The 72,089-nt window shown below is 30.5% G+C and overlaps 3 protein-coding genes across 7 annotated transcripts; 2 read left to right on the top strand and 1 right to left on the bottom strand.

Annotated features, from left to right (window-relative positions):
- Positions 1-18,701: 18,701 nt before the first annotated feature.
- Positions 18,702-37,489, top strand: LOC123202663 (disease resistance-like protein DSC1). Of its 4 annotated transcripts, none has more exons than XR_006499036.1 (7): positions 18,702-19,411; positions 20,316-21,393; positions 21,601-21,909; positions 22,462-23,409; positions 23,528-24,054; positions 36,535-36,739; positions 37,154-37,489. XR_006499036.1 is itself a non-coding variant. In XM_044618663.1 (6 exons), the coding sequence occupies exons 1-6, from the start codon at positions 18,897-18,899 to the stop codon at positions 36,536-36,538; spliced, it is 3,381 nt and encodes a 1,126-aa protein (XP_044474598.1). In that variant the 5' UTR covers positions 18,702-18,896; the 3' UTR covers positions 36,539-37,489. The 4 variants fall into 4 exon arrangements, 1 of the variants encoding a protein (XP_044474598.1); XR_006499034.1 differs by having other exon boundaries at positions 36,923-37,489; XR_006499035.1 differs by having other exon boundaries at positions 36,918-37,489.
- A 23,455-nt stretch (positions 37,490-60,944) lies between these two features.
- On the bottom strand, positions 60,945-61,671 carry LOC123202775 (18.5 kDa class I heat shock protein-like). The gene has a single exon (XM_044618894.1). The coding sequence runs from the start codon at positions 61,574-61,576 to the stop codon at positions 61,124-61,126; it is 453 nt and encodes a 150-aa protein (XP_044474829.1). The 5' UTR covers positions 61,577-61,671; the 3' UTR covers positions 60,945-61,123.
- A 1,978-nt stretch (positions 61,672-63,649) lies between these two features.
- LOC123203165 (far upstream element-binding protein 3-like) lies at positions 63,650-70,381 on the top strand. Of its 2 annotated transcripts, none has more exons than XM_044619374.1 (7): positions 63,650-64,015; positions 64,351-64,742; positions 64,992-65,177; positions 65,366-65,467; positions 65,546-65,617; positions 65,741-65,857; positions 68,837-70,381. In XM_044619374.1, exons 1-7 carry the CDS (start codon positions 63,817-63,819, stop codon positions 70,121-70,123), a joined length of 2,355 nt encoding a protein of 784 aa, XP_044475309.1. In that variant the 5' UTR covers positions 63,650-63,816; the 3' UTR covers positions 70,124-70,381. The 2 variants fall into 2 exon arrangements, with proteins under 2 accessions (XP_044475309.1, XP_044475310.1); XM_044619375.1 differs by having other exon boundaries at positions 63,651-64,015; positions 64,354-64,742.
- The last annotated feature ends 1,708 nt before the right edge of the window (positions 70,382-72,089 follow it).

Raw genomic sequence — 72,089 nt, 5'->3', positions numbered from 1 at the left:
TCTCTGCCTTCTAATGTAAAATCTTCTCATTTACTTCTTTAAGTTTTATTTTTGCTCCAAAAATGGCTTAAATGTCTCCAAAGCATCTAAAAATATAATTCAAAGTGCAAAATAAGATCAAGCCATCAAAATTAAATAAAACTTAAAGAATTTGACAAAATTGACCAAAATTCATTTTAAAAAAATACTATTATAACCCTATTTGTCTGTATTTCATACACATATCAAACTCCTCCAAACTTAAGAATTTGTTTGTCCTTAACCAAAAAGAAACAAAATTGAAATCGAGGGGAAAAAAAATAAAAGAACCAATAGGGTTTAGGTAATTGAATTTTTAAAATGACCTTATGCAATTGAAAACCAAAACTTGCTCTTTAAAAGCCCTAAGTACAAGAAACACCCTATCTCAAATCTAAAGAAAACAAGAGTCACAAAATATCAAACTAAAAATGCATACAATGGTCAATCACACCAAAAATGTTGCACTTTAGATAGGCATATACATACTTAGCAACCTTCATGGTCTCTAAATGAAGTCAACCAAGTCCCATAGGCAAAATCAAACAACCTATCTCAACTAATGAAGGTGTAATGCATTTCAAAAAGATCAAAAGGTCTTTATTTAGGTCCCATAGGAAATACATATTGTTCTTTGAGTCATTAGCCTTTAGCTTAGACCACTTTTGGAATAGGGTCAAAGCATCCTTTATGAGTTGTAAGGGGTTTCCTTCCGCCTTACAAAATATGAAGAGATCATCAACAAAACATAGGTGGGTTATTTTATTCTCCTTACACTTCCAATGGTACTCAAAGACTTTCTTAGTTGCCTTTTCCTCAATTATTCTTGAGGACTTCCATTACAATCACAAACAAGTGAGACCCCTCAAGCTCATAAAGAAGCCCTCAAATGCACCATTGAGCCCTCGAGCCCTCACAACTATTTTTTTCCTTCTTCCTTAGTTGAAAGTAAATTCTGATCCAGGTGAAAATTATCAGTCCTTAATCAAAAGAAAAAAAAAAATCTTGTTTTTTTTCCTTTTTTTATAATTAAACACATTCATTTATTTCCATATTATTGGTTGAAATTATGGAAGTAAGCACATCAAGTTGAAATTATGTAAATTATTTGCATCCTAAATTGACGTATACTATTTACTTATTTTTAGTATTTTAAAAAATTTATCAATTGCACATTTTAAAATGAATTTTAATTTACCTCTTTATGAAGTATCAAATTTATATAAATTTATAGCCATAATTTTATGTCTAACACTTCGATTAAAAATTTAATATAATGAATTGATGATTTTAAATACCACTTTCTTACATTAAATCATTGACAATTAACTTGTTTTATCCGGAAATTTCATGAAAACATACTAATGTGTAGAAACTTAAATGTTATTGCTTGTCATACATGTATGTCGAGATAAATAAAACTAAATACATATACCATAAGTATAAATTTATATACAAATAATAACATGTCATTATATGATTAAATGATTTTAAATTAGAAATAAAATAACATCTAATTATATGGTGATATGTCATATCTGTACACAAGTTTGTATTTATTATTTATATACATAATACTACTTAATTGAGTTAACAAGAACACTGTTAATGTGAGTTTATCGGATTATGAAATCACTTTCATACATGTCTAAAGTATTTACGACTATTGATGCAAGGAAAATATAGTAATGCAATAACATATCTATCTGAAGATGTTATGTGAATGTTGTGATGAGGGTGCAAAATTTAGTGTTTGTGTGATTCATAAAAACAATAAAACAATGAAAGAAGATTAAGTACATTAAGTGGTTCGGTTAGGCTGCCTATGTTGTATTGTTATTACCTTTTTTCTTAACAATGTATTCTCAAGAAACAATTATGAAGAGTGATTCTAAGAGATTATTAGAAGAATTATGGAGAAAATTCAAATAAATTTTTCTTGTTTGTAAAGATTCAATGAAATAAAAAAGGATCAAAGAAGAAAATTTTCTCATGTTATATTTTTCTATTGGTTTATATACTCAGAAGGAGTGGGTGTTATGCCATCATCTAAGGACAGTGGTAACTAAATGTTTCACTAAACTTGCATATTTGTTTGATTATAAAAATAAGTACATTTTGAAGGAGATTGACTTTAGTGTCAATATTTTTTAATTAATGTGATTGTGATGTATGTTGTCTAATTGGCTTAGTTAATTTGTATTTATGTGTTATTATAACCTTTATATCTTTTTTGTGTTAAATGCTATACAACTTAAATGTTTTGTTTGATGACGAATAGGTGGTCATAACCAAATAACTTGAACATTTTCTTAATTAGAAAATATTATCTCTTCTCACTACATTGAGGTAAGAATATGTGTATTAGTATTAGAGCAATACTATGTGTACCCACTTTGGGTACACAAATATATACACACTCATATGTGTTATCATATGATTGGTTATTGTTTTCTTCTTAATTCAAAATCATCCAATCACATAATGACACATATAAATGTATATACATTTGTGTACCCAAAGTGAGTATACATAGTTTTATTGTTAGTATTATCGCATTATACAACTATATGCATCCAGGGATTTTTTTTTTGTATGTAAGTTATCTATATGTACACGTTGATTGTTGACATACTTGATGCAAGGGCGGACTTGGGCCTATGTGAGGGTAGCCCAGACCCACCCTCAAATGAAAAAATAACTAAAAGCTTTTCTCTAGACCCACCCTCAGTTTTATAAAAAATATACTTCTGATTTCATCCCACTTCCATTCTAAGATTTTACCAAGCTTACTTTCCCCCTCAAATATTATTCCCAACCTAAATTGATGGAGCCCACAAGTAATTTTTTTTAAGTTAAAAAAAAAAAAAAAAAAAGACCAAACCCACTTACCATTTCAAAGATTATTCCCAATCTAAGATGATGAAGCCCATAGAAATTTTTCTCAAGTTGCACTAAAATTGAAAAACAAAATATGGCCAAGCCCACTTATCATTTTAAATATTATTCCCAACCTAAAATGATGAAACTCAGAAGTAATTTTTTTTTAATTGAAAAAAAAACAACAAAATAAAACATAATATTCTTATGAATCATTCATACACACACACACACAGAGAGCAACATTATGTGTACTCACTTTAAGTATATAAATATATACACATTTATATAAGTTATCATATAATTGAGTATTACTTTATCATTAATTCGAAATCATTTAATCGTATAATGATATATATAAATATATATATATTTGTGTACATAAAGTTTTATTGATATATAATGTGTGTGTGTGTGTGTGTGTGTGTGTGTGTGTGTAGTTCAAACTTTCTAAGTTCCACCTTATTATAAAATCATAAATTTTGTTTATTTTTTACTTTTCAATTCAATTCCTTTAACCCTAAGTTAAGATATGCAAGTTTACATTTTTAAGATTTTCAATTTAATATTATTTAGTTATCATTAGGATTTTGTTCTCAAGTCTAATAAATTATGTTAATGATATCATCATTTATGTATAAATCGGGATTTTTACTTTTCAATTACTTTTTTTCTTTTAATAGTGCATTCTTATGAAACAATTACAAAGAGTGATTCTAAGAGATTATTAGAGTTATGGGGAGAATTCAAATAAATTTTTCTAGTTTATAAAGATTCAAAGAGATAAAAAGGGATCAGAGAAGAAAAATCTCTCATTTTATGTTTTTCTACTAGTTTATATACTCAGAGGGAGTGGGTGTTGTGTCATTATCAATGGGCACATGATAATTGAATGTTTCACTAAGCTTATATGTTCATTTGATTAAGAAAATATGTACATGTTGAAATAGATTGACTTTAGTGTCAACTTTTTTCATTTAATGTGATATATGTTATCTAATTGGTTGAGTTACTTTGCATTTTATGTGTCATTATAACGCTACATCTTCTTTGTATTAAATGTAACATAACTTATTTGGTCAATAGAATGATGACTATATTCAACAGTTTAAATACTTTGTTTAATGATATACCAATGGCCATAATTGAATAGCTTAAACATTTTCTTAGTTAAAAAATATCATCTCTTCTTACTACATTAGAGTAAGAATGTGTATTAGTATTATATAACTATATACATCTAGGCAATCCCCATCAAGTAGGTTGTGTATTCTACATCTGACCATGATTTTGTATGTTGGTCATGTATATATTTATTTATGATTTTATTTGTTATATAAATGTTTCATTTACAATTTTTTTATTACGCATATAATTTCATATTTTATATGTTTTATTACAATATTTATATTGTGGTGTTACTAATAACAATTTACTCAATAAGTATGAATGTAAACTCAAGCAATATTTAAAATGTAATACTAACATAATATTTCAACGATTACATTTCTTATCATGAACCGATTTTTTTTTATTCAAACTCATAAATACGAATTTTCATTCTTTCGAACAAACTCATAATGTCAAATATTGAGTGAAATTAAAAATTTAAATAGTGTAAACAAAGGTATGAGAATGAGGGTTTATATAGAAGTGATAAATGATATTTTTGGCATTTAGACATTTTAACTTAAGTCCTTATAATCAAGGCATTTTTGCTTAAATTCTTGAAACAGGGACAATTTTGTTTTAAACATATGTATTCAGGGAAACTAATTTAATTTTCCTTTAAAAAATGGGTAATTTGTGTTGTTGTTTTTCAATAACAAGCTAAGATGGTTGAAAAAGCACTTCTATTAATGGATCTGAAAATAGCCATCTTCAGCTTTTGAAAAAATGATGGTGCCATTTTATTTAGGTTGTTGAACGACGTTGTTTTTAGTCGAAGTTGTCGGAGATTCTCTCTAATACTAATTTGAATACAATTGAGATTGAGTGTTATTTTAAGAAAAAAGTTTCGATTCCACCCTTTCAATTACCTTGATTTTTTAACAAAAATTAGGTTATGGATGAGAGTTTAGGTTTTTCAACTGTCATAAATGTAATTTTGAATTTCAGTCAAAATTTTGGTGGGACATAGTCCTTTTCCCTTTACTTTTAATCTTTGGACCCTGTAACTTTAATTTTACTTTGATTCTATTTTTTTATTGTATCTAATAATATGATAAAGCCAAAAGACCAGAATTTTTTTTAAATTGAAAAGAATGAACTATGATTTATTATGCCCGTTTGATACAAGTTGTGATTATTGAATTATAATTATATGAATTAGTGATTACATGATGATTAATTATTATACATATGGTACAACATGTGACTATTAAAGTATGGGTTTACTGTTGTTAGCTGTTAAGAATCTTTCGCTATGTCTACGTCTACATGTTAAGAGAATAAACAAGGTGAAATGATATAAAAAGTTGATTATTTTTGTTATAACATTTAATTTATCTAGTATTTTAGCACTATTTATTAATATACTAGCACGCTTAAGATTTAGGAAAATTAAATAAAATACCCCGTTCTACTCTAAACTAAGAAAAAATGCCCCCTTCTCTATTTCTTAAGTGAAAATACCTTTTTTTTTTTCAGAGTTTCAAGCAAAAATACCCTAAATTTTTTTTTAAATCCCAATATTGTACTATGGGTTCATTCAAAATATTTATACAAATTTTAATCTAAAATTTAATTTTATTTGTTAAATCAAGTTTATATATTATATAAAGGGGATAATTAGATATTTAATAATAAATTATGCTTATATATTATGAGAAATAAAATATTACATTTCAATATGATAAAAAATAGATATAAAATTTGAAAACTATGTATCGAAATCTCCTAAAACTAGAAAAAATAGACATAAAATTCAAAAATTATACCTCCATAAAACCTAAAAGAGAAAAAAACCAATTTACCCTCCTAACAATTTTCCTCTTTCTCACAAGTCTAAAATATTAAAAAAACTAAGAATCCCCCCTGTCACAAGGTTAGATCATTTAAAAATTCAAAATATCTCTCTCTCTCCTGTGGTTTCCTCATGAGATATTGTTAAAAAAAAATGCAATTTCAGTGACAAATTCAGGATTTTTAAAATGAATTTTAATTAACCTTTTTTAGAGTGTCAAATTTATAGTCATAATTTTATGTCTTAACACTTCTATTAACAATTTAATATAATGAATTGATGATGTTAAATACCACTTTTTTACATTAAATTATAGGCAATTAACTTGTTTTTATAGGAAATTTCATAAAAGCATATTAATGTGTGCGGAACTTAAATGAATGTGAACGTGAATGAACTTTGTTGGGAATAATTGATTAAAGTGGACACCCACCACGTGAACAAATGTAATATTTATAAAAGCAGGAAAGAGAGGATTGTAGACTGACTTCATTTATTGTGGCGGAAAATCTTCCAAAAGCAACTGAGCTTGTCTCCAGCCCCACCACAAAAGAGATCAATTATTACTCGTACGGCATTACAGGAATTATTTCTGCAGAAAAAATGTGCAATCAAGTGGAAATTGGTCTAATGTCAGTATCCTGCCGTGGACCCGTGCGTATATGTATATTCACGGAGAAGAAGACAACCCGGTTTTTATTTTTTTGATTGTGTAGGTGCATGTTAGGTGGCTACAGGTGTGTATGCGCATGTTAGCTGAAAGCCCCGCTAGGCAGGTGCTTTAACCTTTGGTAAACAAAGTAATTCTTGGAGTTACGTGGGAGCCATATTATAGCGGCCAAAAGACCTTTTTCGACCCCATATTAAGTGTGACTCTAAAGTTATACTCACAAAATTTAAAAAATTTAAAGTTTTATCTATTAATTAATTAAAATTAAATTTTTTTGTTAAATACAAAGATAAAATTATTATTTTACTAATAATATTTAAAAAATTATAAAATTTATTATATTTTTCTTTTTTAAGTTTTAAAAATTAATATTTCACATCTTTTAAAGTTTTTTAACTTTAAAAATTCATATTTTCCTTTTCAAAACCTTAGAACTTTTTCCTTCTCTTTAACCACTTTCTTCAATAATCTGAAAAATATGACAACAAAGTCTCTTCATCAACAAAAAGATCTGGGACCTTTGTCGACGAAGTCCAAATCTCTTCACTGAGGATCTCTTTGAATTTCTTTATTTTCAACGAAGAAATCTATTCCAAATTTGTCTATATATGTTGACCAATAGTTTAGGGTAGAGAGTAGAGGTCATCGGCACTTGAGATGGTGGCTAGAGAGGTGAAGAAAAAATTTAGAGAGAAAATACAACTATTTAAAGTTAAAAAACTTTGATAGAGATAAAATTGTTAATTTTTAAAACTTAGAGAAAAAATATAATAAATTTTATATTTTTTTAATATTATGAATAAAATAAAAATTTAATCTTCATTTCTAACTAAAATTTTTAACGGTCATTACTTTATAGATGAGATTTTGAGTTTTTCAAACCCCTTATTATAATTTTAGGAATGCACCTAAACTTGTGTGGGAAAGAGTCCTTTGGCCTTTTATAGCAAATCCTCTTTAGAAGGGTATATTCGTTATTTCAAAAAAATCTTTCCAGATTCTTCTTCGCCATTAATTTTCAATTGGCCATGATGGTATAACCCACAAGATTTGGTTAATTTATTCCTACTGAAACAGCATAATATTTTATAAGCGGATAAAAAATGGTTGGCGCCACAATGTTTCGATTGAAAAAAACTAAAGGGTACCTGCTGCTGTTAATGATGCATATTTCAATTGCTTTCTATTCATCCTATTACTACAGAACATTTGATAAATAACTAAATAAAGAAACAATATCACTGAAATTAATTCCAGTTTTATGTGATTGTGTTTTTTTTTTTTCAAAAAAGAAGAAACAAAAACAAAAGCACTTTTTAGAGATTATTATGATTAAAAGTTACATGTTTATTTTTCATATACTTTTGTACACAAATTCTAATTAACTGGTAAGATATTGATTTTAGAGGATCCTAAACTCTCGTATGTATTTATGTTATTGTGTAATTTTGTTATTTTTAATAAAAATATATATTTATATGGTTATTCTAAATATATTAAATATTACAATTTTCCGTATAAGATATTATCTAGCTTTTAATAATAATTATTTTGTGTTTATAATATACATATGTTGTAAGTAATTGTCATTAAAACTTATATGGACACATGATACAACAATATTTGGATAAGTAATTAATTATTAAATTCAAACCCAAGTTTTCTTTGTAGAAGTTATAATGCTTGTTTTATTAATAGTTATTTTTAAAATTAATGAAATTATATATACAAATATTATAAATAATATTATATGTAAATAATAATATAATACAATATTTTTAATTTTTAATTTTAATTTACTTAATTATATAATAATATTTTTTTATTTATATAAAAGGTTATATTTCTATCACTACTTTAAAATATATCAATATTAAAGTTATTGTTTGTTTAAAAATACAGAATTAGGATAAATTGTTTTGACAATGAGATGGTATCCGGAGAAAAGTAAACTTATTGTCATCCAACTCGAGGACGCGCACCGTCACGAGGAGCGCTAACACATTCACCGAAGTTGTCAGCTTTTTATAATTCAACTTCTGCCAACTGATTTATTATGCCCATTTGATACAAGTTGTGATTATTGAATTATAATTATATGAATAAGTGATTACATAATAATTAATTATTGTACATATGGTACAGCTCATGACTATTAAACTATGGGTTTACTCTTGTTACGTGTTAAGAGAATAAACAAGATGAAATGATATAAAAAGTTGATTTTTTTGTATTAAAACATTTAATTTATCTAGTATTTTAACTTTATTTATTAATACATTAGCATTTAACTTGTTTTTATGTCTTAAGACTTTTATTAACAATTTAATATAATGAATTAATGATTTTAAATACCACTTTTTTACATTAAATTATAGGCAATTAACTTGTTTTTATCGGAAATTTCGTAAAAAACATATTAATGTGTGCGGAACTTAAATGAATGTGAACATGAATGATCTGCACTGGGAATAATTGATTAGAGTGGATTCTCACCATGTGAATAAATGTAATATTTATATAACTAGGAAAGAGAGGATTGTACTGTAGAATTGGCCACTGAGCTTGTCTCCAGCCCCACTATTAATATTATGCAGTGTGAGCAATCCCGGAGTATGAGCTGGTTTCCATTACAAAAGAGATCAATTATTACTGGTACAGCATTACAGGAATTATTTCTGCAGAAAAAATGTGCAATCAAGCGGAAATTGGTCTATGTCAGTATCCTGACGTGGACCCGTGCGTGTTTTATCATATATGTACATTCACGGAGAAGAAGACATCCCGGTCTTTATATTTTTGATTGTGTCGGTACATGTTAGGTGGCTACAGGTGTGTATGCGCATGTTAGCTGGAAGCCCCGCTAGGCAGGTGCTTTGGCCTTTGGTAAACAAAGTAATTTTTGGAGTTACGTGGGAGTCATTTTATAGCGGCCAAAGCACCTTTTTCACCTCATATTAGGTGTGATCTCAAAGTTATACTCACAAAATTTAAAAACTTTAAAATTTTTTATTAGATATAAAAATAAAATTATTATTTTACTAATAATATTTAAAAATTATAAAATTTATTATATTTTTCTCCTTTAAATTTTAATAACTAATATTTAACCTTTCTTAAAATTTTTTAACTTTAAAAATTTATATTTTCTTCTTTAAAACTTTAGAATTTTTTTCTTCCTCTCTGACCATTTTCTCTAGTGATCTGAAAAGAATGACAATGAAGCCTTTCATCAACGAAAAGACCTAGACCCTTTATCGACAAAGTCCAAATCTCTTCGTCAACAATCTATTTGAATCTCTTCATTTTCGACGAAGAGATCTATTTTAGATTTGTCTATGTGTGTTGACTAATAGTTTAGGATAGAGAGTGTAGGTTATCGACACTTGAGATGGTGGCCGAAGAGATAAAGAAAAAATTTGAGAGAAAAATGTGACTTTTTAAAGTTAAAAAACTTTAGGTAAGTGTAGGTAGGAGTGAAATTGTTAGCTTTTAAAACTTAAATGAGAAAATATAATAAATTTTATATTTTTTTAATATTATTAATAAAATAACAATTTTATTCCTATTTTTAACTGAGAATTTTAACGGTAGTTACGTTGTAGGTGGGATTTCAAGTTTTTCAAACCCTTGGCTATAATTTTTGTCATGCACCTAAACATGGGTGGGAAACAGCCCTAGGCTTTTATAGCAAATCCTCTTTAGAAGGGTATATTCGTCATTTCAAAAAAATCTTTCCAGATTCTTCTTAGCCATTAATTTTCAATTGGCCATGATAGTATATCCCACAAGATTTGGTTAATTTATTCCTACTGAAACAGCATAATAATTATAAGCGGATAAAAAATGGTTAGCGCCACAATATTTCGATTTAAAAAAAATAAAGGGTACCTGCTGCTGTTAATGGTACATATTTCAATTGCTTTCTATTCATCCTATTACTATAGAACACTTGATAAATAACTAAATAAAGAAACAATATCACTGAAATTAATTCCAGTTTTTTATTTAACTAATGAAGTAACAAATTTCGATAACCCGCGTATGGAAAATATTAATTGCAATTGTGCAAATATCACAAACCCCCTCTGTTTTTCTCACAATGGGTGATCCAAATATTGAATTTGAATCATGTGTCCTAAAAAACGACATTAAAAAGTTCATTTTATGCTCAATTTCACTAATAATCAATTACAATCCTATTTAGTCACAAAATTTCTCACTATTTAAGAGGCTCCTTCCCTAGTTTAATTAACATAAAAATCGATGGATTCAATTGAAAAAAATAGAGGAAAAATTAGATACATATGACAGGTGTGATATCGGTTATCTATGTGGAATTTGAAATATTGAAATTAATTATAAGACAAATTTATATAATCTGAATACGTTAATCATATCATATCTATACTTCTACTTTTGAAGAGTTAATAATTAATTAATTTATTATGACCCCGTAAATTAAGGTCATTTTTAAAAGTTAAATTTAATTTTCTTTAATTAAATTCATATTATATGGTATGAACGGATTAATCATTTGGAGCTGCACCTCTTCAATCCTTTTATTTTTTTTAGAGATTATTATGATTAAAAGTTACATGTTTATTTTTCTTATACTTTTATACACAAATTCTAATTAACTGGTAAGATATTGATTTTAGAGGATCCTAAACTCTCGTGTGTATTTATGATATTATGTAATTTTGTTATTTTTAATAAAAATATATATTTATATGGTTATTCTAAATACATTAAATATTACAATTTTCCGTATAAGATATTGTCTAGCTTTTAATAAAAATTATTTTGTGTTTATAATATACATTTGTTGTAAGTAATTGCCATTAAAACTTATATGGACACATGATACAACAATATTTGGATAAGTAATTAATTATTAAATTCAAACCCAAGTTTTCTTTGCAGAAGTTATAATGCTTGTTTTATTAATAGTTATTTTTAAAATTAATAAAATTATATATACAAATATTATAAATAATATTATATGTAAATAATAATATAATACAATATTTTTTATTTTTTATTTTAATTTACTTAATTATATAATAATATATTATTATTTATATAAAAGGTTATATTTCTATCACTACTTTAAAATATATCAATATTAAAGTTATTGTTTGTTTAAAAATACAGAATTAGGATAAATTGTTTTGACAATGAGATGGTATCAGGAGAAAAGTAAACTTATTATCATCCAACTCGAGGACGCGCTCCGTCACGTGGAGCGCTAACACATTCGCCGAAGTTGTCAGCTTTTTATAATTCAACTTCTGCCAACTGAATATGTCAGACCTTAAAGATAAAAAAAAAACAATGTCAGATAGAAAAGATATAGAAATTCGGGACTAGATTCCCACGCGGCAAAAGAATTCCTCGGGAGGTGAAAATGCAACAAATTTAAACCAAGACAGAGATAAGAAATAATTAATTAAAAGTTAAATTATACTTTGTGATGGTTTGAGACGACAGCTGATTGTAGAGATGTTTGACAAGGCAACTTTTACATACAAACCGTCCTTGTGTGAAATTGTAATCAGAAATTTAATAACATAATTATGGACATAACTTTTGGATTAAAGCTAACCACAGTAAAAACATCATTTTATTTACTCTAATTCTCTAATTCTACCGTAAAAATATAACTTTTGGGTAAAAAAATTTATTTCATATTTCACATTATGTGTAATGATACAAAGTTTATTACATCATCCAGTATATCAATTCTTTATTTACATCATTTAAGAGATATAAAAAAAATATATAATAATATATCATATAAAAGATAAAGTTTCTCATAAATTTTGAGAAAAATAATATTATTGGTAGATACATATTTATATTTTTTATGACAAAAATTTTACTCAAGTTAAATTTATAATTTTGGATTCCATGACTAAATATAGTGTTTAATCAATCTCAAACTCAGACACTCTTAAAATTATTTTGGAACACTTAATCACTTAAATTAAATGTCTACAAAATTTGGAGGGAAAATGTGATTATTTAAAGTTAAAAAACTTTAATAGGGGTAAAATTATTAATTTTTAAAATTTAGAGAAAAAATATAATCAATTTTTTTTTTTTTAATATTATGGATAAAATAACGATTTTATCTTTATTTCTAACTAAAAATTTTAACGGTCATTATTTTATAGGTAGAATTTTGAGTTTTTCAAACCCCCGAATATAATTTTAGGAATGCACCTAAACTTGCGTGGGAAAGAGTCCTTTGGCCTTTTATAGCAAATACCCTTTAGAAGGGCATATTCGTCATTTCAAAAAAACCTTTCCAGATTCTTCTTAGCCATTAATTTTCAATTGGCCATCATAGTATAACCCACAAGATTTGGTTACTTTATTCCTACTGAAACGGCATAATATTTTCTAAGCGGATAAAAAATGGTTGGCGCCACAATATTTCGATTGAAAAAAAATAAAGGGTACCTGCTGCTGTTAATGATACATATTTCAATTGCTTTCTATTCATCCTATTACTATAGAACATTTGATAAATGACTAAACAAAGAAACAATATCACTGAAATTAATTCCAGTTTTATGTGATTGTGTTTTTTTTTTTTCAAAAAAGAAGAAACAAAAACAAAAGCACTTTTGAATCTTGAATATCCAGAGAACAAAGTTGCAAGTTCCTGATAAATTTAACAAGGTCCCAACTTCATGTGAATTATGTTTACATTGGTAAGTAATTAATACAATTTAATTCTTAATTTATCACTAATAGTTTCAGATATTCTTATTTATTTTTAGATTTCAGTTTTGGTTTACCTTTTTTAGAAAATGGAATTGAAACCAGCCAATTTCTCAAAATTAAAATCAGAACCTACTTGGGTTAGGTTGGTTTCAAGTAAGAATCGAAACTGGAAAACGGATACTCAATGGTTCTGGTTTCAATTCAATTTTTTGGCTCACGCCTAATTGTCACCATGATTGGCATCCTTCGTGGCTTGAAAGTTCAAGATAATAATCTTGTACATACAGTGCTTGTTTTAGAGGGAGTAGAGCAATTTAAAGGTCATATTTTTTAATTTAGAGAGCAAAGTCGTTCGAAGAGAGATTCAATGCAACTAATTATGATTGCAGAGTGGACGAGTTAAAAGCATATTGGTAATTTACCAAAGACTCTACTGTGAATTATTTTAATGTAATTTAGTTCTAATATTTATCCTATATTAGGAAAATGAGGGTGTTGGTTATTATATTAGGAAAATGGTAGACCAGTTATTTAAAATCTAAACTAACTGAAGATATTAATAGAATTGAAAGAAATATGACACTTTATATTTTCAAAACTTAACGGATAAACCTTTATAAATGTATCAAACCTTGGGTGGGAATAAGTTTTTTGACCTTTATATTATTATTATTCAGTTACAAAGATAATGTCTTGATGTGATTTATTAAGAGAAATTATTTTAAGAGGTAAATTATATTGCTTTTAGGAGAAAAAAATATTGTTTTAAGAAGAGCACTGAGAGAATCCAAGCAGAGTTTAATATTGTATTGTTAATCAGATAATTTATTACATTAAAAATGATGTTTGTAACGTTGATTGGTTGTATAAGTTTTTAGAGCTTTGTATGACTTTTTACATTAATTTCTTTTAAGTTTGAGTTTCAATTTTATATAACTTTTTTACTTTTTATGATTTTTTTTATTTGAGTTTCAATCTTTTAAGTTAAGTGATATTATTTTTTTCTCCTGGGTTAATGTTGTTATGGTTCTACAAGATTTTTGGTAGTGTTTTCCTTTTGCGCATTAAATTAAACAATTTATTTGTATATATTACTGGTAACTAATTGAATTGTGGCTCTTTTTTTTTTTTTTTTTTGATTAGTTTTTTTTTTTACTTCATCAATTGTTTTTTTTTTAGGAATTATTATGATTAAAAGTTATATGTTTTTTATTTATATATTTTTGTACACAAATTCTAATTAACTAGTAAGATATTTGTTTTAAAGGAACCTAAACCATCATCCATGCTTATAATATTGCGTAATTTTGTTATTTTTTAAGAATATATATATATACATTTATGTGACTATTATAAATACATTAAATATTACATCTGTCAATATAAATTTTGTTTTAGAAAAAAAAATATTTTTTATGACAATTTTAAATGTCATAAATAATTGTGAATATATTATCTAATTTTTAACAGTAATTATTTTGTGTTCATTAAAACTTGTTAAGACACATGACACAACAAATTTCTCACTCGGATAATTATTTTGTTTTTATAATATACATATATTGTAAATAATTGTTATTAAAATTTATAATGGCACATAATACAATAATATTTGTTTATATATCATTAAAAATATTAACGTCATATATAAATACTATTAAAAATCTTTAAAATATATTTGTATAGGATAAGTAATTAATTATTAAATTTAAACTTAGGTTTTCTTTTTTAAAATATATCAGTTTTATTAACCATTATTTTAAAATTAATAAAATTATATGTATAATATTATATATTAAAAATAAAAAAAATATTATTATATAATCAAATATTATTTTATTTTTAATTTTTAATTATAAAATAATATATTTTTATTTATGTATATAATTATACTTATAATGCTACTCTTTTAAGATATAATAATATTAATGTTTCTGTTTGTTTAAAAATACAGAACTAGGATAAATTATTTTGACAATGAGATGGTACCACGAGAAAAGTAAACTTATTGTCATCCAACTCGGATGTGTTCGCCGAACGTAACTTTTGAATGGAAGGTAACCACCTTAAAAACATCAATTTATTTACTTTAATTCTACTGTTGTGGATTATTTCACTAAATTACATTCCAGCTCAATATATTTCTCATCCAAGTGATTTTAGTGTCAACTTCCAACAAAAAAATTTATTTCATATTTCACATAATATGTAATGATATAAATTTTATTATATCATTCAATATATCATTTCTTTATGCATATAATTTAATAATACTCATCATTTAAGAGGTATAAAAAAACATATAATAACTTTTTTATGACAAGATATTTTATTCGAGTTAATTTTATAATTTTGAATTTTATAACTGGTTTTATAATTATAATATCAAATCATTCAAAATTTTGATTTAAATATAATATTGATAAATCTTAAACTCAAGCCCTTTTAAAATTACTTTAGAACACTTAATCATTCAAATTAAAAATCTAAATAAATGCTTGTTTAAAAATATAAGACTGTAGATAAATTATTTTGAGAAAGACCCTGCCATCATGAAAAAAACTTATTTCCATTTAAAGTTTAGTATAAATTTAAACTCACATATATTAATTTTTAAAAATTTAAATATTCATTTATCTGTTGAATTTTGTTATTATTATAAAGATAAAAACATCATTTAAAAATTTTATTTAAATTCATATTTTATGATTTTTCTTAAGATTTTAAATTTTTATTTTTATCCCGTAAACTCATATTTTTTAGATATAAAAACTGATTTTTCCCCTAAGTCTAGGGTAACAAAACTCTATTTTTTTGTCATATACAACCACCCTGCAGATTTCTATAAAATTTCAGTTGCACCTCTATTCTTTCTTTCTCCTTCTCTTTACAGATGATTCACTGTCACTGATCGTCAGTGTCTTTCTCTCACCTTTCTAGTCACTCTCTCTTCCTCTCTAGCTATTTTCATCGGAGATGAAGACCTCCGATAAAGACGAAGGGTTTTCATTTGACGAAAACGTTGACTACAGTATTATTTTATCTTTAATTTAAAATCTCCTAATCATGTGATGATATATATAAGTATACCTATATTAATTTACTTAAAATAGATATACATAATTTTATTATCTCTCTCTCGCTAGATGAGTGTGTGTATATGTATATTGTTTTGCATTTAACCAACAATTACAAAAAAAAAATAAAAAGTTGTTATTGAAAAAAATATATTTATGTGGCTATTATAAATACATTAAATACCGGAATTGCCTGTATAAATTATGCTTAAGAAAAAGTGAATTATTTTTCATGACAGTTTTAAATATTATAAATAATTGTCATTATATAGTCTAATTTCTAGTAACAATTATTTTGTATTTATAATATACCAGTATTGTAAATAATTATTGCTAAAACTTATAATGACACAAAATACAACAATATTTGTTTATATATAATAAAAATATTAGCCACATTTCACTAAAATTCCTAAAATATCATAAAATGGCTATTATGCTCTTAGGATTGTTTTAGAGATTTCACACTTAACTATGCTACCTATATGCGTAGATACATCAATACTAATGTTATGGTATGCTTAAAAATAAATAACTACAAATAAATTATTTTGAGAATGACCATGGTATCATGAGACCAGGGATGCTGGAGAGTGAGGGAGAGAGATTGGTAATTTCGTCGGAGACATAAAGAGAGATACTAAGGATGAAGGTGGTTGGAGAAGACAAAATTTATTGGAAAATGTGACAAAAAAAACCTTAGAAGGAAAATAATTATTTTTCAAATTTTGAGTAGAAAAAAATTATTAAATTTTTAAATTTAAGAAAAAGAAAAAAATGTGATAAATTTTAAATTTTTTTAAAAATATTTTTAATTAAATGACATTTTTTTACTCTTAACCTTTACAGTGATTTTAATAGAATGATAGCTATTTGGGTTTGCTAAAGTTTATAGATGAGCGTTTGGGATTTCACCAAACCTTGGATGTGAGTAAGTTTCTTTACCGTAAAATTATCATCAAACTTGAGGAAATGTTTGCCAAAAGTTGTCAATATTTAATAATTTAACTTCTACCTGTTGACAGTAGTGGACCTAAAATTTTTGTTTAGGGCGCCTCCACATAAGATATGAATACGAATCGAATTATGTCCAAACATCTCTTTGACAAAGTTCAATCTAAATAAAAAAATAATTCGATTTGAGTTTGTTATACCAATATTAATGTTGGTTTGAATAAAAAAAATTATTCACCTTGATTTTGTTTGAGTTTAGTTCAAATTCATAGCTCAAATTGGTTATTTAAATTTATAGCTTGATAACAAAATGATATCGTTTTATCTAAATAATAGATAAAATCACCGATTCAATCAATAAATTTGAACCAACAATTTGAGTTTTAAAATCGAACTGTATCAAGCTAGAAATTTGAATACCAATTCAAACTATAAATTCGAATTGATCTCGAACCAAATCAAATCAAACACCTCTTAACTCAAGTTTAGCTCGATTTAAAAAACAAGTTAAATTTTTTCATTTGAATTCAAATAAAATAAATTCAAACCAAATTGAATTAAGTAGAACTAGCTTCTAAGACCAAACTAGGTCAATTTGGATCCAATCTTACCTCCATAACTTTACTATTGTCAATCAAATAATGAAAACTTAAGTAAAAAACATCCATCCTTAAATAAAGGAAATAATATAAAATAATGTAAAAAGAGACAAATAAAAAACAATAGACGGTCGACTTAAATCCAATGTAATTAAATGTATTTATATTAATTAAAATTTATGAAAAATATTTCACACAAATTTAGTATTTACCCATAGTTTTAATGCAAGTAAAATACATACAGTTTTACAAAAATATTAATTAAATTTCTCATATAAGTAATTAATTTTCAAGTTTTATATCTCTAAATTTAATTGTTAAATAAAAATTTAATCATCTAAATTAAAGATTCACATATCTTATTATATATTAATATCAAAATCAAATTAAAATAATATATTTAAATATTTGAATATCAGTTATTTATTTAACACCAATTTTCAAAGGGCTAAAGCCTTTGTCTTTGGGAACGAAATCATTAGGTATGATTGCTAAAATCGAGTTGAAGATTTAGAGGAAAAAATCCGATTTCTAGAAATTAGATGAAATTTGAGTTGATAACATATTTGAAGTCCATTTGAAGTCGACTTAATAACATATTTTTATATATTTTTGGTCCAAATCTGTTTAGAATCAAAGGTGGGCTTAGGTAATTTATCTTTAATTTCACTTAAATTTGAAGATGGGCTATAGAAAACTACTTTTACATCTTCCAATGTGAGGGTGGGTCAAACACTAAAAGATTAAAAAAGAAACATCATAAATAGAATATATAGAAATTTGGACAAAAAAAAAAGTCTCTGGGAGGTGAAAGTGCGACGAATTTCAGTCAGGCTGAGATAAGAAATAATTAATTAAAAGTAAACTTTAATTAAACTTCGTGGATGGATCAAGACAATAGCTGATTGGCAGGCTAAACAATCACGCTTCTTTGACCAAACTTTTTATATTGCTTTCTGAGACGGTGCTGCTTTACTCTTGAAAGTCTATTAAGTACGATGGCTTCTTCTTCCAGGGCTGTTGGATCGAGGAAGCATGATGTTTTCCTCAGTTTCTGTGGAGAGGACACCCGGATCACATTTGCCAGCACTTTACATGGAGTTTTGAAGCGGGAAAATATAGATGTTTTCATTGATGATGAACTTAACAGAGGAGAGGAGATTTCGTTATCTCTTGTGTCTGCAATTGAAGAATCAATGATTTCAGTTATAATTTTCTCGAAAGGTTATGCGTCTTCAAGATGGTGTCTTGAAGAACTTGTGAAGATCATGGAGCGCAAGAAAACGAAAAAACAGGTGATAATACCAGTTTTCTATCAGATAGATCCATCAGAAGTAAGGAATCAAACTGGAACTTTTGGAGACGGATTTGCCAGGCTTGTAGGAAGTTTTGATGAGGAGAAACTAAAGAAGCTACAAATGACAGAAGAAAAATTTAAGGAAAAGGTTCAGGCATGGAAGAACGCTTTGACAGAGGCAGCCAACATATCAGGCAGGATATCAACTCAGAAAACGTAATTCTCTACCCTTTAATTTACTACTCTTGCAGTTTCAGCCGATTTTTACTTTCACATTTTATATCAAGTAGTTTAAGAGATAAAAAAATTAAACATTTTATATCAAGATTTTAATAATCAAGGATATAACTTCTCGTTTTTGTATAGAAAAATGACAACAAATGATAGTTAGCAAGATTCTTGAAAATAATTCTGATAGTCTGATTATTGCACCTTTGGATCTAAGAAGGAAACAATGATCCACTTTAGAAGCAGAGCCCTAACATTTAGACGCTTCTCAAACACACAAGACAAAATGAAAAATATTTCCCCTTAAAAGCATTTTTTCGCAAGAGATACACTTCAAAACTCTGTCGTTTCCATACATATTTCACTGAATTGATGAAGATTTTTACTTCAATGCCTAATAAAAGAGACTCGCACATTCAAATTCACAAATTAAGTAGCTAGCTGGGTACTCGTAAAATATTTTATGCTTTTGTTTGAACAAGAATACTGAAATTCATTATTTGAAAATCTCATTGTCCATCATATTTTTTTAATGTTTTCATATTAAGGCTTTCTTGACTCTTTAGAAAAAAAAAAAAAGGAAATTGGGATTTTTTACTTTACTTTATCCGATTGAGAGTGATACCATGTTACCTAAAAGCTTATGATATAACGCCAATTTGAGCTTTAAGGTCATGTGAGAGTAATAAGTCACTCAACATTAAGCATGGATTTCTTTTTTTTTTTTTTAATTTTTTTATCCAGTAGAACGTGAGGATTTGAACTTTGAACTTTAAACTTTAGCTCTATACCTTTTAAAGTTGTCATCCCACCTAGACTCTCAACATTGTTTTTGGAAATTTTTTTTTCATTACTTGATAATTTATTACATTTTCTTTTTCACTTTTGTTAGGACTAATTATTATCTTGCGCGGAAAGTTTTTGAAGATGTTGTGAAGATCTTAAATTTCTTGTCCTCAAGTAATAATGACAAGAAATTGGTTGGGTTAGAATCAATCATTCGCAAAATTAAGTCTTTATTGCAAATTGGATTGCCAAATGTTAACATTGTAGGAATTTGGGGAATGCGTGGTATAGGAAAGACAACCATTGCAAAGAGTGTATTTGATAACATAAGCAATCGGTTTGATGGCTCATACTTTGCTAGAAATATTAGGGAAAAATCAACAAGTCCTTATGGATTAACTCCAATGCAGCAAGAACTGCTTTCTACTTTATTAGAGAATCCTATTGGCTTCACAAAAGGAAGACTTGGTCGTAAAAAAGTTCTTATTGTTTTTGATGATGTGACTAATTCAGAGCAAGTAGAATCTTTAATTGAGAACATTAATCATTTAGGCTTAGGAAGTCGAATCATTATAACAGCAACAGACAAACAAGTGCTTCGAAATTGTGGAGTTGATGATATTAATATATGTAAGATAAATGGGCTACGTAGCAAAGAAGCTCTTCAGCTTTTTAGTTGGCATGCTTTTGGTCAAAATCGTCCCAATAAAGATTATGAGGACTTGTCAAAAAGGGTAGTAAAATATACTAAAGGTGTTCCCTTAGCTCTTAAAGTGTTAGGTTGTTGCTTATATAGAAAGCCAAAAGAAGTTTGGGAAAGTTCATTGAAAAACATTGAAAGAATTCCTCATAAGGATATTCACAAGATACTAAAAATAAGTTATGATGAACTAAACGATGATGAACAGAATATATTTCTAGATATTGCATGCTTCCTTAAATGGGAGAATAAAGATTTCGTGAGTGACTTCTTGGATGCTTGTGGCTATGCGGCTAAATTTGGACTAAGTGTTCTCGATGATAAATGTCTTATAACTATGACAGAAGATTACAAGATAACAATGCATGATTTGCTTCAAGAAATGGGTTGGGAAATAGTTCGACAAGAATCTACAAAAGAACCTGGTAAACGTAGTCGTTTATGGTACCATGAAGATGTTTGTAGCGTATTGGAAGAAAATAAGGTAAGTGTCAAATAAATTATCTAATTTTTGATTTAAAATATCCCTTTTGTGTTTTATATTTGCACTTTTCCTATTTGCATTAGCTTGGATGAGTTTGGCTTATTTTGAATCATTTTAGAAGAAACTTGAAAAAAAACTATATTACGTATGTTAATAAACTCTTCAATAGTTCATTGCTAGCTAATTATCATCTTTTATTTGTATCAGATTTCTAATGCAATTGAAGGCATATGTTTAGACATGTCTAAACAAGGAAAGATCATAGACTTAGAACCTAGTGCCTTAGCAAAGATGGATCAACTTAGACTCTTTAAGCTGCATAATGTGCTCAAAGAAGATATTGATATTAATAAGGTGCGCGTCTCCGAAGAGCTTCGTTATGTTTCGAGTAAACTGCGATACTTGTCTTGGCATGGATGTCCATTGAAATCATTGCAGACAAACCTTTTTCCCAAGAACCTGGTCGCCCTTGACATGCCTCACAGCAGTATTGAACAACTTTGGCCTACTGTCCAGGTAATGAACAGTGACATTTATATTATGATACATTTTGGAGATAGCAAGATCTATCGGGGCATTGAGTTATCATTGTTTTTTATATATATATATTTAAGTCATCAAACTTTGTTTTTTTTTATTTATTTATTAAAGAGATTGGACTCTTAAATTTTCTTACTAAAATAATTTGAATTTTTAGATTTTTTTTATTAAATGAATCAAAATAAAACAAAAAATTCTAATTATGTTTATTCAATATTTTTGTAAAATATTGAATAAACATAATTAGAATTTTTTGTTTTATTTTGATTTGAAAACAAAGTGATTAGTTTAATATATTTAATAAGAAATAATAAAAATTTAGGTTATTTAATTAAAAAATATAGAAGTTTGGTTCTTTTAATAAGAAAATTTTAAAATTTAGTATTTTGAATAGAATTAAAAAAACAAAAAACAAAGTATGGTCCTTGAAAAAAATTGGATAAGTCCATTCCTCTAAACATTATTATTTCTATTTTTTTAGTTATACATACCAAAATGTAGTACTGATTATTTCTTTTCAATTTACAGCTTGATTGTTTGAAACATGCCAACCTAAGCTACTCTAAACATCTAAAACTCCAAGATCTCTCACTGGGCCCCAATCTTGAGAGTTTGATTTTAGAAGGTTGCACAAGTTTGTGTGAGATTGTCTCATCCATTGATGGCCTCAATTATAAGCTTCGTATCTTAAATCTGAGGCACTGTGGAAGTCTTGTTAGTCTTCCAACAGACATTCGTCTACAATCTCTTGAAAAAGTCATCTTTTCTGGATGCTCAAATCTTGAGAAGTTTCCACGAATCTTCTGGAATACGAAAGAGTTATATTTAGATAAAACTGCAATAGAGGAGTTGCCGTCCTCTATAAAGAATTTATCTAGACTAATTATATTGGATTTGAAAGACTGTTTTAAGCTTGAGAGACTTCCAATAAATATCTGCGAGTTAAAGTCTCTTGAATATCTCAATCTCTCAGGGTGTTCAAAACTTTTCGGGTTGCCTAATAACTTGGGAAATTTAGAATCTTTGAAGGTGCTTAAAGCAAAGATGGTGTATATAAGAGAATTACCAACGTCCATTCTAAATTTGCGCTGTCTTGAAGAACTAGATCTAACAAGCTGTGCTATTGAGAAGTTACCGACCAATCTAGGTCAGTTATGCACACTACGAAGTTTACATCTGGGCGGAAACTTTTTTGAGAGCATTCCAATAGGGATTAAAGACTTGTCTGTATTGTCTTATCTTGACATAAGCTGTTGCAAGAGGCTTCGAACCCTACCACAGCTTCCACGTGAATTAGGAATTATAAATGCAAACGATTGCAGAGCATTGGAAGAATTAGTAATTTGGCCCCCTCGCTTGATCAGATATAATCTTCAAAGCATCAGAATTAACTTTAGCAATTGTTTCAAACTAAAGCAAGATACCATCTATGAAGAAATTTTCAAACACATGAAAACCGGTTATCTTCCTATGGCGGTATGTATGGTTGAGAATCTTCCTTATTTCATATGATCTTCATTATAATTATTAGAGAAAGAAAATTGTAAATGATATATTTTAAAGTTTAACCACATCCTTGTTTATTTTTGTACAGGCATATCATCGAAAGGATTTTTGTATCTGTTTCCCTGGAAGTGAAATTCCAGAGTGGATGGTCTCTCAAAGTGCAGGATCTTATGTAACTCTGGATCTACAGGCAGACCTTCATCCAATAGAGTTCAATTCTCTTCTTACCTGTGTTGTTGTGGAGTTTAAAGAATATCATAATGACGGACAGGGTTTGGCGGTTGCGTTGGAGTTCTTGCTTACAAGAGAAAATGGTATAGTGGATGTGTTCTATGGAACTTTGAAGGGATGGGAGCGTGGTACTGGACCCGACGATGTGTACTGTGATCATGTATTCCTGGGAAATGATTTCTCTTTTATGTCGATAATTGAAGATTACAAATATTGTGAGATAACCGTCCGATTTTATGTTGAGAATTATATTACTGAAAGAGCAGATTCTTTCCAAGTGAAAAAGTGTGGAGTTTGGGTTCCGAACTTACAGTCAAGGGATGGGAAACCAGAGTCCAAGAAATTGAAAATTGAAAATTTCTATGTTGGCGAATCTAGCTCAAGGTAATCTCTAAGATGCTTTCCTTTTCTTTTTCTTTATATCACCCCATTTAAAGACAATTTTATTAAAAAGAAGATTGTAAAGAAAATGCTTCAATATTTATTTGCTTCAACCTACAACATACAAGACTAACATAAGAGTGTTCATACTAATACAAATTGGACGTGCTTGAAATCCTTGGGAATTTCAATTATATGTAGTTGTTGATTATAACTTGCTAGTGCTATACAAACAAATTCAAATAAAGACCAATTTCATGATCTAACAAGTGTCTCTTAGTTTCTAGAGTATGAATATAAGACTTTGGAAACTCTTTACTTTTTTATATAAATAGACACGTGAAGTGTCAAGATAGGTTACATGACATTGTGATGATGTCCTTCATACATTGTATTTGATGTGACATATGCTCATGTTGTATGTTAATTGTTATGATTTATGATGTCAAGAAGACTTGTCGATCATGATTCATGTGCATCATTGGATCGATGACACATGTCGTAGAGTTACAACAACTAGTAAGGATTACTTCCCACTTTGCCTATATTTGCTCATAAAGACTCATTAACAATCACTTTTTCATCTTAGGTTTTTCTAAAAACTCTAAGAGTCCTTTGCTTTCCTAAGAGATTTCTAGTGTAAACAATTTGTTGTAGCAATCCATACAATCGAAAAGCTTATGCATCATTTCTTTTGTAGTACAATCCTATAAGACTATCAATACCAAGTCAACAATAAGTGGGCGATAAGTGTTCATTGGAGGTTAACAAATGATAGGCCAATCTGGTCTGCAAAAAAGAGATCACAAGATAATGAGTGCCTTTCTAAGGTAGATGAATGTAACCTTATAGGGGTAACTCGAGGCGTGGACAGGGCATGTTTTCTCATTTCTTCTTCTTGTAACACCTTACCCTAAAAATTCTATCCTTTAAAGTGCTACTAAATCAATATCATGCATGTTTAACAATCCCAATACACATTTAAGCATGCTGGCACTAACATGCACAAATTCAAATGTCTAAATAACATCAAATATTATTAATCATATAATATCCAACAAGTCTAATTAATAAGTCCAATCCCAAACATTAAAATCATACCCAACAATTAATCAAATGTCTACTAAATGGAATCTTTAATCTCTTAAATCAAATCATAAGTCAAAATCATAATATGGATCCCTATAAGTCCATTAGCTATATGTTGCTACATTACTAACTAGTTGTCTTGTTATCGTTACTTGTAAAATCAAAATGAAGGGAGTGAGTGAAAAACTTTTAGTAAGTAAGAATGATCTATCCTACAATTCATCAATCAAATATATCTCTTTCCTTTTCTGACCAAAATTATCTCTATTTCAATCAAGGATTGTCGGATCTCAACTGAATAAAGGGAATCATCTCTCCCACTCTAGTGACCAATTGCTAAAACTCTCTAGTCATGGTTATTTTATCTTTTTGCCAATCAACAGACTCATAGTCTTGGTGTGTCAATATAGACCCTAATTCTCAGACTTTTTATGTTTTGGTAAGTCTTAGCCAATCGACACACATGTATTTTTGACAATTCTCTTTTCTATCTAAGGGCACCGATCGATAGACTATACCTTATCTATGGGTTGCCTATGTAACAGGTTTTCCCTTAGGTTAGCCCATAATCTCATCATCTATGTTTTGTTGGTATTGACTCATCTCAAATCTCTTAAGATAATCGAATCTCTATTGATATCTGATTACTCAAAACTCTCTCAAAGATCACTCTAGTCTAATCTAACTCTACCTAGGTTCATTAATCATTTTAAGTACCCAACTCGTATCTCTATCTCTAGGGCACATCACAACACCTCATTGACCTTAAATCATATTTGAAAATCAATAAAGCTCATTTGTGTATGACCTACACATAGCTAAGCCATCAGTATACCCTTTCTACGATTGTATATGTGTGTATATGGTATGATAGATGTTCGATTAATCTCATGAAGCCATAAGCGTACACCTTAATTCATCATGTACGATGATATCACACCTTTCATGAGCGTATATGCATAAAGAATGATGTACGAGCTTAAATTCTTTGAGTGTTTGAGTGTATACCTCCTTGTTAATTTTCATCATATTCTTCATTTAATCCAAAGGTTTTTCTAATCGTAATTGGTTATGTACAACCATACCTTCTCAATGTAAGACAGTACTTTATGTCAATAATCAATTTTTGACCCAGATGGTCATGCTTTCTCTTTGCACTTTTGTTTGCCAATGAAATCAAGTTTTCAAATAACATATGGGCATCCACACAAAATGTGTACATGCATAATCCTTTGCAAATTTTACTCTTCTAGCCTATGTATGCCCGTGACCATGCATGGCACGACTGTACATGACATCCTGGAATTGAATTTCAACCTTTCTTAGTTGGATTTTCACCTATCTTCAATGTTTCTAATATCATGCAATCAACTTAGCAACTATAAGTATCAAAAGAACCAAAATCTTGAGGTTTAACCTATGATATAACCATTTTCCTTGCACAAGCTTAAAGTCAACAATAAAGCAATGTTATCTAAGACCCTACTAATGCATCATTCATTCTCTGTTTGATCTAACTATTCAAAGGGTTCAAGATTTATTAAGAATCCATCACAAAAAGTGGAAGAGTCATTCCTACTTAAGTTATGCAACTAGAGTTTGAAAACAAAACTCTCTCTCTTTCCTAAAGGATCTTGGTTGCTAGAATTCCTTTTACGACTGTTAGGGCTTTGGAGGGACAGAGAATTGATTTTTTTTTTAATATATATGTGTCTCTTAATTCCCCTTACATTTGAAATTTTACCTTATTCAGGATTTGTATATTAACATGATGCATGGGTGTACATCCCTTAAATTTTACTAGCATGGTAGCTCGCATGGGCTACCCATGTGGAAATCAATGTACGGGGTGTGCATTCCTTTTACATAGATGTACCTTATGGTAAAATAAAAATCTAATTCTAGTTTTGGTCCTAATCAATATCTAAGTTCCTCTTTTAGATCTTTAGAATTTGAGGACACTATGTAATTGTGTTCTGAGCCTGCCTTTATCACCTCCATGGTGAGGGAATGTGTTATGACAAGTGATTGGGAAAAGCTTCAAGAAATGGTAGCATCTACAAATCTTAAAATGGCTATTTAGGATGGAAATGCAGGAATTAAACTAGTTGGAAGAGTCCATAATGAATTTTTTAGGAAACCTCTCCCCATGAGGCCTCAGGGGTAAACTGAGATACTTTTCCAACTTGTAAGGCAACTAATATTTACTTAATGTTGGTGCCTTAGCCTTCTCACTTTTTCATGTTTGCTTTTTCTTTTTGTTTCTCTTTCTTTGTAAATGAACACTCACATTAATATACTGAAATTTTTTCAAAGGTTGTTGTTTCTCTATTTTTATTATCGTTGTATTCTTAAATATTTCTAGAATATTGTGCTTAAGTGAATGATTGATTTATAAAAGCCAACATGTTCAATAAGTAATTATGTATATCTTGTATATCACTCTATTATAACATCATTGCTTTAGTGTAATGATTTTTAATTAACATACTTAAGTAAACAATAAATTTAAACAAGATAATGTGACATTGAGTCTTATACATAAAAAATGTTTGACTTACAAGTATAGTGACATGATTTAGTTTGCCAATTGAAGTTAGTTATAATAGTAGTGTGCAAGGGCATTGAGTGGATGTTATCCTCTTGATTGGAAGTCTAGTCTATGTGTTGAGATATGTTATCCATCAATTACTATTTTGCCTTCAAACGCAATAGCTTAAGTTACCTCACATGTTGTATTTGGATGAGGAACTAGGACACAGTGGTTGTATACAGATAATGTTTGCCTAATGGAGACCATACCTATTACAAGAGACATTATTAATGATAGTGCATTTGGCCAATTCGCTGGAGAGCTTTGACAAACATTGAGGTGCTCCTTCATGGCTAATCTTATGGTTAGGTAGCTGACTTCACTTATGTTGTTATAGATTGGTATAAAATGGTTGTTTGGCCTCTTAATGCATTAGGTGGTAGTTTTAGTCCTAGAATGTATAGTCACGTGCTTGTGAGAATTTTTCATTCTTCCATTGTGGGGGTCTTTGGTGAAAGACATTAGACCATGGGATGGAATTGGAATTTGTTTATATGTTGAAGTAATTTGCAGTTTGGCTTGATTGACAGTTGTGCATAGGAGATGCATGCGTATAAGATAGCTTACCATGTGTATGAAAAGAAAATTGTGCCACATTATTAGAAAATGTCAAACACATGACAGTGCACAACTATGACATCTCTTAGAAACAGAATTCTACAAAAGGACATATTCTAAGATTTTTGTGACATAATAGCATTCAACCTTATATGTTTCTTTTAAAATTGTCCTTATCAAAGTGATTGTGTGAGATTCAAGAGCAAATTCAAGCCATTGGAAAAAAATTGTTGCGACGCCCAAAGTAGGGGAGAACGCTAAATCGAATCTATAGGGTTTGGAAAATTCTTTTGTGATATGATGGCTTGTGAGTACAAAATTGTTGGAAACAATTAAACATGCCAAATCGAATTCTGTAAATGACAGTAAACATAAATACATTTATCCGACTTCAAGTTTGTGACGAAATCCATTCGAACATGACATGAGGTGTTGACGTGAGTCATTTCTATAACCCCATTTGTCTCACGTATTGCATTACTTTTGGAGATATGATCTTTGTGTTTTTGGTTTCCAAGAGGAGAAACAGTTCTCTATTATTAAAATAATGTATATCACTTTAAGGAAGAAAGTTCGAACATTTAAATAGATTTTGGGTCATTTGGGGAATGTGATCTTTGTGTTTTTGGACATTTGCTAATAACTCTCCTACACTAACTGCCCTTGGCAGTTAAAATAAACAGGGTCGAGTCGACCTGTCATGGGTAGATCTAGAGCTAATATCTAATACTCATATATGATGAAAGACCTAAACCAAATACTTAGACATAGAAATCTCAAACGATAATACGTTTCATACTTGTAAATGTGTCGTGTGACCTCATGAACAACCTGCACTTGAGAGCTAAATACTATACATCTGTTAGGAATAACATAGTCGTTTCAATTCGAATAAAACAAAATAAAGCGTTAAGCTCGTAACACCTTAAACTTACTCGATAACACTAGCTCCCTTTAATCACTCATTTATCATTGTGTTATTTTCCTATATACCCATGATCAAGTTTATTCTCTTATATGAGTAACATAATCAGTCGACCAATGGACAAATGTACTATATATAAAAGTCTTCCTCTTTTATTCAAAATTCTCAATTTAAATTTAGTTGTTTTTCTAATCGTATTTCATAGACCGAATCGTGTATGACTATAGGTGTCAAACTAAGATAACTAAGATAGTAACACTAAGAGTAAACATCAAACAACAACAAAAAGTCAAAAGGTACTAACATGAGGTAATTCTTATAAAGTCTCATACAGTGAGAGAGCAAGGATTTATCCTCTTACTATTTTAACTGGTCGTCTTACTTATGTACATATGGTATGAATAATGTGTTATAGTATGTATTTTCTCAAATGTCATTCATAATACTGTATAGATCCTAGTTCAATCGCTACACCTAGCATCTAACCTGAGTTTTTAATCATCTTCACATTTGTAAGTATTTATCCATATTAAAAACTTAGATCTAGCATTCACAAGTTGTTTGGATATGGGAAATCCAAATCGGTCATTTTCAAATGTATCTATCCATGACCTCATCTTGATTGATCATCAAAATGATATTTTAACTTCAATAAATCTTTTCTTGAGAAATTTGTCTCCCATTGACATGCTTTCTCAGTATCACTTTTCTCAAGAATAATGTCTCATCTTTACTCGTTCTCTCAACGTTAACGGCGATTGCTCATATAAGTGAGCTAATCTCTAACTTATGTGACATTACAATCTTGTTAAGCTAAAACGATGTGTATGCAGCGAAAAATCCAAGAATTTTAGGATGCAAAGTTTAAATAAAAATAAACTTGAATTCATAGTTTTCGATGTTGTATTACCAGTACAATATATTTGCTCAACACTTATCAGTCATAGTCTACACAATCCAAGAGATTTAACATGTGCAAGATATACTTTTTATGGAACAATCTCGGTTAAAGGATTAATGACCATACAATGCATAAAATTATATTGTATGCTTGTTTTCCTTTAGAAGTGAAGTTTCTTACAACATTATGTCTAATGTCGATATGTTTGGTTATCCTATAATACTCAAGATTGTTTATTTCAATAGACAACTATTGTTCCAACAATCTCGTTTTATTTACTCAAATTCACAAAAAATTTTCTTAACCAAACAGTTTCTTGCACAATCACTTAACAAACTATATACTTGGCCTTTGTTGTGGATAAGACTATGCATTTCTCTTTCTTATCGCTCCAAGACATGGGCCTTTCTGGAGTAAAAAGATATAGCCAGAATTTGATTTGCATTGGTCTAAATTACTTCCCTAACTGACATCTCAATAGTCAATTAAACACAAATTCAATCCTTAATTACATAAACAATAATTCACATAGCCTTTTAAAAATATATCAATATTCTATAGATAATATTTCAGTGCTCTTTTCAATATTGACTTATATCGACTAACTAGCCCAACAACAAAAACAAATGTTTTGACATGTGCGTACCATAGCATACATAATATATTTGATAACATCTGAACTATTAACATTTTTCTATTTCTATCTTAAGTTTTGATACATATCTCTCGGCTCAATAATTCCTCATTTGACATAAGAATATCAACGAGTTCACAGGTTAACATATTGGATTGTTCTAAAAACTTTTGAATATTACGCTCTTCTGACAAAGTCAAAAGTTTCTTTGAATAATCCCTGTAGATTTAATTCTTAATATGTAATCTATTTTCTTACATCCTACAGGTCAAAAGTATGGATACCCATCCTTTGATGATCATCACTTTAAATTATTTCTAGCTATCTACATATCATCATACGCATTAATAGAATTAAAAATTTATCATAAGATTTTGTCATATAGACATGGGGGACTTGATTAATCATTTTAAAACCATAAGGTATTAATACTTATGAGATTTTAAGTACCAGTATCTGGATGATAATTTTAAGTCATTTAACGTTATTGAAGCTTGCACATTCTGTGCTTCAAACCTATAATAACAAGATCTATATCTCGTTTCATGTAAATTTCTTTGTCAAGTTCTCCATTACGAAAAATTGTTTTGACATTCATCTAGTGTAATTTTAAATTTAAATATGTAATTAAACATATTGAAGTAAATCTTATAAATGATGAAAATGTTATTTTTCACAATCTATACCTACTCATTGGGTATAGTTATTTGCTATAAGACAAAATTATATCCATTCATTGAGCTATCTGCCTTATGATTGATTCAGGAAATCCACTTATTCCTAATAGGTTTTTGACTCAATAGTGAGTCAACCAAAACCTAAAATTGATTTGTTTTCTATGTATTTCATCTCTTCTTTCAATGCATCTCAATATTTTCCTTAGCAAGAGATGAATTAACTTGTTTTATGACTTTAAGTTCTTCATCATCTTGAGGAGTGGTTATGAAAATCTTGTTTTTAATTTAAAACATCACTAGAGTACTTTTGGACATCCACTCTTATGCATAATCTTAATGTTCCCACTAGGTTGAGATGAACGAAGCAAACAATTGAGGATCATTGCTCTTACTATTTGAAATAGGTTGGAGTTTAATTGCATTCGCTCCCACTGCTTAGAATAAGTGTAGGTATTATCTTGTAAGACTTAACTAATGGTCACTAAAATGTAACTATCCTCATTCTTCTCTCATCTTATCTTTTATCAACATCATCTTTATTAAGAAAAATATTCTATATGAATGTAGTATCACATAATACAATTTAAGTTAATCTTCCAATGAAATCCTCCTTAATGAACACATACCTTTTGAAGTGCTCTGCGTATCTGATAAAGATACATTCCTTTCTTCTTAGTTTCAGTTTTTCAAACTCATAGGAAAAGCTATGGATAAACATTGTTAATTACTAAGATTGCAATTAATTGACTTAGGTTTTTTACCTAAGCATAACTCATAAAGAGTGGAAACAACTGATTTAGTAGGTACTTGGTTAAGTACACAAGCAATAGTTAATGTCATATCATCACAAAGTGACATTGGTGTTTTGCTTGTGCCATCATTGGCCTACTCATTTCTAATAGAGTTTAATTACTCTCCTCTGCTACACCAGTTTGTTGTGGAGTTCTTAAAATTCCTAGTTATCATACTATTTCTTTTTTAGTACTTAGTTTTTCAAACTTTTTTGACAAATATTTAACACTTCAGTGAGTTCTAAAAACTTTTATCCATTTTGTCTAATTGATTCTCAACCTTAATTATATATAATGTTTAAAACAATCTATTATTTTTGACTCATAGGAGATCAAGTAGACAAAGACTAATCGAGCATAGTCATCAACACAAGTAATGAACTATAATTCTCAAGCTTTACATTCATAGGAAAACATATACCTAAATATATAAATTGCAAAGGAAATTAAGCTCTTACAACTTCCTCAAATGGTTTTCTAGAAGTTTTTTCAACTATACAATGTTCACACGTGGGTAGTTCTATTTATATTAAAGTTTCTAATAAACTTTCATTGGTTAATTTATTCAATCCATCTTGACCAAACGTGCCTTAATTTAGCATGCCATATATTTGCATTAATATCTTTACATATAAGAGAAGCAAATAATGGAAAACTTAACATTATCATAATGAAGGTGGCAAACACCATATAACCATTCAACTAACAAACCAAATCCATATAAATAAATTCTATTGCATTTTGATAAAACACTTAGAGAAATTCAAATTATATCATAGTTTAAGAAGAACAAGTACTTTAACTAAGATTCATCAAATATTTGGAACATATTGGATTCTATGTAGATATAGGATTCGACCACCTCTCAAAACTCATTTGCTAGTATTCATTCCTCTTACTACAATGCTTGTGTTGTTGCCTACATACATCCAATTCACTTTCTTCAAAATTCGACAGAAATTTACTAAAGATCTTCAATCATGAGTTACTTGGTCAGTGGCTTTGAGTCCGTAATCCATGTAGGATAATATTCAGTTAATATCATAATACTAAAAAATAAAGTTCCAACATTTTATATAGAATGAGACAATCATTTTCAGTTTCGTTCATTCACAGGCGAAAGCAACAATTTATCTTATTTCCGTCTCTTCTTCCAATACTTTTGTCATTCTCTTATTTCAATTCTTTGTTCTTATTTTTTGAGCATTCTATGACTTTTTTCCCTATTTAGACTTAAGCCACTTACTTTAGAAACTTTTGGAACTGAACTCTGCAACGTATGCATGAGTACCAAGTCTAGCTGTCTCAAGGGCGTTTGTCCTCTATTCTAGATGGCAAGAGCAATTAACAAAAGTTTTTCTATTCTCATCATAGGTTATATGCACCTTCATATGCTCCCACTTTCAAGAAGAGATCACTCGATTAAATGAACCTATTGTTCATTTGTCAGGTTACACCTAACTAACTTTAGTTTCATAATCATACTTGGTATTCTATCAAATCTAACGATTAATTGCCTTTATTTAAGGAGTATAATTCTTCCAAACTTTTCAAACAAAACCACACTTATGACATATATAGCTAAGCATTACTGGTTCACGTATATCAAAGCGTTATTCATGGAACGAGTCAAGATATCACATGAAATGAGTCTTGCTTCTTACATGCGTGATATGCATCCACATCACGTTTGTGTAAGACACTATTTGAGTTTCTATCCCTTAGTCAATCACTACTCTATCTTAACTAATATATGGTTTTTAAAGTCTTTTGCTCACTAGGATATTGTGCATTTTAAATATCACACGTTGGAATTATTCCTATCTAGTATCATTGTCATTCAAATAAGTCATCATGTCCTAGGATTTTATGGTTAACTAGATCATAGAGACATATATCAACACAACTCAATCAATGCAACCAAATATACATCAATTGTCGTAATTATGTATTGAAATTTAAAATATCTCACATAAGGTACAAAATCGAAAGTTCACTATATTCCCAATCATTTTCTATAACATAAATGCTTGACATTTTAAAATTCAATTTAATTGTGTCAATATTAATTTTGGATGAGAATTTCACTAAATTCTACCAATATCAAAATTTTCACATAAAAAAAAATGTATATGATACAACAAATGCATCATTTATTATGACTATGACTATTTTATCAACTCGTATCGTTTTCAGAGTTACTTTATCCATGATAAAGTCTTTATGAAATTTGCAGTAGGTCAAATACCTCGTAATTCATTAATTTGAAAATAACATCAGAGCGATAGATGTTTTCTTGTACATTACTAAGCATAGCTCTTTAGCAAGTTGTAATATATCCACTTAGTCCCAAAAGTTTTTCAAATTCTTGTCTCGAAAAAAATCATTAATCATGGAGCTTATATTCATTCATGGATATTATTAGACAATGTATTATCTCTTCTAATTAAAAGAGTACGACTGATTATATATAGTCTTAATATGCACCATTAGATAATCAGATAATCACATCATATATATAATATAATGGTCTTTAGTTAACAAACTTGTATGAATTAGAAACATATATTTCGAAACACTAATGTGTTTTAGGGAGTCGGAATAAGGTATTACATGTCTTTACGCATCGTAAGACCTATGAAACACATTCCACATGCAAATCTGAGCTCTACATAGCTTCCACACTTTTCACGTGCCAAAACACGTTGGAAAACGTTGTTCACACACCCTTATAAGCAAAAATAAGGTCCTATGCGCCTTCACGCGTTGAGTCGACATTGCACGCGCTTTCATTCACTGAAATAAAGCCTTCACCTACTGTCATGCATAGCCATGTGCCGGAAGAAGATGGTCATGTGCATCCATGACCTCACACGCATCAGTCGACACTGATGGTCAACCTTTGATCGTTGACCATTCAATTGACCCAAGTGGGCATTGACTGTTAAAGCTAACCTGGTTGATTATGCAGGTTGACCTATTGACCGATGGGATTTGACTAACCCGTTGATCAATGGGTTGGGGAATCGGGTTTTTCTAACCCGATTTCGACCCAAATTGTGCAATAAACCCTAAAAGTTAGGCAATTTAATTGGCCATCTTTCAGCCATTTTCCGATGATAGACCATGGGGCTTTTATAGCCCACTAGTTAGAGGTTTTTCTCGTGCCAACGGAGGACCTCTGATGTAGTTGGATGTCGGTGATACGGTGGCTTGAAGAACACGCTTTTTGATCTCGATTTTTATCAATTTTGGCATTATTTTGATTCAATTCTTAATTTAAAACATGTCAAACAATTCCTAACAACAATCTAACATGTTTTCTATCACCAATTTTATGCAATTTGATCGAATTTAATTTGTACCTAAAATCTAAATTTAAAGATAATTTCAATCACAAAATCAAAATCGAAGTGAATATAGATTTAAATTGGTGTGAAATTGTTTGATTTGCAAATATTGTTTGGCTTTTTGCTTATTGGTAGTGAGTTCTATGCATTTGTTTGTGTCGAAAGGTTAATAAGAATCAACTACCTGTTTTATAATTAGTCTCTTATTTCCCCGTACTCCATTTACTAGAGAACATTTTCATCTATTTGGTTACAGTATTTTCTTTTATTATTTATTTTTTTAAAACCAGAATTCGTCAAATTAAAGAATTGGAAATTGTACTTAACGTAACTAAAGTTCTAAATTAGGTAAAAGACTACAAATATTATATACACATGGTGTGATGTAGGCATAATGGAAGGGATGTTCCGCAAGGTAGGAATAGTCCTTGTAGACGTCATGAACAAGAACAAAGCTGTTCCAAAAGCACCTTGGTCATTCCCTATCAGAACGGGGCATTCCATAGGTTATTCTAAAAACACCTTTGGTCGTTATATCAACAGTTGTCGCTTGGGAAGTTGAATGACCAGGCAAATGAGGTTGTTCCTTACTCAAAGACCAAGAATCAAGTGTAGAATTGGCATTCCGTCAAACAAACAACCATTCCATCGAGTTTGCTTTAGACGTTTTAGGAATTTTTTAGTATTAGATTTTGAATTAATTGTTTTTTCCTTTTTTTTATTTTCAGAACTACGTTTTTTAGGATTTTTAGAAGGTTCTTTAGCTCCAAAAAACATTAGATTTTGATTGATTATTATTGTTATTATTGAGGTTGATTTTCCTTGCAATAATTTAACGTAAGGGTTATTGCATTAATCCACTATACAAATCTTGATACAATTTGGTGGCTGTTATTGTATCAATTGTTTTTTTTGTGATTATACTATCATCTCTGTTATTGTTAAGACATCTTTTGTTATCATAGATAAGGTTTATTATCAATGGCTTGGCAATTGAATCGTGGTCAAGGAAGACGAGGTCATGGCAGGGTTGTGGTGTTTTTGTAAAAGATGTTGATTACCGACATGATCCACGAGAAGTAGAGATGGCAAATTCTGGATATCCAAAGGCGGCTTGAGCAGGTTTAACTTTCAACAGAATTCAAAGAGCAGGTTTCATAATTTTTATAGGTAGGGGAGGTTTGAATTTTTATTAATTATGTTGATTTTTTTGTGAATTCTGGTATGGGTTTCTTGAATGTGGACGGACTACAGTCCTGTAGAAGGGCTTTCAACAACAGTGGTATTTGAGGTGCTTGTGTATATTCTTTGTTATAAATTCACTATTTAGTGATTGGTAGTGATGTAGCACAGTAGGAAGCATTGTGTGTGCTTTGCTGGGCATGTGGAAGAAGAAAAAGCTGTTGCTGAATGCTGAGGCATCACACTCTAGATTTTGTGAAGCTGTTGAGGCTGGATTTCTTTCTGGATAAAATAATTATGGAGACCTAATTCTGAATGAATTCGTAATTTGCTTGATTCCTATTGTTCCCGTATTTTTGTAAAATGTAATTTCTGAGTAGTTCCACTATTTAATGTTGTAAGGTCTTGAATGGGAATCCTATACTCATCACTTTTGTGAAGCAAATGTTGCCACTGCTCTTTCAATCATTAGCACTTTCTGCTTGAAACCGGGGGCAATGTATGTAAGAGGAGATGTATTACAACTAAAGTGATTTAGAAGCATGGAAAAGCTGGTATGTGGCTCTAGATGTGGTGGTTCTCTCTCTCTCTATCTCTGGCAGTTCATATTTGCATTAAAAATTTATTAGCAGAATCTAGAAGCTGTTGTTGTAACTTATGAGAATCTAGGAATGTAATTCATTTAGATGTTGGTGAAATTCTTGGCTTTTTCTTATACTGTGAGATCTGTGTTATGGAGCTCCCCTAATCCTTTTCTATGTAATAAGTATATGAACTTATTTGAGTGTATTTGTTAGTTTTATAGACAAAATTAAAAATTTTGAGCTTAGGAATTATTTTAGGTGACATGCGATTTCAACTGAGTCAATAATAATCAAACCTCATTTATATTCTTGGACAATTTCTGCGAATCGCATTTTCTTAAATATATTCATGAGTAATATTGCATAGATGGATATTTTAATAAATTTTTCTAAGAAAATCAATATTTTTGCAAAGGGCAATATTTTCAACGCATCATATAGTACTTCCATTCCTTTCCAATTCATTCTTATATCCAAATAATGTAATCACTAAACAGTGCTTTAATTTTCTGCTCATACTCTTAGCTCACAGCTTGCTCTTTGCACACTCACAGCTCTCACTGCTTCTTTCTTTTGCAAAAAGTGCCTGCTATTTTTGCACAAATACATGGTTGGGCTTCAAGCCTATATATACTACCGTAATGTTAGTTGATTGACCGACTTTAATGTTTCTACAAATTCCTTGAATGGCAGCAGAAGTTGGATGCTTAGCTGGCTTGGAAATTCTTCGATGGTGGCTGCAAGTTGTTGGAGTAATCCTTGTTTGTTGGAATAATCTAGATAATTGGTTTGCATGCTTCATGATACTTTTACCTAAAGCCCACCTCTAATTTCCCATTGAACCCATGCACAATTCATGCCAACCCACAAAAATTTCACTTGAACCCATGCTCAATCTCCTATTTATCATCCGAGTGTCACAAGCTCACTCAACCAAACTACTGTCAATTTCTCTCCATTTCCCCACAAAATTAACATATCAAATTTCTCAAATATCAGCCAACTAATGGCCATGGGTCATCCACCATTTATCATTCCCAAGAACAGAATGACATCCATGTAAGGTCATTTTCTGATCGAGTTTTGGTCGGCTCGCCATGATCGATGTTTTCTGAAAATGTGACATTTTTTTTTTCAGGTTTGCTTTGTAACAGTTGCAAGTCTTTTTAGTGGATGAAGGAAAGGACATCGATGATGCACTACAGAGTTATCATTTTACCAACGGAAATTTTGCAGTTGGAGATCATATGGCTAAGGTAACAAAAATTCCTCGAAATGAGGCCTTTGTATACCTTGTTGAGACCAAATTGACAGACGATTCAATCCTTTGATGGAAAGTATATGTTTACTTCAAGTTTTAGAAAGAATTCATAGTGTCGCATCATCAAGTTCATCGAATCTCTTTGATGAAAAGATCTAAGTGGCTACAACTAATGTCATGATCAGTGGGCTTTATAAGAATGGCAGGTATGGATCTATTCCCCAAATAATTAGGCGTAATATTCTTATAAATGGGGTTTTTATTTTAGACCATAGAATTTGAGAACTCTGATAATTTTTTAGAGCTCATAACATACACTATAGTAAGAAAATGTTACTTTGGTTCAAATAATTTTGCATAGGGCTTTGAGTTTTTGTTAAAGAGGAAAAGTAAAGGACTTATATTCCATGAATTTGGTTACTGTCCAAGGGTTGTTGAAGGTCACCGGTCCATATTGTGTGGGTGGAGAATTCTGGGTTGTTGAAGGTCATCAGTCCATATTGTGTGGGTCAAAATTATTGGATCCGGGTCCACTCATGACGGGTTGATCTGACTCGGTTTAATATAACTGTGAAAAACAGTTATAAGAGGAAGTTAGAGAGCAGTTGGACATATATAAATTGTTCAATCTGCCTCCTCATAAATAATCATGCCATTTATATCAAAAGTAAAAGACTTCTCCTTTCCTCTCCTACAAAACCAAAAATACACAGTAAACTTGTCTCCCTAATTAAAAATCAGTATGTGGGCAAATGATGTCATAGAAATAAACTAACGTTAATACCTTGCACTGTATTCGAAGAAGCTTCATCAAAAAAATTACTCCGGGTATGCAAATCTCTATTGACAGATTTCACAGAATTTGATCATAGCATGTTCAATTATTCTCAACATTGATATCAGAGCCTATGATGCGTATTTGCTATGTTTTCTATGAATTGTATTGCGTATATTGTGCAAATTAGAATCTATATATTGAATTTTATTTTAAAAATTCATTTTTTGGGCATGAATTTAATTTGGCCAAAATTGCACGAAATTGGTATTGGGAAATATATTGGATGAATGATTGAAATGATATTACATGCTTTAAATTGAAAAACGATTCGAATTAACGTCAGAATCGATGAAATTTGACCCAAAATTGAGACTATAGGCATTTTTATTCTTCGTCACCGTTTCGAAGAATTTCGTAGCCATCGGTGTCGAAACTTGGAATGATAAGACTAGACGTCGAGTAGGCTACAAAAGCCCTATGGTTACACCGTTGGAAAGTCACCAGAAAATGGCCAATTAGAAGAATAGAAAATCTGGGGTTTGTGTGTAAAACCAGATCGAAATCAGGTTGGAAAAACCTGATTACCCAACTGGAGGTCAACAGGTTGGTCAAGACTCATTGATCAACGAGTTTACCCATTGAGTCAACCAGTTCAACCCGAACTGTCAACGGTCAAATTGTTGACCGTAGTGTTGATCGACGCATGTACGCGTATGGAGCGTGACAACTTGCTTTTGGCGCATGCAAACATGTGACAGTCATTAGTCGATGTGTGACAACGCGTTCAACACATTCTTGGCGTGTTAAGGCGCGTTGCAAAATCTCTACGACACGTGGAGGCAAGTACGACATCGACTCGATGTGCAAAAGAGCATATGAATTTATTTTGGCGTATGATAGTGCGTGAAGAGCCTTTTCTAGGGCGTTTTGGCTTGTGAAATCTATTTTCGGGTCCTTAAAGGTAGTGTAGTACTCGGATCTATATATGAGATGCGTTCCATAGGTCTTATGGTGCATACTAACATGTAATATCTTATTCCGATTCATGAAAACACATATTGGTGTTTTGAAATACATGTTTCTACTTCATGCAAGTTTGTTTACTAGGGGCCATCACATTGCATGTCGAAACTATCAATACTTTATTGAATTCTCTTAATTGGAAAAGAGATAATATTCATGCATGAATATGAGCCTCGTAATCAATGATCTTGTTCGGGACGTAAGAATTTAAAATCTTTGGGACTGAGTGGATTCATTATAGTTTGCTATAGAGCAATGCATAATAATGTGTAAAGGGATATCCATTACTTTGACGTTATTCCCAAAACTAACATAATATGAGGTATTTGACTTGACGCAAATACAATAGAGATTTTATCATGGATAAAGAAACTCAGAAAACAATACGGGTTGATAAAATAGTCATAGTTAAAATAAATGATGCATTCATTGTTTCATATATATTTATTAAATGTGGTAATTATGAGATTGATAGAATTTAATAAAATTCTCATCCATAATTAATATTGACGCAATTAGATTAAAGTTTACAATATCAAACATTTGTGTCATGGAAAATGATTGGGAACATAATAAACTTTTGATTTTGTGCCTTATGTGAGATATTTTAAAAATTTTAATACGTAGTTTCTACAATTGATATGTATTTGATAGCATTGTGTCTGATAGATATGTCTCTATGATTTAGTTAACCATAACATCTTAGAAAATGATGGTTAATTTGAATGAGAATGATACTAAATAAAGAGAATTACAACGTGTGGCATTTGAAATACACAATATCTTAGATGAGCAAAAGGCTTTGAAGGTCATAGATTAGGTTAAAATAGAGTTGTGGCTGACTAAGGGACAAAAACCCAAATGAGTGCCTTACACAAACATGTTGTAGACGCACATCACACATGTAAGAAGCAAGACTCACCTCGTGTGATATCTTGATCAGTTTCATAAATAACGATTTAGTATATGAGTACTAGTAATATTCAACTGTATATACCATAAGTATGGTTTTAATTGAAAATTTTGGAGGAACTGCAGTCCCCAAATAAAGATAGTTAATTGTTGAATTTGATTCAATGTCAAATCTAATTATGGAACTGAAGTCAGCTACGCATAACCTGATACATGAATAATAGATTCATTTAGAAAAGCGATCTCTTCCTGATAGTGGGAGCGTATAAAGGTACATATAACCCACAATGAGGAAATAAGGACTTTTGTTAGTTGTTCTAGCCACATAGAATTAGAGGACAAGTGCCCTTGAGGTAGCTGAACTTGGTGCTCGTGCATACGTTGTAGAATCAAGTTTTAAAAGTAAGTGACTCAAGTCCTAATATAGAAAGGAGATCGTATAATGCTCAAAGAATAAAAACAAGGAATTGAAATGAGAAGAATGACAAAAGTACTAGAAGAAAAGACGAAAACAAGATGAATAATTACAATAGAAGCAACGAGAATTATATTGTCTGTGAATGAATATAGCTGAAAATGATAGTCTTGTTCAACATAAAGTGATGAAATTTTATTTTCTAGTACTATAATAACAATTGAGTATTATCTTACGTGAATTATGGACTCAGAAGTCATTGACCAAGTAACTCATGATAGAAGATTTTTAGTAGATTTCTGTTGAACTCTGAATAAAGTGAATTGGATTTATATAAGCAATAACACAAGGGTTATAGTAAGAGGAATAGACACAAGCAAATGAGTTTTGCGAGGTGGTCAAATCCTATACCTATACGAAATCCAATATACTCTAAATATTCAATAAATCTTGGTCAAAGTACTTATTCTTCTTAAACTAGAATATAATTTGAATTTCTCTGGGTATTTTATTGAAATGCAACAAAATTGACTTCTATAGATTTGGTTTGTTGGTTGAATAATTATATAGTGTTTGTCACCTTACATTTTGATAATGTTAAATTTTTCATTATTTGCTTCTCCTATTTGTATGGATATGAATGCAAATATATAACATACTACATTAGGGCATATTGGCCTAGATGGGTTGAATAAATCGGCCTATGAAAGTTTATTAGGAATTTTCACATAAATAAAACTATCCACATGTAAGCATTACCTAATTGGAAAACTCTTAGAAAACTATTTCAACAAAGTTATAAGAGTTTGACTTCCTTTACAATCTATATACTTAGGTATATGTTTTCCTATGAATGTAAAGTTTGAGAATGTATCTCATATTTCATTACTAGCGATAATAACAATGTTCGATTCGGTCTTATCTACTTGATCTCTCATAAGTTAGAAGTAGTAGACTGTTTTAGACACTATATATAATTGAGGTTGAGAATCAATTAGACAAAATAGATAAGAGTTTTATGAACTCACCGAAATCTTGAGCATTTGTCCAAAAAGTTCAAGAAACTGAGTAATGAAAAAGGAATAGTATGGTAGATAGTAATTCCAAAACTTCGCAACGACCAGTGTAACAAAGAAGAGTAATTGAACTCTATTGGAAATGGTTAAGTCAATGAAGACGCAAGCAAAACATCAAGTCACTTTGTGATGATATGATGTATATTACTGCTTGTGTACTTAACCGATTGACTACTAATCCAGTTGCTTTCACTCCCTATGAGTTATGGTCAGTAGAAAATCTGAGTTAATTGATTGCAACCTTCGTGGTTAGCAATGTCTATCCATAGCTTTTCCCATAAGTTTGAATAATTAGGACTGAGAAGAAATGAATGTATTTTTATCAGATACACTGAGCACTCCAAAAGGTATGTATTCATTAGGGAGGATTCCACCGAAAGATTAATTGAAATTGTATTATGAGATACTACATTCATAGAGGATATTTTTTTTAATAGGGATGATGTTGATAAAAAGTTTCATCTGAATGAGATGAGAAAAAAATGAGGATGAGTATATTTTAACGACCATTAGTTGAGTTCTAAGATATAAAACTTATACTTGCTCTAAATAGTGGGAGCGAATACAATTGAGCTCCAACCTATTTCAGATAGTGGGAGTAATGATCCTCAATTACTTATTTCATTCATCTTAACCTAGTGGGAGTATTGAGATTAACCTTTAATCTATTTCGAATAGTAGGAGCATTAATTCTTAATTGCATTAAAGTGGACATCCAAAAGTATTCAACTGATATTTTAAAGTAAAAACGAGGTTTTCTTAACCATTCCCCAAGATGATAAAAAATCTAAAATAATTGTCTTATCCATTGATAAGAAAATTTTAAAATGCATTGGAAGAAAAGATGAAATACAAAGAAAACAAACCAATTTAAGTTTTGGTTGACTTACCGCCGAATCAAAAATTCATTAGGAATGAATTAGTTTCCTGAATTAGTCGTAAAGCGGATGACTCAATAAATAGATACAATTTCACTTTATAGCGAAAACTTATACCCAATGAGAAGGTATAGATTGTGTAGAAGAATATTTTCGTTATAAGATTTACTTTAATATATATGATTCTAGCTATAATAACACATTTGAATTCAGAATTATACCAGAAGAATGTTAAGACAATTTTTTTTAGTGGAAAACTTGACAAAGAAATCTATATAAAATGAGATATAGCTTTCATTGTTATAAGTCTGAAGCGCAAAGTGTGCAAGTTTCAAAGACATTGAATAAGCTAAAACTGTCATCCAGATACTAGTAGTTGAAATTTGAAATGATTTCATAAATGTTAATACCTTATGCTTTGAAATGATTAATCAAGACCATTATATCTATGTGACAAAGTCTGATGACAAATTTGTAATTCTATCAATGTGTGTGATGATGTATAGATAGCCAAAAATTATTTGAAGTAAGTGATAATCATCAAATGATGATTGTCCATACTTTCTAACTTGCAGGATGTAGGAAAACAGATTATATATTGTGAATTTAAATCTAGAGGAATTGTTCAATGAAACTTTTGACTCTGTCGTAAGAGCATAATATTCAAAAGATTTTAGAACAATCCAATATGATATACTGTAAACCCATTGATATTCTTGTGTCAAATGATGAATTATTGAGCCAAAAGAGATATATCCCAAAATTTAAGATAGAAGCAAAAAAATGTCAAAAGTTACCTATTCAGATGTCATCAAATGTATTATGTATGCTATGGTGCGTACATGCCCAAATATTTATTTTTGTTATTGGGCTGGTTAGTTGATATAAATAAGTGTTGAAAACAACACTGAAAGGTTATATGTAGAATTTTGATATTTTTAAAAGGCTCTGTGAATGATTAATTATGTGATTAAGGATCAAACTTGCATTTGATTAGCTATCGAGATGCCAGTTGGAGAAAGAGTTTAGACCAACGCAAATTAAATTATGGCTATGCTTTTTCACTTTAAAAAGGCTTATATCTTGGAGCGATAAGAAATAGAGATGTGTAACCGTATCCACATCGGAAACCTAGTATATAGCCAGTTCAGTAAATGTGCAAGAAACTGTTTGGTTAAGAAGATTCTTCGTGAATCTGAGTAAACAAGACGATATTGCCGAAACAATAGTTGTCTGTTGAAATAATAGATCTTGAATTTTTTATAAAATAACCAAATGTATCGACACTAAACACAACGTAATAAGAGACCCTATTTCCAAAAAGGAAATAAACATACAATATAATTTTACGCATTGTATGGTCATGGATCCTTTGATTGAGATTGTTCCAAGAAAAGTATATCTTGCATATGTTAAATTTCTTGGATTGCGTAGACTATAATTGATGAGTGTTGAGCTTATATATATCGTACTAGTGACACAATGTCGAAAACCATGAATTCAAGTTTATTTTATGTTTTGAACTTACATCTCGAAATTCTTGGGTTTTCATTGCATATACATCGTTTTTAGCTTAATAAGATTATAATGTCATATAAGTTAGAGATTGACTCACTCACATGAGGAATCGCCTTTGGCGCTAAGAGAGGAGCAAAGATGAGACATTATTCTTGAGAAATGTGATGCTGAAAAAACATACCAATAAAAGATAAATTTCTCAAGAAAAAATTTATTGAAATAAAAATATCGCCTTAATGATTGATTAAGATGAGGTCACGAATAGATACATTTAAAAATGATCGATTTTGATTTTTCATATCCAAATAACTTGTAAATGTCAGATGTGAGTTCTTAATATAGATAAATACTTACAAGTGTGAGGCCATACTAAACCTACTTTAGTGTAGCCCGTTGTGTCCACAAGCTTGGTGGGTTGACATGCAAGCTTTTAATAGGCCAGCTCACAAGGTTTTGGCAAACCAACCATTAATTATATATATATATATATATATATTGTTCCGTCTTTCGGATTTCTCATACTACTCTTTTAATTTTTCTCATAAGAATAATGACAAATAATTAATAAATTTATATTTTTAATATTATATTTTGATTTTCCCATAAACTTAACAATAAATTTATTATTATTTTTAATTTTCTATAACATTAATGAATGCTTTTGTATTCATTATGTAAATTATTTGGTTCCTCATGTAATAGAAAATAAATAATAATTTTGTAAAATAATTAATAAATTATTTTTAAAAAATATGCACAGTGTCATATTCAGCTGACCTACAAGTTGCTACAACCATGTTAGACCCCAACGGGCCATGCTAAAATAGGGGGCTCAGTCAGCCCAATTCATTTGACATGTTTAATAAAAGATTGCAAGGTAAATATGATAATTTTTTAAACAAGATAAGAAAAACATTTATTTGCCCTAATAAGTTTTTAAAAATAACATTTATACCCTATAATATTATTTAGAGATCAATCTTAAAAAAGGTGTTATTGTAATATTTGAAATCGCATAAGATAAAATACAATTAATTACAATCCCATAATATTTAGATAAAATGATATAAATGTCTTTTAACTGTTAAAACTAATGATTAACTTTAATAAATGGGTGAAAAAATTGTTTTTTCAAACTAAAATGGGATCAATTAATCGTTTTAGCAAACCTTGGTGAGAGATTGTCATTTGACCTAGAACATATTATTAAATTATCACATACCATTAAATATCAATTGCAGAATGCCAATTTCACACCTAATCTTTGACGAAATAAATTTGTTACTTTTTAAGTTTGATAAATATAATTTTTCCATTTATTTATTAAATATGCTAATAAAATTAGTCAATATTTTTTTTAAATTAATAAATTAGTCAATAAAATGTGTTTTGTTTTTATTAAAACTGTTATGAAAATTAAGAATCTTGCTCGAGGTCAATTCTTGAAAATTAATCTAAGGGAGCAACAAATAACCTGAAGGGAAGGCTTTAAGCTTAAAGGATTAAAAGTTATTAAAAGTCACACTAAAACAATCGATATCACTACTTCCAAGGTAACATAAGGCAATATATCAGTTTTTTATAATTAAAAACTCATTTGTTTAGAATGGGATATTAATTAAAATAAGTACCAAATTTTCCCCCTAAACCTTTTTAGGCAAACTTGGAGTGATTTTACCTTTCTAAGCAAATTTAATTTTGTTTTCAATAATACCCCTCTCAACTGATTACATCAAATTCGATATAGGTTTTTTCAACAACTTTTCCTTTGAGAGCATATTCTATGTTTGGTAAGTTATGATTTGAAAATTCAAAAACTTATTCAGAAACTGATCAATTTTTGTTTAATATAGATCAAAACAAAAAGATGAACATAAGTGCAAAAAATGGTTGTGGATGCGTGAGGTGCATGTGGATGTGAGCAAGTGCAAAGGGCGCGAGAGATTAAAAACACATTCAATCCACCATATCCCAAAAAACAACCAATTCGTTCTTAACAAACACTATTCTACCCACTATACTCCGTCAATTCATATTCATCAATGTCATCAAAGTTGTCTAAGGTATATCTGATTCCTTTACATTATTAAGATTGAATAGGTAGGTTTAGGGATGTTAGAAATGATTATTATTTTCAGTTTCGATTATACTATTACGTTTGGTTTAAAGTTGTAAGTTGTGATTTATTTTGGTTTAGAGTTGTAGGTTGTCATTATAATGTAGTGTATTTTGTCGAATTTGATTGTGTTGTATTGTTGTTGACGAAGAAAAGGGTTTTTAGCCACAGTCATCACACTCTTTGCAATCGCACGCACCCAAACGCACCTACATGCACTCTTCACGCCTCTTCACACCCGTACATACCTTTTCACATTCGAACACACCTCTCCACACCCGCACACATCTTTTCGCACTTGTACTCACATGATAGATTATTTTTTGGATGGATAATTTTGTTTTGGGTTTAAATGATTTAATGTTGCAAATTTTCTGTTTTCAGGGGATTTCTCAAGGAATTCCAATTAATGATCAACTTGGGGAAAGATGGTATAATGATGTGCATAGTTTTATAGCTAAGATAAAAGTTAGAAATAATGTAGAAATTGTTAAGTATATAAGGAGTGCTCTTAGTCGTGGGCAAAAAGAATTATTTAAAGAAAGTTTCTTTGGACAACTTTTGAGTATGGAAATTTTGAAATATAGCACCACTTTGATGCATTTTGTGCTCTTTTGAAAAGTTAACAAAATAGTACTGAGAGAGGAATTTTGGTTTTGACTAAATGAGATCAACCATAGATTTAGCCCTGTTGAGTTTGCTTTGATAACAGGGTTGAAATTTTGTAAAGAGATGGATATGAGTGATATGGTAAGGGAATCACAATTGAGAGAGAAATACTTTACAGGTTCCAAACATGTATCCTACGGTGATTCATGAAAAGTTTTTAAAAAGAAAACATAAGGCAATAATGATAAAGATATGGTAAAAATAGTTGTGCTCTATTGGCTTCACTATGGATTGATAGGAGCAAATAATAGGAAAGTCATATGAGAACGCATATTGAGTATAGTTGAGGATTAGGATGCGTTTAATATATATCCATGGTAGACACTTGTATGGAGGATGACTGCAGAATCTATAAGTTGGGCCATAAATAAAAAAGTATGATGAAGTTTCACAAACATATCCACTATATTCAAATGATATCTCAGTGTTATTGTATGGGATAATGAGATATGCAGTGATATTTAAGGTAATATAATGTTTATTTTAATTTTATATTTATGATTGAATATGTAAAACTAATACCGTATAGTTAATATTGTAGATATAGATGTACGAAACTCTTAATAATTTGGGGTGTTTTGTAGTTTGTAAGTCTACAGAAAGTATCCCCCAAATGTTCAGATAAAAGAGTTTGGAAAGCCCATGTTGGGAGGATGTTTAACGTATTTTTGAAACTTCTCAAGTATGTTATTATGATTTATTTTATAATATAATATGACATCTATTTTTACAAATTTGTTACTAAACTATTGATCATATATTCCAGTATGTCATAACTCTTACTTTGATTTCATTTGTAGTTATGAGACAGTTGTTGTGGTACAAGGATGTTGTAGAGTACGTTGGTGAAAAAGAAGAATATGATAATGCTCGTGGCCTAATAAGATCTCCTCCAAAAATCCAATCTCTATAATCAGAAAATCGAAGTATACTTGTTCATGGGCATCAGAATACACCTATCTGTAGTTCTATTACATCAGGTTTACTTGTGCATAACCATGTCATGTCATCATTTTGACTGATCGAAGAAACACTTCCCCATATGACTACCACTGCATCCGCATCAATGATTAAAGATAAACTTAATCAATTTCAGAAGCTTATTCAAAGGTTTATGCATAAAGTTAACGAGCAACTTGGAAACATTGACAAGTGCCAAATGACACTCGAAGCACATCAAGCGTTGATGGAAGCCAAATTGATAGAGCTTCAACATATGTACTATAGAACCCCCATAGAAAAGGTAAGTCTTTTCCCATATTATTTATTATTTAAAATTTATAGTTATATTTTCTACTATAATTGATAATCTTTTTTCTTAAATTCCAAGATGAGTCAACTGAAATGGTGATTGAGTTCTCCAGCCATGAAGATGCAGATCCCCAATAATCAATAGACCCTACATTGGAAACTCTATCATAACATCAATCCAGTACTCGTACGACATTATGAGGAAGGATTGTAAAGAAGGGTCATTCACTTTAGAGCCCATATACTGATCTATTAAGACAATGACATGCGTGAGAAGTTTTCAAATCGTTGCATTTGCATGGAGAAAAAAATAATATGATGGAATTTTTGCAATGGTACAGGGAAAATTCTGAAGATGCCACAATAACTACTTTTTTGTATGGGTCATTTAAAAAAAAAAAAAACTAGTGGAAGACGCAATGTGAAGACAACTAACGACTAATGGATCAGGTACATAATTCAAATGGGATTATTTATTTATTCAACATATTATTATTTTATTATTAATTCTCTCATTATATTTATAATATTGTTGTTTCAGCACATTGATACCTATTTAGTTGTGTTACGACATGTGTTTCCATCGGCCAAATGGACTTCCATTGAGACTTCTTTTGATGGGTGGTTGTCGTGTGAAATAAAGAATCAGGAAGAGGCTAGACCTGACAATTATCAATGGCCGTGATTACTACTAGACCCGATTGAAGGAATAAAATATCTAACCCTAGTTAGGGCTATATCCTATTGGCTCATGTGGATAGGGTTTGTCACATTTAATTGATTAATATATTATTTAATTAATTTTACACATCTTAGTTGCAATGATAACAAAGTTATTTTTATTTTTACAAGTATACATTCCAATCAATTTTGATTGTCAACATTAGGGATGCAATGAGCTGGACCTAAATGCCTGGGCTTTAACTGTTTACGACTCATCAACAACTTTCTTTAACTTTACAGAGAGGTTTTCTCAGGTGATGACATGTTATCTTGACCTTCCATCCATTATCAGTGTGACTAATTATTGAAAGGTTAAAGCCAAAGATAGAGCCATTGACGATCAAAAGATGTATGGATGTATCCCAACAGGGCACAACATCTGATGATTATAGGAGATTCACAATTTATATTTTAGAATATCTTGCCACTAGACACATATTTAATTTTAATGCAAAAAACGCTTCCTTCATATGTTGCATTGTAGCATTAAAGATATGAAAACATGGTAGCAATTCATTTTTATAGTTGTATTGTTTGGATTGTGATTGGATTGTGTTTCATTCTCATCGAAGATATGTTTATAATTTGTATTATGGTTTTCATTTTTATAGTTGTATTATTTGGATTATGATTGATGTTTGGATGAAGTTTACGCTTGGATTTGGTTGATGTTTAGATGTAGTTAAAATTTGGGTTGATTGAATGTATATATTGGAATGTTTGTTTTTTATTTGTTATTTGGTTGATATAAGGAGGGAAATGCTAAAAATATAGGGGAAATACTACCAAAATTTTTTTAATAATAAAACCAAAGAAAAAAAAAAGAAATAGAAGAAAAAATCACTTCAATACATGTTTTCAAAACACTCCAAACAAGAAACAGAAGAAGAAAATACTCTAATGCTATAAATATACTCAAACAGAAGATGCAGAAATAGCATAACAAACTGAAAAAGCAGAAACATAAACAATAGACAAAATAGAAGAAGTGAAACCAACCTAATAATATAATATATCACTTAATTTAATATATGATCTAGTAAAAGCCATAAATTATCTTCTCTAATGTTTATTCTAGTAAAGTTTCGAATATAACATTATTTGAAATTATACTCTTTTTGAAGATCCGACACTTGATGAAAATATAGTAGCCTTATGTAATGGATTCATACAAACCAATCATATATAACCTTTTTCATGACATCAACTACATTCAACTTGATTTACTTCTTCCCTTTGCAAAAGTCTTCTATTGTATTCAGAATGATGGCTAGTATGTCAATACTCTATCTGAGGTGGATAGGCTTACGTATTTCTTTGGGTTGCACCTATTCAGATGGATCTTTTAATAGTTCTACACTCTTTCTATAAACTAGACCTGGCCACGGTTCATGAACCGTCGGTTTCGGTTTGAAACTGTCGGTTCATGGTTAAAAAATATAAGGACCCTGAACCGAAACCGTAACAGGATGGTTCGTCCACGGTTCGGAACCGTCGGTTTCAGTTCATGGCCCCGATTCAGAACCGATGGTTTCGATTCGAAACCGATATTGAACCGTCAATTCTAATACATGATCTTGATTTAATTTTTAAATTATTAATTACAATAATTGAAAATTAAAAGAAAGGCTTGGACTTAATTTTTTAATTAAGCTTCCTACGTATCTTCTTGGGGTTTAGAAGAATCAAAGCCTACGTAGTTCTCTTACCTTTGCATATCTAATAGCTGACAGTACCCCCTTACCTTATCATTCACCTCCACTATCTTGAGTATTATTTCCCGTCATCATCGAACTATCCGTAGTTAAATCAAGCGATTCTTCATTGAAGTCCACTTTTATTTCTTGTTGGCGTAATTCAGCTCTTGTCCAATCGTCCACGCATACTTGAGCTTCAATAGATTCGGGAGTCAAACTTGATTGTCTCTCATCCAATATATTACCCCCTTGACTAAAAGTTTGTTCTACTGCAACAGTTGATACTGGTGTTGCTAGAACTTGTTTAGCAATAACGGCTAATATTGAAAAAGTTGATGCGTGTCGACTCCACCATTCTAAAACTGGAAAGTCTTTACCTATATTGTTGTCACCAAACTCAAAAATAGTAGTTAAATAAATATCAAGCTCCAAGGTGGAGTCTAATGTTCCTCTTGGTTTTTTGCCCCTTTGCATCATAATACGATTACCATAACTCATATTTTGGGTTGATGATGGGGCAATAGGTGGTAAAGAGGAAGAAAAACCACCATAAATTAATGCATATTCAACATAAATTTCTTTAATTAAATTCATAATATTAGTTATAGTTAATGGAATATTAACGTCATCTAATTGCAAACATTCATAATATAATGTCAAATAATCTGTGACACCATCTAATTTAAATCTAGGATCAAAAAAACATGCAACAAGAAAAAGTTCTGGAATTATTTTATAGTAATTTAATCATTTTGTTTTCATTAAAGAAACAGCTTCTTGTAGAATAATATCTTGTTCGACTTCTTGTAAAGCTCCAATAATATTAACAGCTTCATTTAAAAACAAATGAGAAGTGGGATAATAAACCCCACTTAAAGTATATGTTGCATTATTAAAATTTCTTAATACATTTAAAATTTTTTTACAAATATCCCAATGTTGGGGATATAATATAATTTGTGGCACATTTTGTGAAATAAATGAGCATAATAAATCCTTATAATCAAATGACTCATTGAGTAATTCATATGTTAAATTCCAACGAGTCGGCACGTCTTTAGGAAATTTTTTTGGTCTTTTATTATGTTGTTTACAAAATTTACCCCATTCTTTCATAGTTTGGGGATGTGTCCATAAATATGAAATTGCTATTTTTATTAGACTAATAAAATTATTAAGACAATGTAAACCATCTTATACACATAAATTTAATACATGACATGCACATCTAATATGAAAAAATCTACCACCTAAATTAGGTTTACAAATATCAATTAAATCATTTATTGAGGCAGTATTTGAACGTGCATTATCAAATGAAATTGAAAAAATTTTATAAAGTAATTTATATTATTCTAATATTCATTTAATTATTCTATAAATATTATCAGCAGTATGTCGTTCATCAGACACTCTAAATGATAAAATTCTTTTTTGTAATAGAAAATCGTCATTTATCCAATGACAAGTTATACCCATATAAGAGTGAACTTGTCAATGGTCACTCCAAATATCACTACATAGAGATACACGTCCACTAAAATTTGTAAAAAATTGAATTAACTCTTTTTTTTGTTTTTTATATAAACTAAATAATGTTCTTTTTAATGTATTTCTTGGAATAGTTTTATGTGCAGGATTTAATGCAGTTTTACAATAATTATTAAAACCTAAGTTTTCACCAAAACTAAATGCTAAATGATCTATTGCTATCATTTTTGCAAATTTTTCTTTACTTTTATTATCACTATACATAAATAAAGATTTCTGTATAGAACCATACCCGGTTATTTGTGTTTGATTTCGGCTTTGCCCCATTTTTTTCGGATGCTTTGACTCCAAGTGCCTTTTGAATATCCCGTGTCCACCTCCTTGTTTGAATTTGTAAATTTGCCTACAATAATTGCAAGCAACATCAAAATTACCATCTTCCTTTTGTATTTTCTTGAAATGAATTTTGAAAATATCGGATGTAGGAATTTTTTGAGATTGTTGTTCCATCTCCATCTGTTGTTGATGTTGTTGTTGTTGCTCCACCTCTTCATATTGGTTTTCACTTTCTTGTGAATGAAAATCATCTATAAATTGATTTTCATTCACATTTGATATATGTGAATATTGACCAAATCTCCTATTACCGGAAGAATTTCCACTACTTGCCATTTTTTGATAATAAATAAAATTAATTATATAAATAAATTATATGATTAATTATAAAAGATAATAAATAAATTCTATAATTAATTATGAATTGTATAAAAAAAATTGAAATTGAAATTAATAAAAAATTAAGAAAGAATTTAATTAAATTTAAGAAAATTTGATTGAATTGAAAGATTGAGCGAATATTAAGAGTTTAAAGAATGAGAATGAGAGTTTGAAGGATTGAGTGAGATAGTAGAGAGATTGAGATTTGAGAGAATAGAATTTGAAGGGGTATATATAAAAAAAAATTTTTTTGAAAAAAATTAAAAATAGGGGGTGAATTGAAATTCTTAAAATTGCAGGGGACCGTCGGTCCCCTGCAATTTTTCTTTCAAAGCCAACGGTTCCCTGCGCAGGGAACCGTTGGCTTTTTAAATAAAATTAAAAAAAAATTCAAATTTTTTTCGGTTCAGCACAGTAAACCGCTGGTTCATAAATTGGTGTGAACCGGCGGTTTCACAGTTCCAATTTATGTGAACCGGAACCGAACCATAGAATCATGGTTTCGGTTTCGGTTCAGTCCGGTTCTGGGTCTGTTGGTTTTGGTTCCGATTTTATCTGGGTCGATTTCGGTCTGGTTCACCATCCAAACCGACCCGTGGCCAGGTCTACTATAAACCCTTTTTCAATATTCAGTTGAGTAGTAGTTGTTCACCTATGTATAACAATTTGAGAGGTTTGAAATCTGACAATTGCTACAATATGTGTGCATGTTATTTGTCGTAGTTGAAATTTCTTATAGTTGCACTCTTTTGTAGCAAGATCGATTTTAGCAATAGTTTTACCCAGACCATGGACTTCATATTTGTCAACGGTTATTGACTTAACAATCATATTAGCTTATTTTCAGATATAACAAGCCAACTTCTCTTCAGCCCACGGAGTTAAAGGGTAGACATCTGCATAATCAAACAAATATAGAAATATTAGTAATTTATGCATTTGCACAAGCGTCAAATATCAAACACAAAATTAATCGAACTTGTCATATTGCGACGAATATAAAACATTTCTGTAAGATCGAACGTACAAATTCAAAGAGCATCATCACTAGCAACTTATGTGTATGTCATGCCAAAACATTAAATGATTGAACAATATTTGTAGTCATGATATTATATCGAATGCTGGGAAAGTGAGTACAAGCCCACCGTTGATAGTCAATACCTTCCAAATAAGCTACTATAGTGGGATTTTCAAATTTAACCATCTACAAAGCCTCCTCAAAATCTTCTATTCGATATGTTTTTGTTGCTCTCTGAAATAACCCTTTTATATATTTTGTTTGTTTATACCGACTATGCATATTCCCCTTTATATGATGGTTTACTAATTATGATATGCATTTGAGAACACTTCTCTCATGCAATGAGTGATAAAGCAATGTTTATTTGAGTTGATTGCTAAATCTGGGAAGTCCCCAATACACCTATGTAATGCTCGCAAGAATGGGGTTTAAGTTATTGTTTCCCTTTTTCCTCCAACACCAAATGCTAATGGATAAATTTTATTGTTTTCATTCTTGCCCATTGCAATAAAAAGTGTACTCCAATATTGACCTTTCAAGAATGCCCTATCAATACAAATGACGGGAAGACAATAATCACGAAATGCTTTAATAGAGTATTATAAAGCCATAAAGACAAAATGAAATTGATTATCCACGTCAATATCTATTTGTGTAACAGTGTTAGGGTTTTGTTGTTAAAGGTTGTAACAAAATGTCGACAATAGTCTAAATAACTCCTTCGGTGAACCTTTTATCTCATTCAAAGCCCAATTTTTAACTCACCAAACTTGTGCATAAAAGATATCAATTCAATATTTATTTATCATATCTGTTGTGATATCTTTTAGCTTATACACATGATCACCTGTGGTATACAATGTCTGTATTATTTTTTTAAGTGCCCTTTTGCCTACTTGTCTATGATAAGGTCTTATGACATCCCAAGAACAAGTGTGCATTCCTAACTTTTGCAACACAAAAATGTCACTATTACTTAATTTCACCCCTTCTGTTTTTCATTTGCATTGTTGATGCGAACACTTTATATCCCATCTTTTTTTTATTTGAACTCAGAACCCTAAATTAATAACCATTTTCCAATGTATCTTTGTATAAGGTATCTATTAAAACTTGTTTAAAAACAAATTGATTTTTCATTTTGAATCTGTCATCTCGTGGTGTAGCTATGTGAATTTAAATTCCTTCATTTTTTATATCTCTATAAGGCTTTGGATCACTAAAAAATGGATTGGAACTATGATGCATTAGAATAATGTCAACTAAACCTTCATGCGTTATTCCTGATGGACTAACCTTCGGATCATCAACAACATCATCACCCCCTTTAGTACCACCAACATCACTGCCACCATTAGAATCGTTATCGCCATCATTATGACAACCATGATATTCATCTTCTTCATCTGAGTAAAAATCATTTGTTGGTAAATTACCCATTTGATAACATCCTTCGTGTGTAACCCATAACGGTTTCGAGCTTTTTTAACCATGTGTCCAATCTTGAGAAGGATTCCAACCAACACCAATCTCAATACTATCATGACCAAAGTTACACTTACCCTACTCTTTCGGGTATACTTTTCGATTGCGTATATATGTTATCTACAGAGTAAACTTCAATGGATGGGTTTTGATGAACCCTTTGTTCTGATTTTAGATGTTGTTGTTCATAGTTAGCTTGAAACTCAATTTGGTGTATCACCACTTCAAAAAATAAAGAAGACTTTGTCCATGACCTAGAGAGCTTCATCATCATCCGAATATCATAGTCATTTTTTAATAAATATGGTAAATCACTAAACTCTGATGGATTTGGCATATAAATTTTTAATTCATTAGAACTTCGATTGATACCCAAACATGAAGATGTCATTTTTACAAATCCATTGTAATTGATTTTTCTATTGACTAAAACTAATGTCTGAACTCCATTAATATATTTTAAATTATTATCACCTTCTTTGCACCATTGCTTACCAAATCTAAGCATTAATATCACTTTTACCATTTTTTTCTTATCAATCAATTGAAGCAAGTGAAATATGGTTTGTTTAAAATTAATTAAGAATGAAACAAGTAAAGAAATGTGTATTTTAATGCAGTAAATATTTTCATCTACCTCCAAAGCTACCCCATCCAAATCATTAATGAATAAAATAAATTTTCTTCATGTAAATTATTTTCATGTAATTGTTTAATAACAAGTGTTTTCATAATAGTTACATTTAGTTTTTCAATTTTCTTAAGCATGAATGCATGTAATTTTCATTGCAATTTTGCTTGTGCACATCTCACACACTCGCATGTACCCTCACACACCCACGTGCACACATGCACCCACATGCATGCGCATACACCTGCATGTACCTGTACGTACTCGTATGCATTTTGTGCGCTTATGTTCATCTTTTTCTTTATGATCTGTAAATATCAACAATGACACCAAAAATTATTTGTTTTCAAATAAGTTTTTGAATATTTGGGATCATAAGTTATCAAACGTATCATATTATCAATATGATGATGTAGAGGGAGAAAAACTATAACAAATCTGACAGAATTAAGGGAGAGGGGTATTATCGAAATATCAATTAAATTTACTTAAAATAGTAAAATCACTCAAAGTTTACCTAAAAAAGTTTAGGCGGAAACTTTCGTGCCAATTTTAATTAATATCCTGTTTATAATTCAATAACAAACAGATGAAAATGCGTTTTCTCTTTCGTATACCTCATAAACCACTACTGTGTTATCATTATTCATAATTATTATATTCATTTAAAAATAGTTTCCCTTTTATAGAAGGGAAAATCATAAGGCGAGAAAGACCTATATCAATAGTTACACTGTGGACATAAGCCATGTAGAGTTTGTTGTCAAACCATATAAAAAACACTTGTTTCATAATTCTCAATTTTCAAATCTCCATTTCCTTACACTTTAAGTCTCATTGATTTGGTTTCCCTCTCACATAATAACTTTCAACATCAACAATTTGGCTTTAGAAGAAAGACCTCTGGAATAAGCTTTCTTTATTTCTAGTTATTCTTTTCATTTTAGTTGTTATTTTAGCTTCAATGACATCACCAAATAGAAGAATCATTCAATCAATGATTATTTTAGTCATGCTAATGACAAAGACTACAGTCATGGCTTAACACCTCACCACTTTCAAAAAACAAGCCCACCCATGTGACTAGAGGGTAGCATGTTACATCTCCAACAGTGGCATCACAAATAGCTAGTTCAATCAACGTCATTCAAGTGGTAACACTCACAGGTAAGCCCAATAGCACTTTGGTATTTTCTCTACATTTATTTATTATTGGTGTTAAGTTATGATGATTTTCTCTTAGGATGGTTGTGTAGCACAAAGGTGATGATTGTTCATGCCTTGGAAGGGCAAAAATGTTATTTCATGTCAAGCATATGAAAATGAATAAGTAAAGAGGAGCACACGCATGTGTGTGTAAGAGCACATGGTCGTGTGTAGTTAGCGAGTTTGAATTTTTGGGTTGCAAAGTCCATAAACATATGCAACCTGCTTGGTGAGAGGTTTGTCTCATGCTTGATGTGCAAAACATAACTCACACGATAAGCTTGTCATATCTCGTCATGGTGTCAACATCCAAGGTGTAGACTTGAACTCACTAGGTGATGATGCTGACCTATGGTGGTGGTGTACAAATCATAACTAACAACATGATAGGATTAATTGACATGTCACACGAATGGGCATTTCCTAATAACCTTCACAATCTTCAATTTTTAGGAATTCTCCATTAAATAGGTAATCATAATGTCTTATTAGAGGTTGCTCATGGTTTGTGGAAAAACAATTGATTAATTATGAATTTATTTACTATTGACATGATAAAAAGTCTATGAGTCACACATAATAAAGGGTTGATAGTCATGATTAAAATGTTTTTGATTTATTACATATAAAGTGAATCACACTCAAGCATGGTGACTTTAAGCTCTATTAATGAGTGACTCGAATCCAATCATGTTATGATAGATGCCATACTCGTTATTAGACTAAATGTAAGAAATTATAGTTTTAGGCACCAAACGATTATAATCCAAAATTTAAAGATTGAAAGACAATTTATAAGAATTTGACTTAGGGTTAGAATTTCACCTAAATTCAACTTATATTAATAATTTTAGATTGAACTGTCCACCTTAGTCCTATGAGAGAAAAATTCTCTCATCTGTACTCTTAAATTACATTCACCATACTCACAATCTAACAATTGATTAAGTCTCTAAAAGCCTTGATAATTATTGCAGTTTTGTGGTTGTCTCCAAGGTAGATGAGTAGTGATCCTACAAAATTATCAAAAATTGTACAAGCAATTATCAAGAAGACAATAATGATATAGTCTCCAATGAAGGCATATTTGTTATCCTTGCATGTTAATATGTATTGATTCTAGGTTTGTTAGAATCCCAAATTTGTCCTTTGATTCCACTACGAAAATTTGTTATTGGAGCCTTCAATGTTTCTTAAGTTTCCTAATAATGGTATCATAGCTTGTTTATTAGGCACAATATGTACTATTGTTGTTTGGTGCATATGTTTTGATTAATCACATGTTTTATATTCTATGTAATTGATATCACAATGTTAAATTGGTATGATTGATAATAATGTCAAGCATATCATTTGAGATTGTAAATATATATGTGTGTGTGTATGTGTGTTTGTTATAAGACCAAAGGACTATTTCCCACCCAAGTTTTAGCCCAAGCTTAAATACACATTTATGGCATTTTAAAAACTCTAACACCCATTCATGAGCCAACTTTGATTAGAATTTTCTGTTAGAGATAAGGTTAAAATCGTTATTTTTCCACTAAACTCTAAAACCTTCAAAATTTATATCATTTTCTCTCATTGGTTTGAAAACTAATAATTTCTCTCATGATTAAATATTGAAAAATTCACTTTTTTCTCCATTTTTAGGTTTCATCTCTAGTGACTTAGGAAATCCAATCAGTGATCTTCTCTAACGAAGATCATCCATCGATCTTCTTTGACGAAGGAATAGTATCGTCCAGACAACGAAAGACGATGTTTCATCGTCATTCATGATGGTGGTTGGTCAACCTTCATTGTCCTTCATGGCTAGATCTAGAAGATGGGGGTAAAGCACCGATCGTTAGTCAGAATGGTAACGACTGTAGAAGGGAAACAAACCCAAGGGATGAAATGTTAACTTTTAAAACTTTGGGTAGGGATAAAGTTATTAATTTTTAAAATATAAGAGAGAGAAAATGATATTAATTTTTAGAATTTAAAAAGTATAGTGGTAAAATAATGATTTCACCTTTATCTATAATTGAAAATTTTAACAAAAGTTATCTCATAAATGGGTGTTTGAATTTTCAAAACACTGCTAGAATTTTTTTTAGAATAAGCTAAAACTTGGATGGCAAGTAGTCCTTTGGCCTAGCTATAATTATTGAGTTCTATTGTATTGAGTTGATAATTATACTGCGGTGATAAACTTCGATTGAAAATCATTGAGTTTGCTTTGTTATGCAAAATCGCCTTCAACATACATTGTCGTGAATGATAGGAGTCCACTGTCAAAATGATTGATACGTTCATGTCTCTTGCTAAAAAATGGGTTATTCAGCTCTTTCGCTTCACAAACAATTTCAGAAAATCCATTTGAAAAGTTCCATAAATTGGAATCGACTACTCCGTCATAACAAAAACAGAATCGTGCACAAGGCTTCAAAAGCCCCAGAAGGACAAGGAACACCTGTGAACTAAATTTTCAATGATAAACTACCAAAAACAAAAACCTAAACTACAATTATAGAATGCAAAATTTAATTTTAACAAAGTCAAATGACTATTTCTGCGCGCAGATGTGAAGAAATGACATTTTCAGTTAAACAAAAAAAAACCATTTTATAATATTGTTGAACCAAAATAAAATTGTTAATAGTTTCTCCAAAATTTTATTAAAAATATTTTTTTATCGTTTAACTTATAATAATTTTAATTAAAAATAATTAAACAAAAATTAACTCCAGTCGAAATCGAACTAAGAGGTGCCATTCTACACTGGAATACCAATTTCTTAAAAGGATAGCAGTTAGTCACACATAAGACAAAGTTCAATCAATATTACAACTCACAACACAAACACACTTTTTTTTACCACACAGCATAAACATGAAACGCATGATGAACAACCTAAACAAAGCAACATAATTTAACCATCGTCGCCCGTAATTTCAACAACTCTAACATTCCGATCTACTGCGTTCCTCTTACCGACGCTTACAGTGAGCACGCCACGTTCCATGGAAGCCTGAACTTGATCCACCATGGCATTCTCAGGAAGCTTAAACCGGCTCATGAACTTGCCGTCGTCACTGCTTATTTGAAGCACGTTGTCGTCGTCGATGTAAACTATGACTTCATCTCTGGTGAGTCCTGGAAGAAAAGCCTTGTACACATGGGCTTTTGAAGTTTCTTTCCAGCTGATTTGGGATCCAGAGGAGGGAAAGATTTCCCGAGAAAATGAAGGAAAATCAGTGAAGGGGATCCAAAGGTCAAGGGAGAAAGGGAATCCTTCTGGGAAATTCTCGAATGGATCCCATGTGTCTAAGGAAAAGGGGGTGGAGATTGTGGCACGGCGATCACCGATGGGAACGATTGACATGTTTTGTGCTCCGGTTAACGATAGGTGTTTGGTTTGCGAGAGAAGTAGTAAGCTCAGAAAGATAAAAGTGAAATTGCAGCACCTTCCAGAATAACGGAATGTGGGCCATTCCTTCGCACCTTCCAGAATATATATTTTCAAGGGTAATACAACAATTTCACTCAGATTTTGATAAGTAAATTCGTCTTAGAGATATTTTAGAATATTCTTGAAATTACTCTAACTAAATCAGACTGTTTTATATATTAAACTAAATTAAATTGCAAAAAAAGTGACTTGGTTTAATTGGGATTATAATTTAAAATTATTAAAACCGTTCACATTCAAATTTTTATACTTAATAAATAATAATTAAATTATAACTATCTAATATATAAAATAAATATTAAAATAAATATAAAATATATATAATAAATATATAAATAAAATAATAAGATACATCTAAAAAATGTAATGTAAACTTTTAATTTATTATATTATATTTGGTTTTCATTATATAATTATTATTTCTGAACTATTAAGTGTATATTCAAATTTTAAAAAATTTAAAAACAATTTCAATTTCTTTTTTTAATTTTCAAAAATCCTTTCATGACGAGACAGATGACTTATTTTGGGTGATCCTTGGTTTTGTTTGTGTAGCTTCCCTTTGAAGGGATGAGCTTTAGGTTGTATTTGAGTCCCTTTTTTGAGATCTTGCTGCTTTTTCTTTTAATCTACATAATTAATTACTGAAAAAATATAAATTAGGGATTAAAAAAAATCATTTTTAGTAATTTTATAAAAAAATTAAAAAAATTGTTTTAATTAATATAACATATAGATAAAAAAAAATGATTTTTTTTAAACTTAACAAATGAGAATATGCAATCTTATCAAACCTTATATGGAAAACAATCATTTAATCTATTTGAATTTTAAAAAAAATTAAGATTTATGATTTAGCATGGTTTGGTTTAGCTTAGAAATTGTATAAACTGTAATTTAAATTATAAACATTTTTTTAAAAACTTTGTCAATTAGAATCAGACAAAACAAAATAATAATTTTTTTAAGCTTTATACCTAATCATGCACCCCTTTAATTTTCTTTTACCTGCCTAAGATTTATTTTAATTAAATAAATTTTTTATAATTTCAATATAAGCAAAATTTGGAATTAATGTTACAATATGATTTAAAATTTCTAATTATATTTAACTTATAGAAAAAATTATTTTTGAATTAGAAATCCACGTAGTTGAACTCCCTCACTGACGGCCTGAAACATCTCACTTACTGGGATTTATAAAGCCTGAAAACCCTTTTTCTCCACGTTTCTTACTCTCATTCGCTCTCTTCCAATAAAAAATTGGCTGAAGAAGTTATTCACGCTCAAAGAAGTAAAATCCCAAACCCTCATTTAACTTTTTTTAAACTTAAACATTCACTCGTAACCAAGTTTTTATTAAAAATATTATTTAAAATTAAAGATAAAGTTATCTTTTATCACAAAATTAAAAGTTTTATCATATTTTTTTTTTCAAATTTAAAAATTTTATAATTTTTCTTATAATCCAAAATTTGAAAACTGACAAATACCTCATAAGTTTGTTTCTCTTCTCTTTGGTATGGGTTCGTTGTTTCCAATTGTCGACTGTCCTCCTGTCGTTGGTTATTTTCTTTCTCGTCTTATCTCTCCCTCCGATCATTTTTCTTTCTCTATCCGACCATCTTCGGTGGAGATCTGTCTTCATCTCTCAAATAAAGATTCGTTGTCTTTATCTGAAAGATGAAAATCAATCATTTTTGTCTAGGTTGAAGATGGTCGATAAGGGAAGGAAAAGATAAAATGAGAGAGGAGATAATCGATGATCGAATACGACGAATCGATGCTAAAGAGAAAAAGAACAAACCTTAGAAGGTATTTGTTAGTTTTTAAACTTTGGGTTGAGAGAAAATTGTAAGATTTCTAAATCTGAAAAGAAAAATATGATAAAACTTTAATTTTTAAAATTTTTTAATAAATAACGATTTTTTTCTTAATTTTGACTAATAAAAATTTTTTTAAGAAAGTATTTTTAGATTTAAAAAAATTGGAATGTGGGCGTCGAGCGTTTCACTATACCTTGGGTGGGAATAATATTTTGGCCTAACCTAAATCGTCAACTGTTTTTTAATTGTATCTCTTCAAACAAAATCTCTGTCTTGTTTTTGCTTGATTTTTGAGGAAAAATAATTTTAGGGTTTTGTTAAAGCTGAATGGCGGAGGAAGAGGTTGTTGTGGCTCCGACGGCGTCGGATCTCAAACGAAAGCTTAACAATTTGGACTCGGAATTCCAGCCCAGCCCCAACTCCACTGCCCTTGAGCCCGATGCCGATGGTGACTTGGCGGAAGCGGGTGAATCAGATGCGAAGAGGCCGAGGCTCGTTGAAGATAATGAAAAAGCTGATGGGATAGGTAATTTGTTTTTTCTCTCTTGTTTAGGGTTTTGAGGTTTTGAAGGTGACACTTGTCGCTTGTTGATTGGTTCATCCTGGAAGAAGATTCTTTATGATTGAATATATGTTTGTTGGTTATATTGAATCTTGTGTTGTTTAGGTTAGGGTTTGGGTTATTTTAAGCTACTACTGTATAGAATTTCAATTGTAAAACGAATGAGTTGTGATTGTAGTAAAATTTGTGTCGTTATTTTGAAACTTATTTTGTCTATTGTTCAAAATAAATTTTTTATCGTGTTCAATTTATAATCAGTTTAGGTACATTGTAATGATAAGATATATCTATTAATGTAGCAGCTAGTGTTAATGGATTGAAAGAAGGAATGTTGGAGAAAGCTGGGGATACTGAAAACATTACTGAGGATGCAGCTAAAGGAGATGGGCAAGAAACTGTGGAAGTTAAGACAGAGCAGGTGTTATCTGTGGAAGGGCAGCTTTCAGGTGAAAACGAGCAAATCTATGTTAAAGAGGAAATGAAAGAAGTATTGATTAGTGTTAAAGGGGAGACAGAAGAAGCTTATGTTACTGTCAAAGAGGAAACCAAAGAAGTCACTGTTGAAGGGAAAGAAAGTGTAGAACCTTTTAAAGAAGAACCTTGGCAAGAGAGCGACAATTCTAAGTTTGATGAGCCTGCTGCAAATGATGGCTCGACTGTGAGCCGCAGAATAGAGGTCCCTAATAATAAGGTATGCCAGTAGCAAGCAAATTTGTTGAAATTCATTTTTGGATGAGCTTGTATTTTTGTGCTGTTGCCAGGAATTATTATATATATTTTTTGTCTGACTATATTAAATTTTTGTACTAACTAAACCAGATTTAAAATTTTTTCTTCATGGGTTAGTGTAACTAATTAGTGTTTACAACTAGGGAAATGGTTATGAAAGATTAGATTGAAAGGTTCTGACAGATTTATATTTGGATAAATTATGGTTCAGGTTGGTGTTCTTATTGGCAAGGCTGGGGATACCATACGTTATCTGCAGTATAATTCCGGAGCAAAAATTCAGATTACAAGGGATGCTGAAGCAGACCCTTACTCTACCACAAGACCTGTGGAAATATTTGGGACTTTAAGTAATATAAACAAGGCTGAGAAGCTTATAAGTGCTGTCATAGCAGAGGTAATTAATTCTCTCTGTAATTGTATTCATTTTCTGCCAACCTGCGAGCTTTAGATGATATGGTACATTAATAGATGTTCCAATTCCCATTTCAATATTTTAAAACTTTTCCAACTCTCTCTCCTTTTAGCAGTACACATTCTTTCTTGCAATCATTTACTTGGTATGTTGTTTGTCCTATTTTGCAGGCTGATGCAGGGGGCTCACCTTCCTTAGTAGCTAGGGGTCTTGCTACTGCACAGGCTGCTGGAATTGGAGACCAAGTTGAGATAAAAGTTCCAAATGAGAAGGTATTGTTTCACTACTTTTGGCTTATATATGTTCTTTTTTTAACCTCTTTTTATGCCTTAAATTGTATTCTTGGCCAGGTTGGTTTAATCATTGGTAGAGGCGGAGAGACTATCAAGGGTCTGCAAACCAGGTCTGGGGCACGAATCCAGGTAGTTGATACTGTCACCCTGCGTATTAACCTATTTGCTGGATTACAGACTTACAGTATTTTGTTCTTTTTGTATTGACATAAGTAAACTCTTAGGATATTGACGGGTATATTCTATGTATAGCTGATACCTCAACATCTTCCTGAAGGAGATGGTTCCAAAGAGAGGACAGTGCGAGTTACTGGTGATATGAGGCAGATAGAGATTGCTCAAGAAATGATAAGGGATGTTTTGAATCAGGTTTGTTTTTATCCTTGTGTGTTTTCTTTTTCTCCCTTGGTATGATTTATTGCTGTTTGATTTTAAAATGTCTTGCATTAATTATAATTGCTATGTTGGCATCTTTTGTTAAGCAATTATCAATGTGGTCTGTATAGGTTCTCTTTTAATTTTCTTTTCCTTCAGTCATAGTAAGATGACAAGTTGTAAAATAACTCTGGTAGATTAGGTGCTCATGGCCTGTTTTTATCATCATTGTCAAAGGCGTGCCTCAGGCACTCTTAAGTGACAGTTTACTCAAGGTGACCAGTGGTTCAAAGGTGATTCCTTTTAGTGCTTTTTCGGCGCCTTGGGAGGTGAGAAGCTTTAGGCACTGAAAAAGCTCACTTTATTATCACCTAGGTTATCCACAACTAGATTATAGGGTTATCAACAAATTCTAAACAGTTTTTGGCATAGTTTTAAACTTTTAGGCAGGTTTTGGGCAATTTTCAGTTTGATATAAGGGTTATTGACAATTTTTAGGGTCTCCAATGAGGTTTAAGGTTGTCGAAGAGATTACTGACAATTTTTAAGGTGGTCGAGAGGTCAATAGTGAGTTTTAAGATTGCTAAGAGGTTGTCGGCGAGTTCTAGGGTTGCCAATAAGGTTGTTGGAGAGATTTAAGGTTATCAGATAGGTTCATTGATCTCTTATAGATAGTCGTCAGAGAAGTCTAGACATGATAACTAATTGTTGTTAGATCTGAGACTGTTGATGCAGTTGTCGATTAATTTTTTGTTGTAGATATAGTAACAAATAATTTAAATTTAATGGAAATAAAATAAAAATTAATGAAATTTTTTAATCGCCTTTGATAAAAAGGTGACGCCTTCGCTTCACCTTTTTCATGTAGGCAATAGGACCCCCCATGGCCTTTTGGTGTTTTTCGCCTTTGACAACTATGGTCTATATCTGATTTTTGTCCGGAAGATATTTTTATTAGATTTATAACTCTTTAATTGTAAACCTCCAATGATTAATTGCACTTTTAATGATTTATTACTTGCAATGCGACGTTTATTTCTAAGATAGTGATGCCATGTTATTCAGTTTTTAAACTTCTTTCTGTCAATCATCTCTTTATCTGTACGTGTTTGATTTTCTTTTCTATTGGTCACTGGAGCTATCAATGCATGTCTAGGATTTAAGGGACTGAACTTTTCAATATTGCTTGGATCAATTATTTTTTGGCCTTGCCCTACCTTTGTGCATGTTGGACATTAAGGTTATTTTAGCTTCTATATGGCTGTGCCTTGTTGGTTAAATTGTTGCCAACGTTACATCTTCAATCAGGTTGTGATAGTGTCTAATCTTATTTATAATATGACAAGTGGATATAACTGTTGTGATACAGTACTCTTCTACATCATGTTGTCCTCTACCAGTGAAGTTAGCGAGGGTTATTTCAGTGTCTCATATGGACTTCGATTATGCCACATATAACATGTGAAATTTTTATTATGTCAGCCGTAGTAACTCAACTTATGTAAATTTACTTCCATTACAAATATATGTACTAGGAACAATAATAATGTCAATTAATTCTTTTTTCCATTGAATAGATCGTGGTATCTTTGTATTCTAGGATTTTAGCAATTATTTATCCTTTTGAGGTGCTAATAAATCATGTTTCTATGGGTTTGTGCAAAAATGTCCTTTGATTGGTTGAGCAAAATTTCTGGATCTTTTACATTTGTCAGTATGATAAAGTTTTAGTATAGTCATGATGTGACATTGTGCCATGAAAGTGAGAGCTTGATTACATTACACTCATGAGAGTTTGTGGTATTGATTAATGATCTATGCCGAGGTCAATTGAATGCAATTAGGAAGATAGTCATATTCAATCCAAGATGTCGGTTGCCATGATTTATTTATGTTGAAGGTGCCAATTCGTATTGGTTGGCTTTAAAAATGCAGATTTGGCTATGCCTTTCCCAAGGGTCAGCATTGCTTTCTTGGTGTAGCAATAGACAACTACTTATCACTCCCCCGAAGAGAGGTATTCTCGCAATTGCAGGTGTTAATAGTTGGTAAGATTACTTTGAGACTTAAAAAATATGTAGTGAAGACATATTGTATTAACCTAGGTGGTCCACTGTATCCCGATGTTCTGTCATTAGACATGTATATGAAGATAGTGTTGTACCTGGTGAAGATTCTGCTTTGAATTTGCATGGGACTGAATTCTCGTACTTGTATATAATGCTTGTTGAAACATTTTGGGGAGTATACACCTGTCATCTTTGTGTAATCTTTTTATAGTGCTGTTCTCTTAATGTGATAAATTCTGAAAGTAAATTTCCTGAAAGTCTCACATAAATGTTCAATTACTTAATCTTGGTTCATTCCCTATTAAGTATGTTTAGATCGTTGTGCATTTCGGTTTTAATACCAGATCATCTCACTTGATAGAGATCATTTAATTGTAGAAATTCTGGACCAAGACATTTTAAATGTAGAATTTACATTTTAAATATGCAGATTTTGGGGACTTAACCTTTTTTCTTTCATCTTATTTCAGATGGGAAAGATTGTGAGGGTAGTATGAGTTTGCTTAGAGTTTTTGTTTTGTTAGAACTCTGAAGTTCATTGAATATATGCTATTGTAACTGAGTTTAACCTTTTTTAGGACAAATTTTGCTTATAATCTTATGACATTGCTATTGCATTTCATGGTGCTAGCTTTTGTGAGACTTTGTAATGAGCACGATCTTAATGATGTTATTCTTGTTTATTTTTTTATTTTCTTTGTTGTGTTGCAGTCTCAAACTTCATCTTCTAACTATCAGGTGGTGGTTTATTTTGATCTTTTCTATCTTTGGTTTGTGATGAACATGCCTTTTTGTGAATGATCTATTTTTTTAGTTTCTCCATTAAGATAACATTCTTTGTTTTGTTTACTTTTGGAATGATGGTGCTTCTTATTACTGATGATTAATGCAATGTGTTGAATAGACTATGAGGCCGTCACCTATCTCTGGTGGTTTTAATCAGCAAGCCTATCGATCGCGTGGACACTCTGGTCCACCTCAATGGGGTTCACGTGGTCCTCATCCCTCACAGCCAATGGGTTATGACTATCAGCAGCGAGGACCCTATCCTTCTCAGAATTCCCAGTATCCACCTCCAGCACGTGGTGGTTATCCTTCGCAGCAAATGGGTCCAAGAGGTAATTTTGGTGGTCCTCCCAATATGCATGGCCCTCTGCATGGAGGCGCTGGTGGTTATGATTACTATGGTGGGCAAGGAGGTCATGATCACCCAGGCTCTGTTGCTCATTCAACTCCCAATCATGGGCATGGTCCTGGCCCTACCCCTGTCTCAGCAGGAGGCCCACCTCCATCCCAGGCAAATTACAACTATGGGCAGCCTCATGGTCATGATGATGGGCATCAACGTGGCTATGCTCAGACAGCTTCTCAGCAGGGTTATGGACATGGGTATGATGGACCAAAGTATGACAATCACGCACAAATGCAGCATCCCTATGTTGGATATGGACACTCTCAGGCAGCTTACTCACAGGGTAGCATGCAACTGGGTTATCCCCAACAACAGCAGTATGGTAAGGCACCATCATATAACATGCCACCACAGGGAGGACAACCACAACAATCTTATGGTCTTCCCCGGCCAGGTCAACTAGGAGATATGCCTTACCAAGGTTCTGTTCCATCAGCCCAAGCATATGGTGCTAATGTGCCACATCAACAACAATATCCTTATGCAACAAGTGGAGCTATGCATCAGAGCTATCCCGCTTATGGTTCTGCACCAGCTACTGAGGGTTGTAATCAGCATGCAGCTGCATCCACTCCCAGCTATCCTCAGCAAGGCGGCCACTCTGTTCCCAGTTATACACAGCTGCCTAGTGGGCAGCAAGCTGCTGGCTATGGGCAAGTTTCTTCTACTGTTGGGTACACATCATACACCAATCCACAGCAAGGTTACCCTGAGCAGCCAGCTGCTAACAATGCAAGTTATGGTTATCAAGCCACTCAAGATCCTAATTATGGAGGTAGTGCCCCAGGGTCTGCCTACTCTGCACCAGGGAGTGGGCAGCAAGCTTATGCTCAGCCAACCGCAGCTCAACCAAGCTATGATCAGGCTGCTGCACAACCAGCCACATATGGGGTTACTCAAGGGAGTGCACCAGTCGGTTATGGCAAAACTGCATCACCACAGCCTGTTTACCCTCAATATGACGCCACCCAGGTGCAGCAGTATTCTGCACCTCATTGAAAAGTTTTCCTTTATTTGTACCAGATATTGATTAGTTAGCCGTTGCGTCCCTTGGGTCTATTGTTCTGACTGCCTATATAAGTTCATAGATTTTCTCTTTTTTTTTTTTTTTTTTTTTTTTTGGCGTCTGGAAATGCTATTATATCTTTTAAATGCAGCTGATATAGTTAAGAATGTTGTTGCTCTACTATTTTGATGTATTCTTCGGATGATATGATCTCAATGAATCAGACCTAGCATTTTTTTTTTCCCTATTCATTGATAGGCTGGGATGGTATATTTTTTCAACAAATTGTTTTTGGCCATTTGCAAAAATCTCGATTACGAGTTTAAGAATAAATTCAGTTCTCTTTGAAGGGTCTTGAAATACCCATTGAGATCAGAAAGTGCAACTCTGGCCTCTGATTTGGTGGCGATTCAGCTTCTAACTCTAAATAGGTCTCCTGAATTTTACCAATGAGTCACTTGTCAAGTCATGTTATCTATGTACTCATCAGACTTGATCCGTTCTTATTTGCCGTGAACAACCAAAATGAAATCAACCATTCAGTAAAATAAAGGATTAGAATAAAACTATTCATTCAAAAGAATTTCCCTGTTTATTTATACAAATTAAAATGATAGCTTGTGATTGAAGTGATGTGATTTTTTTTTCAATTCAAAATTATTTAATCAGATATTATTATATTAGATTATATGAATAATTTTATATAATTTGTTTTAATACGTAGCATTACTCAAAGGCTTGATCTGGAAGGAGAAATGGAAAAATTGAAACAAGCTTGAAGATGACCATTAATTAGGGGTGTGCACGGTCTGGTTTGATGCGGTTTGAGAGATTTTTTAAACCAAACTGAAAAAATATGGTTTGATCTGATTTGGATTACAGTTTGAATCATAGTTATCAGTATCTTATGATACACGATACGTATCATATCCTATGATATGATACGATATAGATGAAAAACGATATGTATCATAAGATATATTGAATTAATACGATACAGTAAACGTATCATACGATATAATATATATTTTACGATACGATATATATTACCTATACAAAATGATACATTTTTTTTAGAGAAAATGATAATGCATTAGGGGTGCATATGAAAATTTTTAAAATGTTAAGGGTATTTGTGATATTTTTCAAAATGATAACGTCTCAATTATAATATTTTATTAGTAATTTATTATTTTAATTTTTAAAAAGTGTATCATATAATATGATACACGATATGGCAAATTGAATTTTTGATATATGATATAATACACGATTCGATTATTATAATTTTAATATTTTAAAATCACTCTCATATATATGTATATATATATCATTTAATAAAATTAACTAAATTATAGTTTTCTAAAATATAATATACATGTGTAAAATAAATATAAAATATATATACATACACAATATACATGTACAAAAGATAACAAAATAAATATAAAAAAACAAATTATACACATAATTGCTTATAGAAATATTTTGTCAAATATAGTTGTATAGTTATATAGTTTTATATATATATATTATAAAAATACGTTATAATACGGTTTATAATTTAGTTCAGTTTGAAAAATTTTAACATAAACCAAACTATTTTACAAATTAAATCAAACAAAACTATAATTTTTAAGCAGTTTGATTCAGTTTTACTATTTGAATCGAATAATGCACAACCTTACTATTAATTATACTAAAAAAACTCCTGTACAACCAGTTATTTGGTTTCAGAAGCAACCGTCCTTTGAAGTAGTAAGAACATGTAAGTTCCAATAAAGATTAATCTGTTCATTCACGAAATGAATCGCCGAAGAGTTATGTGCATGATGTAAGAATTAGCAACTGATAAGTTTAAATTTATAATACATTTATTTGTCGTTTCTAATTGTGAATTTAGCTTTTTTTATTAATATTTAGAGATTAATCTCGATTAACTAAGCTTGAATTTATGAA

The sequence above is a fragment of the Mangifera indica genome, chromosome 19 (genome assembly GCF_011075055.1).
Source record: "Mangifera indica cultivar Alphonso chromosome 19, CATAS_Mindica_2.1, whole genome shotgun sequence".
NCBI classification, from domain to species: domain Eukaryota; kingdom Viridiplantae; phylum Streptophyta; class Magnoliopsida; order Sapindales; family Anacardiaceae; genus Mangifera; species Mangifera indica.
The sequence above is the reverse complement of the archived record's forward strand: the minus strand, read 5'-3'. Positions and strand labels throughout refer to the sequence as shown.

Bases quoted from the DNA above. Each gene is read 5' to 3' on its own strand.
- LOC123202663 (XM_044618663.1), top strand. From the start codon at position 18,897: ATGGCTTCTTCTTCCAGGGCTGTTGGATCGAGGAAGCATGATGTTTTC. The intron at 21,394-21,600 runs GTAAGTGTCAAA...TATTTGTATCAG, and splicing joins GCGTATTGGAAGAAAATAAG to ATTTCTAATGCAATTGAAGG. The intron at 23,410-23,527 runs GTATGTATGGTT...ATTTTTGTACAG, and splicing joins CCGGTTATCTTCCTATGGCG to GCATATCATCGAAAGGATTT.
- LOC123202775 (XM_044618894.1), bottom strand. From the start codon at position 61,576: ATGTCAATCGTTCCCATCGGTGATCGCCGTGCCACAATCTCCACCCCC.
- LOC123203165 (XM_044619374.1), top strand. From the start codon at position 63,817: ATGGCGGAGGAAGAGGTTGTTGTGGCTCCGACGGCGTCGGATCTCAAA. The intron at 65,178-65,365 runs GTAATTAATTCT...CCTATTTTGCAG, and splicing joins TAAGTGCTGTCATAGCAGAG to GCTGATGCAGGGGGCTCACC. The intron at 65,618-65,740 runs GTAGTTGATACT...TTCTATGTATAG, and splicing joins GGTCTGGGGCACGAATCCAG to CTGATACCTCAACATCTTCC.